Source organism: Siphateles boraxobius, unplaced genomic scaffold (assembly GCF_051911475.1).
Source record: "Siphateles boraxobius isolate OS27281-9 unplaced genomic scaffold, OSU_SipBor_1 65, whole genome shotgun sequence".
NCBI classification, from domain to species: Eukaryota; Metazoa; Chordata; class Actinopteri; order Cypriniformes; family Leuciscidae; genus Siphateles; species Siphateles boraxobius.
The window spans coordinates 4,860,981-4,931,233 of NW_027509192.1; the positions used below are offsets into that span (position 1 = coordinate 4,860,981).

At 36.4% G+C, this 70,253-nt stretch overlaps 7 protein-coding genes and 1 long non-coding RNA gene across 23 annotated transcripts in view; 3 read left to right on the forward strand and 5 right to left on the reverse strand.

Moving 5' to 3' along the window:
* Positions 1-3,913: 3,913 nt before the first annotated feature.
* Positions 3,914-17,647, forward strand: ric8a (RIC8 guanine nucleotide exchange factor A). Of its 2 annotated transcripts, XM_077210332.1 has the most exons (11): positions 3,950-4,172; positions 6,189-6,236; positions 6,508-6,525; positions 9,314-9,940; positions 11,791-11,885; positions 12,206-12,356; positions 14,705-14,800; positions 15,313-15,457; positions 15,736-15,880; positions 16,577-16,696; positions 16,793-17,647. In XM_077210332.1, exons 1-11 carry the CDS (start codon positions 4,083-4,085, stop codon positions 16,926-16,928), a joined length of 1,671 nt encoding a protein of 556 aa, XP_077066447.1. In that variant the 5' UTR covers positions 3,950-4,082; the 3' UTR covers positions 16,929-17,647. The 2 variants fall into 2 exon arrangements, with proteins under 2 accessions (XP_077066449.1, XP_077066447.1); XM_077210334.1 differs by lacking the exon at positions 6,508-6,525 and having other exon boundaries at positions 3,914-4,172.
* Positions 17,648-18,074: 427 nt separating this feature from the next.
* On the forward strand, positions 18,075-23,854 carry psmd13 (proteasome 26S subunit, non-ATPase 13). The gene is made up of 13 exons (XM_077210335.1): positions 18,075-18,290; positions 18,815-18,893; positions 18,977-19,011; positions 19,188-19,243; positions 19,359-19,402; positions 19,484-19,570; positions 20,103-20,274; positions 20,479-20,558; positions 21,204-21,329; positions 21,470-21,532; positions 21,698-21,778; positions 22,110-22,226; positions 23,635-23,854. The coding sequence occupies exons 1-13, from the start codon at positions 18,190-18,192 to the stop codon at positions 23,728-23,730; spliced, it is 1,137 nt and encodes a 378-aa protein (XP_077066450.1). The 5' UTR covers positions 18,075-18,189; the 3' UTR covers positions 23,731-23,854.
* Positions 23,855-24,840: 986 nt separating this feature from the next.
* cox8b (cytochrome c oxidase subunit 8B) lies at positions 24,841-26,173 on the reverse strand. Its single transcript, XM_077210336.1, has 2 exons — positions 25,953-26,173; positions 24,841-25,081 (listed from the first exon to the last, which is right to left on the reverse strand). Exons 1-2 carry the CDS (start codon positions 26,067-26,069, stop codon positions 24,971-24,973), a joined length of 228 nt encoding a protein of 75 aa, XP_077066451.1. The 5' UTR covers positions 26,070-26,173; the 3' UTR covers positions 24,841-24,970.
* Positions 26,174-31,319: 5,146 nt separating this feature from the next.
* On the reverse strand, positions 31,320-38,339 carry tesmin (testis expressed metallothionein like protein). 3 transcript variants are annotated; one of them, XM_077210339.1, is made up of 12 exons: positions 38,213-38,339; positions 37,187-37,585; positions 36,949-37,047; positions 36,763-36,852; positions 35,933-36,092; positions 35,381-35,490; positions 34,626-34,696; positions 34,455-34,514; positions 34,145-34,247; positions 33,902-34,039; positions 33,695-33,813; positions 31,320-32,248 (listed from the first exon to the last, which is right to left on the reverse strand). In XM_077210339.1, the coding sequence occupies exons 2-12, from the start codon at positions 37,550-37,552 to the stop codon at positions 32,053-32,055; spliced, it is 1,512 nt and encodes a 503-aa protein (XP_077066454.1). In that variant the 5' UTR covers positions 37,553-37,585; positions 38,213-38,339; the 3' UTR covers positions 31,320-32,052. The 3 variants fall into 3 exon arrangements, with proteins under 3 accessions (XP_077066454.1, XP_077066453.1, XP_077066452.1); XM_077210338.1 differs by having other exon boundaries at positions 35,933-36,101; XM_077210337.1 differs by having other exon boundaries at positions 35,933-36,110.
* A 311-nt stretch (positions 38,340-38,650) lies between these two features.
* LOC143720681 (C-signal) lies at positions 38,651-42,650 on the forward strand. The gene is made up of 6 exons (XM_077210340.1): positions 38,651-38,865; positions 38,951-39,002; positions 39,813-40,000; positions 40,141-40,296; positions 40,393-40,503; positions 42,324-42,650. Exons 1-6 carry the CDS (start codon positions 38,719-38,721, stop codon positions 42,435-42,437), a joined length of 768 nt encoding a protein of 255 aa, XP_077066455.1. The 5' UTR covers positions 38,651-38,718; the 3' UTR covers positions 42,438-42,650.
* Positions 42,651-42,663: 13 nt separating this feature from the next.
* gal (galanin/GMAP prepropeptide) lies at positions 42,664-46,914 on the reverse strand. Of its 2 annotated transcripts, XM_077210342.1 has the most exons (7): positions 46,807-46,914; positions 46,653-46,733; positions 45,733-45,787; positions 45,233-45,304; positions 43,819-43,905; positions 43,521-43,592; positions 42,664-42,909 (listed from the first exon to the last, which is right to left on the reverse strand). In XM_077210342.1, exons 2-7 carry the CDS (start codon positions 46,731-46,733, stop codon positions 42,848-42,850), a joined length of 429 nt encoding a protein of 142 aa, XP_077066457.1. In that variant the 5' UTR covers positions 46,807-46,914; the 3' UTR covers positions 42,664-42,847. The 2 variants fall into 2 exon arrangements, with proteins under 2 accessions (XP_077066457.1, XP_077066458.1); XM_077210343.1 differs by lacking the exon at positions 45,233-45,304.
* A 1,299-nt stretch (positions 46,915-48,213) lies between these two features.
* LOC143720413 (uncharacterized) lies at positions 48,214-49,246 on the reverse strand. Its single transcript, XR_013196551.1, has 2 exons — positions 49,113-49,246; positions 48,214-48,654 (listed from the first exon to the last, which is right to left on the reverse strand). It is a non-coding gene; the product is annotated as an uncharacterized LOC143720413 (long non-coding RNA).
* Positions 49,247-63,507: 14,261 nt separating this feature from the next.
* The window catches only part of ppp6r3 (protein phosphatase 6, regulatory subunit 3), a 16,060-nt gene continuing 9,314 nt past the window's right edge, over positions 63,508-70,253 (reverse strand). For all 12 annotated transcript variants that reach the window (XM_077210347.1, XM_077210345.1, XM_077210354.1 and 9 more), the window contains exons 17-25: positions 69,184-69,238; positions 68,951-69,081; positions 67,951-68,072; positions 67,685-67,859; positions 67,226-67,323; positions 66,961-67,144; positions 65,662-65,757; positions 64,643-64,729; positions 63,508-64,550 (exon numbers count right to left, since the gene is read on the reverse strand). In XM_077210347.1, the coding sequence (XP_077066462.1) occupies positions 64,499-64,550; positions 64,643-64,729; positions 65,662-65,757; positions 66,961-67,144; positions 67,226-67,323; positions 67,685-67,859; positions 67,951-68,072; positions 68,951-69,081; positions 69,184-69,238 (1,000 nt within the window). In that variant the 3' untranslated portion in view covers positions 63,508-64,498. The remainder of the gene's footprint in view (positions 64,551-64,642; positions 64,730-65,661; positions 65,758-66,960; positions 67,145-67,225; positions 67,324-67,684; positions 67,860-67,950; positions 68,073-68,950; positions 69,082-69,183; positions 69,239-70,253) is intronic.

Below are 70,253 nucleotides of genomic sequence, written 5' to 3' on the forward strand. Positions count from 1 at the left end.
GCCCGGACCTGGTTCTCCGAACTAGAACTCCTCGCGACAGCACCTCCTTGGCCGATTCCCCTGAGGAAGGACCTCCTTTCTCAGGGACGGGGCACCCTATGGCACCCTCGTCCCGATCTTTGGAACCTCCACGTGTGGCTCCTGGACGGGACGAGGCAGGTTTGAGTACCCTTCCACCAGTGGTGGCGGCTAACATCACTTCCGCTAGAGCGTCGTCCACTAGACACGTCTATGCGTTGAAGTGGAACCTCTTCGTCAACTGGTGCTCTTCTCACCGAGAAGACCCCCGGAGATGTTCGATTAGTGTCGTGCTTTCCTTCCTTCAAGATGGGTTGGAGCGAAGGCTGTCTCCCTCCACCCTGAAAGTCTATGTTGCCGCTATTGCCGCACACCATGACCCGGTCGAAGGTAAGTCTGTTGGGAAGCACGACCTGATCGTCAGGTTCCTGAGAGGAGTGAGGAGACTGAATCCTCCTCGCCCTCCTCTCGTTCCCTCTTGGGACCTCTCAGTGGTTCTAACTGCCCTGCAGAGTGCTCCCTTTGAGCCTTTGCAATCAGTGGAGCTTAAGTTCCTGTCAATGAAGACATTGCTCCTGGTTGCATTGGCCTCCATCAAGAGGGTAGGAGACCTACACGCATTCTCCGTTGACGAAGCGTGCCTGGAATTCGGGCCGGCTTACTCTCGGCTCGGAAGGTTCCTACCACTCCCTTCCGGGACCAGGTGGTGAACCTGCAAGCGCTGCCCCTGGAGGAGGCAGACCCAGCCTTGGCACTGCTCTGTCCAGTACGCGCTCTCTGCACCTATGTAGACAGGACGCAGTGTTTCAGGACCTCAGACCAGCTCTTTGTCTGTTATGGTGGGAAGCTGAAGGGAAAGGCTCTCTCCAAGCAAAGGTTGTCTCACTGGATAGTGGACGCCATTGCTTTGGCATACCAGCAGCAAGGTCGACCGTGCCCCCTTGGTGTGACTGCCCACTCCACCCGGAGTGTGGCGTCCTCTTGGGCTCTAGCGCATGGCGCCTCGCTAACAGACACCTGCAGAGCTGCAGGCTGGGCGACATCGAACACATTCGCCAGATTCTACAATCTCCGAGTGGAGCCAGTGTCCTCTCATGTACTCCTGACGTCGGCGACAGTGTCTATTGCCTGCGCGTCGGCTAGATGCCTCCCGTGTGCATGGTCCCTCCTCTGAGCGACCCCCACATGTGTATTTCCACTGTAAGCCTCTCTGAGCATGTGTCTTTCCCTTGGCAAGCCACCTTGCCACCCCTGGGGTTGAAATATTCCACCTGCGGCTGGACACCCCAGTGTTCTCCATATGCATCCCTCCGGGTCATATGTGTATTCTCTAAGTCCCCCCCTGGGTTGGCAAAGTGTATATTTCCTCTAAGCTATGGGATATGCTCCCCAGTGTACCTTGGTATTCCTGTGCTAAATAGGAGTCCTTCGTCCGTGCCAGTCTCACAACAAGGATCTCAGATTTACACAGGGCACTGGAAGACAACCGAGAAGGTGGCGTGATTAGGCTGGTAACCCCATTCGTCGTCATCCGACGTAACTCGGAGTGACAACGAAAGGGAACGTCTCGGTTACGTATGTAACCCTCGTTCCCTGAGTAGGGGAACGCAGTACCGCGGGGATCGCCTGAGCTCAGTCTTGGCTCCTCAGCGAAGAAACATATCTGCCTGTTGCCGGCGTCCTCCTTTTATACCCACGAGGTTGGGCGGAGTTACGCTATGCAAATTCCGCAGACCCATGGCATTTCTTTGCCATTGGCTCGTTTTGTAATACTCGAAGTTGATAGGCTTTCTAAACGTAACCCCATTCGTTGTCATCCGACGTAACGTTTTGTGTTCTGAAACTAATACAGATTAAGAACAACTTGAGGGTGAGTAAATGATGACAGGAATTTTTATTTTTGTGTGAACTATCCCTTTAAGCTCTGGCAGAGGATATAAAGTCATGTTAAATTTGCAGGCAGGCTGTATGTCAATCTTTTTAAACAACTTTTTGCTGAAGTCATGCCAGCATTTACAGAGAAGCCTTTCCCACAATATGGTGTTTAACAAGAAAACAAACTCGTTTCATTGTTTCTTATGTGATTTTAACTTATAATTCATATTCTGACTGATAGATATGAGCTGTCAGACACATCATGATGTCAGTGTTACATCAAAGGCAATGTTCCCAGAAACACAATTAACAATGTCATACACATAAAAAAAAGACCCATGAGAACTAGAGGGAACTTCCTCCTATGAGAATAGTAATGAATCGATTAATCACTTTAAGATGTTCAGCTATCTTAAGTGTAAACAAAGCTTTAATGGGGAATGGGAAAGTGGTTTGTTGTGGTTAACCCAGATTAATTTGGCTATGTCAATATGAAAGCCTGGCCATGATTCCCTTAAATTTGTTTCCTTAACTTACTGTCAAAGTTTGATCTATTTCCGTACTCTTCAGATCAGTCAGATCAAGAGAGCTACGCTAAATCGATAATGTTCCATTTGGATCCACTAGAGGTCAGTGTAGAAACACACTGTAATCAATGAGGAAACAGCACAATAATCACAGATTAGTTATAGTTATGATATCTGCCAGATTGTACTCTTTTTTGTAGCAGTTCATGTAAATTCAAAAACCAAAATAGACCTGAAACCTTTATGAACAGTAGGCTACACCTATTTGTATCCATTTGCTATAAAATTTTTTTCTTTAAATTTACAAAGAAAACTCCATCCACAGAGGATACATTTTCAATTTATGGTAAGTGCAACCCTTTTGCACATTTCCATGTATTTGTCTTTTGTGTTAAATATGTTAATATGTCCTGGCAGGTTTTGCAGGTTAAGGTGCTTTTTAAGGTGTCTAAATTTATCCGCAAAACTGTTCCGGCATAGATAATTTACTCAAGTGATTCCAGAAAAAAAAGACAATAGATTAGCTGTTGTGATTTTGTTGCCATCATTTCAACAAAACACTTCCCTTTGGTAAAACACTCTAGATAAGAAGTTGTTACATAAGCCCGAGTGCCTTAAAAATAAAAACATGTTAAACATGCAAATGATTCAAAGGAAACAGGGAAATATCCATCATGACATTATGTTTCAACATCTGTAACATGTTGTTTTATTGCATTGTGTCATGTAACAAAAATATTTTGACAGTATGTACCGGTAATCTCTGTTTAGCAGCTGTTGTCTTTAACCCTTTCATGCATAGAGGTCACTACAGTGCGGACAGCTATTCAAAAGCCATTTCTTGCATATGTGCATGGGTTTTGATTGCACAGTTGCACATCAACCACTACAGTGGACAGTAGTGCATCATACTATACACTGCCATCAAGCCGTTGTATGTGGATATTTATTTTCTCCAAACCAAGATTAAGGTTAAGGCTAATACTTTATTAGAGGGAAATTTGTCTTGGGCTCAAAAATACAGCCATTGCATCACATAAAACAAATAGTAAAATGACAAAATAACACAATACAATAGCACCATAAGGAATAAATTAGAAAGAGGAAAGAAAACGGAAACATTTGTATTAAAAAAATATTGAAAATATCATATATTCTTTTTCATGCCCAAAGAGCAATAAAAACACATATGGAAAAAATCCTGAATGAAGTTGTCATAAATCATGCATGAAAAGGTTAAGTCTCGATGTAAATGTATTTATTTATTTATTTATTTATTTATCTATCTACTTGTTTATAGTTTTGGACGAGTTTTAAAATGTCTATCTGGACTTCATAATCCATAGAATCAGCATCAGCAAGTAGACTAACAAGTCCCGCCTCCTGCAACATGATTGGCTGGTGTGGCTCTTACACGCTATCTGTAATTGGACCGTTGAGGCGTCGTTCATACAGCCGCACCAACCACAACAAACAATGTGGATCTTGTCTGTGTGGAAGGCTTCACTACAACTCCCATGATTCCCTGCAGTGATTTTCTCAATCTTCCTTTAATCGCATCATCCAGGACCTTCTGGATCGCTGGGATAAAGCTGGAGGATTGAAGCTGATTTTGTTTACATGATTTTTGGCTCTTTCTGAAAGCTGAAAAGTGGAACAGCGATGAAAATGGACTTAAATGCAATCATAGAGAAGATGGAAACGGGCGACCAGGACGCCGCACTGACAGCTTTACAGACCTATAATAAAGAGGTACATATCAGATACATGTAAATCAGGACTGTTATAAGATGATGCATATCTATGTTCTAGAATGAAGTGTCTGTTTTGTGCCTAGGGAAAGTGTTTCTTGCTCAATACTAATTATATAATATATATATAGAGAGAGAGAGAGAGAGTTTGCTGCGCTGTGACATTTGGATGATACAATCCTCAGTTATGTAAATATTGCATGAAAAACACCATCGACTAGGAGTTTCCATGGTCAGATCATACATTATGTTTTGTGGGGATGTACTAATTGCACTAGTAACAGAAATAAAACGAGTGTAATTTATCTTTATAGATGTTTATCTAGAGAATAGAATAGAATATTAATATAATAAAAGAGAAAGATCATATTCAAATAAACAATAAAATAAGTACCTTATGGAATCAGTAAATGGATTTATGTTGTCCTGACAGGCATTAGGAAAGCAATTAAAACAGCCTCAAATAAAGGTGATGGCCTCTAATGTTGTGGTCAGACTCATTCAGGGGTGCAGACTTCCCTCAATCCCTTTTTAAAACATCCCTTTTTAGCAATATATTCGCATAATTATTATACGTAGGCCTATTTAACCCATTTACTCCCATATATTAACTAAATCTGTTATGTGGGCTATACCCTTATTTGGTCCTTTCTTTTTAGATCTTGTTCCTAAAATCATAACAAAAGGATTCAAAAAGACACATAATTAAGAGGCCTTTGAATTCTTAACAAATGGTCCGTATAGGAAATGGGTTAGTAGGCACATTTCAATCAGTCTTACCTAAAAAGTCATACGAGTTGAAAAACTTTGTGTGACGTCGGCTGGATTAGCACTCAAGCAGCACAAATAGATTTCTTAGGCTGATCCTGATGCTTCGTGAGCCGGTATCACAGAGGTTCATGCAGTTAAGCGCTCTAATCGTACCCTTCTTTAGGACAGAATTGATGTGACGGTGATACATAAGAGGTTATGAGTTAATATGATAATTTAATTACAAAATGTATGCTTTTTTTGTTATTGCCTCTGCAATTAGATCTATTTTCTTAGTTTTTCTCTTCTGCATGACACACGTTTGCTCAAAGATTTGCCATTTTTTACACATTAGGTCAGATTTACAAATGTGTGTTTCATTGCATTTAAAATATCAAACCTGCAGTTCATTTTAACCAACTAGGCCTACAAACTTTTTTTTGTTGATGTACTGTATGTTAAACAAGTTCACACCGGTGTTCTATCAGAATAATGTTTTAATTAAAAATTATTGTATTGCAAAAACATTTGTAAATAGATGCGATTTGATTTGATATTTAGCTTTTTAAAGGGGCTATTATGTGGAATTATTAGCGACACATGTGGCTGTTAAGTGAACTGCAGCCACCAACATACTACTCGTACACACGTAGCGTACTGAACTTGCAAAGTTCTGCAAAGCTTTCCTCTCAATATCAAAATGAACACACACAAAAATAGCAGTGGTGAGAAAGCCGCTGATGGATGTTTTGCACCAGCTCTGCAATTCACCTGCATCATGTCGACAGATGAGGTTGAAATTATGATAGTTTGATTATAAAGTATATTTGAGACTATCGATCAATCTTCATCCATTTTCTATGATCACACATTGACATTACTGTACAGAATGGCTCTTTCAGTATTTTCCTAAAGTTATAAGCAATAAGCATTTGTTTCATGAACGAAGTGTAGTTCTCGGGAGCGCGCGTAAACGTCACATGCTTTTGATTTTCCCGTCAAAAACGAGAGTCATAAACCCTTCACATAAAAAGTCAGTCAACAGGCTTTCAAAGGCAACCTAGGAAGGTCTCTTTTTTAAGTTTAGTTACAAGAAAGTGATTAATACATGACAATTCTTATAAATAACCCCTTTAATTTGTTGGCAAACTAAGTGTTTTTTTTTTTTTAGCTGCAACTTTAAAGTGTAGGCTATTTTGTATTCATGCATAAATGTATGTATTTGTATTTTACAGTTGTCTGAATAATGTTTTTTTCTCTCTTTTAGAAATCACAGTGTTTTTTGTTTACCCCTGGGGAAGAGGAAGACAGAGAGGTAACGTAAGCCTTACCATCATAATGCAAACGGTCAGCAATTCAACCCTGAAGAACAAGCTTCTTAATGCTTTTTCTTACCGTTTTAGATACATTAAAACATGGCCTTTAATTTTTCATGAATATTGCATTGCCAAATGTCTTCAATTGATTTGCAATAAATGTAAGCTTATATCAGATGACATCAACTGAATCTTGTCTTAAAGCACTTCTGTTGTGATGTGTCCCTGCTTTGACTTTATGTGCACTTTTTTGCTTTCCTTTTGTGATAGGATGGACATTTGAACGAGGTATATGTGTAGCTCAATGTTTTGGATGTAGCATAGCATTAGCGTAGAACCCAAAGCCTATTTCTCATTCCTGATTGGCTACTGAACAAAGAAGGTTTTATAACTTCACGTGATGGGAACATTCCAAAAATATAAAGAAATACTCTTTGGGATTTTGTAACATGACACTGTGTTGAGATGGTTGGAGAAAGTTTCATGGGAATCAATGTGGTTCCGAAATTGAATCTTTATCTGTATGCTGTCCCACTTCATTAGCATTGTTTACACCAGTAATATTTTCCTATTTCTGCCCATGGTCGATCAATATGGGTTTATTGATGGCCAATGCTAATGTCAGGACCAGTGGTTCTGATGGGTCACTCACAACCCGAATATGGGTCGCAGGTCTGTTCAGAATAAAATCAATTCTTAATGCACAAAATTAAAACGTTAGTCATATATTCATGCAAAAATAGGATAGCTTTTAAAAAGAGACTTTTTTAGTGTTAATGCAAGGTTATTATTGTTAACTAAAACTATTAAAAACAGATATGTTAATTGAAATAAAGCTGAAATAAAAAAAAGTATTTAAATAATAGTTAGTTGAAAAACAAACTAAATGAAAACAGAAATGTTGCCTTGGCAATAAACTGAAATAAGTAAATTATTAAATGGAAATAAATAAAAAATGTAGTCTATCTAAAACTGAAATAAAACTAAATATCACTTAAAAAACACATAATGAAATGACTTTCCATGAACATGGAAAATAAAGATTAAAAAATAAAGCTAATTCATAATATTAATACAACTGTTAATGTTTGCATTATATTGGTTATTTTGGTAACACTTTAAGGTTAAATTTAATTAAACCTAATTTAATTAAATAAGTTTGTTAATGCACTAACTAACAATGAGCAATACATTTAGTATAGAAGCCTATTAATTAATCTTAGGTAAAATTAGTTATAATATACAGTTATGATAACAGTTAAAATATAACTGTCCATGTCCATGAAATAATATTAACATATGCAACTTTTGATTTTAATAATGTATTATTAAATGTTGAAATTAACATGAACTAAGATTATTAATTGCTTTAAAATATTTTGTTCAGTGCCTAAATATCGTTATGTAATTAATTAATTATTTAAGTGTCTCACATCGATCATTTTTGTATTTGCCTATATTTATTGTTTTATATATTATTATTATTATTATTATTATTATTATTCATAATAATTTTTTCGGATATATATATATATATATATATATATATATATATATATATATATATATATATATATATATATATATATGGTTTTTATTCTTAGTTTAATAAATGCATTGTTAATTAATGTTAACAAATGGATCCTTATTGTGAAGTGTTACCATTATTTTCAGTGTTCAGTTCTGTGGTCCCTCTATAGTTCCCAAACTGCATTTTGCTGGCACATTTTTGCTTTTGTCTCTAATATGAACTGGCATACAGTGCACTTCATGGCTGTTTTTGACTCTGGTCTCTGACATAAAGGCTGACTCCTGTCATTTTAATCATTGTTTTCAAAAGTCCCATCTGCAGCAATGTAACGCTTTACAAAAAGCACCACTACAGTAAATCAGAATGAGATGCATAGTGTTTTTCAAACCATTTGATGCCAAGGACCTCCAAACATGATGATCCCCTTGTAAAATTACTATAACACCATAATGCTACATCTGGTTATCACTGTGTGTGTGATGTCACAGACAGGTTTCAAACGGATGATCAGATCTGGTTTTGTTCATTGCTTGACTGGGTTATGTAAGGACGTGTCAGAGTTGGACTCCAATTTGGTAACTAAACTCTACAGTGTGACAGTCGGAGGTCTTGGCAGTGAGGCACAGTCAGGGAAAATTTGAGGAGTTGTCAATCATCCACCCATGTATTTAAAGCGAGCTGTCCACTACAACAATAATAAATGATACCTCTCAGGAACTTAAATAGATTGGTGCAGGGATGACGTCAAAACCCAGGTTATGTTGCTACTTTAGCATAAACAGGACTCTTGCAATAAACTAGTATGCTTCAAAACCTAAATTCATAACTGAAAGTTTTTACCACATTGAATCGCATGAAAAAAACACCCATGAGATTCTCTCACATGGCCTGTAACAGTGTTTCTCAACTGGTGGGGTGTGACAAAAATGGGTCACAGGTCTGTTCTGATAGGGTCTGATAGGGTCTTTTTCTATTCATCAAAAAAATCTTGAAAAATTGTATCATAGTTTCCAAAAAACAAAAAAAATCAGGAGCACGAGCACGACTGTTTTAACATTGATAATAATAAGAAAACAGCATATTAGAATGATTTCTGTAGGATCATATGAAACTAAAGACTGGAATAATGATGCTGAAAATTCAACTTTACCATCTCAAAATACATTAAAATAGAAAATCAGATATTTTAAATTGTAATAAAATTTCACAATTTTTACTGGATCAAATAAATAAATCAATTGGTGAGCATAAGAGACTTCTGAAACTTTTGAACTGTAATGTGTGTTTTATATATTTTAATAGTTTTTTAATTGATATTGTAGTTTTTATATTGTTTTAGCCTACTCTTTATATTTAATTTTTAAAAAGTCGTTTTTAAGTAGTGAGAACTTTGGTTAAACAATTTTGATACTGTATAGTGTAAAATCTGTGTTTTGAAAGAAAACCAGTTGAGATCCGCTGGCCCGCAAGGTGATGGTGTCGATAATTGCTGCTGTTCACACACAGTATCTCTCTCTCTCTCTCTCTCTCTCTCTCGTCTCTCAGCGCCTGGGTGAGTTAGTGTTGGGCTTCCTGGAGAGAGACCTCCAGCCGTCCTGTCAGCTGGCCTGCCTGGAAACCATCCGCATCCTGTCGCGTGACAAGAAGAGCTTGGCTCCCTTCGCCACCCGCCACGCCATGCAGATCCTGATCCGACACGCCGGCCTCGAGCAGGGTGAGGGCCTCACGCCTGAGATCCCGGACCTGGAGGTGATCGTGGAGGCCCTGAAGTGCTTGTGCAACATCGTGTTCAACAGCGATGGGGCTCAGGAGGCGGGGGCGGAGCTCCAGCTGATCGTGGGATTGGCCGAGAGGCTTAAGCAGTGCCGGGAGCCGCAGTGGAACCACGAGGTGCGATTCTTCGACCTGCGCCTCACGTTTTTGATCACGGCCCTGCGCGTGGACGTGAGAGCCCAGCTGGCACGCGAGCTGCGGGGTGTTAGCCTGCTGTCGGAGGCTCTGGATGCCACACTTGGCCTCTGCTGGCCCGACATGTACGAGGTGGCCCGTGCGGGATTCGACGGCTGCTCAGAGCTGCCCCTGCTGGGGAGACAGGAGACCGAACGAGCCATGGAGATCCTGAAGATCCTCTTTAACGTCACCTTTGATTCCAACCGCCGCAAGGTGGACGAGGTGAGACTGTGTTCGGTGCCACATTTAGTGGCGTCAGGAAACATTATGTCGTCAAACTGTGACAATGCTGCTGTTTCCTAAATTTTTGTGCCCTGATTATATGCAGCAATAGAAACTTTGGCCAATTTCAATGGGTGAATCTCACGAAACCTGCAAAGAACTCGTTCAGCCATATTTCACCCCAAAGTCAAAAGAAAGAAAGAAAAATATATACACACAGTATATTTAATATACAGAATATAATATACAGAATATACGTACAGTATATTCTTTAAAGACAACAATGTCTTTTTTTCCCATTTTATGGTAATACAGTAAAAAGTATTACTAATGTATTACAGTAAAATAATTGAATAATTAAAAATAGGATTTTCAGGATATTCTCATGAAAAATAATGTGACAATACAAAAAATAATATAATGGGATATACTATAAAATATAAATATATGTAAAAACATTACAAAATACATCATACTGATGGCCAATTTTATAAATCTATAGTTTGTCAATTAAAAAAAAAGTACATTTCACACAAACTCAAACAAATGCTTCAAGTGCTTCAGTGTAATAGAAATTTAGACTAGCAAAGATGCATATCATATTGAGCTGGAAAAATATGTTGATGCTTCCATTATCTGCCTATTGAGACTGGTGTACTGATATATTGTATTTGTATTGTATTTATTTATTCATAAAGCAGCTTCCAGGCTATGCAGTAGCTCCAAAGTGCTGTACATTACAAATTATCTAATTCAAAACAGCTCTACAAAACAAATGAAAAAAAAAAAAAAAAGATAAACCATAAAAAAGTACAACACCCATTAAAAGAGTGACTTAAAATGCAAGAGAGAACAAGTGAGACTTTAGACGAAACATAAAAACATTTAATGTTGGGGAAGATCTAACAAAAAAGGATAGGTCGTTCCATAATCTCGGACCAGACTCAGCGAAAGCACGATCCCCCTTGGATTTAAGACGTACTCCTGGGTTAGTAACAGGAGCTTATTTGAGGATCTTATAAGGCTTAATGAGCTCTTAATGAGGCATACCATAAACTGCTTTAAAAACATATAGTAAAATCTTGTAATGAATCCTTGTACTGGTAACCGGCCCAACAAGGATAACAAAGGAGTGAAATGATCTGTCTTCTTTGCATTTATAAGCAATCTTACAGCAGCATTTTGAACTAACTGTAGACTTTGCGATATGCGAACGACAAGTCCCAAGGTAAATGGAATTGCAGTAATCTAACCGTGAGAAAATAAAGGCATTTTTCCAAATCACATGCTGAGAGAAAACATTTTAATTTGGCTATTGTCCTGAGATAAAAAAAAAAAGCAGTTCCGAACCACTGTTTTTATCTGTTTATCAAACTTTTTAGCTTGACCCTCTAGGTAGCTGCCCCAAGGTCCTAAGTTATCATTTACTTATTGCAAACTGTACAACCAAAGATGATAATTTCTGTTTTCTGTTAATTTAATTTATTTAATTGTGCATGTTATTTTGTTATTTAATGTAATTGTTATTTTATGATGCTTGCCTCTTAATATTGTTATAAGACAATAAGTAATTTTTTATATTTTAATTTTCTCATAATCTTTAAAGAGGCATGTAAATTTCTTTCTCACAAGTTGCTGAATAAGCATTACATAACCGCAGCAATTAGATCTGCTCTCTCAGTGTAAATAACAGTGTTTAATTAGTGAAGGAGATCTAATGTGTGTGTGTGTGTGTGTGTGTGTGTGTGTGTGTGTGTGTGTGTGTGTGTGTGTGTGTGTGTGTGTGTGTGTGTGTGTGTGTGTGTGTGTGTGTGTGTGTGTGTGTGTGTGTGTGTGTGTGTGTGATGCAGGAAGAAGCAGCCACTTACAGACACCTGGGAGCCATACTGAGACACTGCATTATGAGCACCTCAGATGGAGAGGAGCGCACAGAAGAGATGCACAGGTGCCCTCGCACACACACAAACACACACATGTAGGGTTTCCACGACCACGACCATACACACACACACACACACACACACACAGCAGGGCAGAAGATCTAATGCAGAAAGGTTTATTTAAACAAGTATACAGGTTCTGAATAATGCAATAAAACACAACTGAATCAAGTAAAGTTGTTTGACACATTGACACACTGGCACAGATTCTCATGTGTCTTGCTCTGATTGGTAACAAATTAGAGCAGATCCACTGGGACCTCAGTCCCAACTAATTAGTCAATTTGTAAAAGGAAACTAAATCTAATGTGAATTTGTATTACAGCCACACGGTGAACCTGCTAGGGAACCTGCCGCTTCCGTGTCTTGACGTTTTGCTGATGCCTAAAGTCCAGCAGGGCTCTATCGAGTACATGGGTGTCAACATGGACGCTGTTATGGTGCTGCTGGAGTTTATGGAGAAAAGACTCGGCCGGGTGAGCACTTGAACTAGTATTCTGCTAATCTTTCGAAGCATCTTTAAAGGGTAACTAAACCCCTGGTCAGAGCCTGACTCCACCCACTGGCAATATTTGAAAAATTCTGGAAAAGTGGGCAGAGCCCAGCGGAGGGGGGGGGCGTGCACCTGAGACACGTCTTTCTTTAGGCAAGGGTGTGGTTAACTGGGGGCTGCTTACGTCACGAACCACCGCAAACATCCAATAGGAAAATTCAACTGCAGTAGCCACCGTTCAACCTGAAGAGGGCAGCACTCAGACATTTTTACTCCATATATTGTAGAATTAAAACACTTTAAAGGTGCCATGTGTAAGAATTGAGGTAAAAATATCCAAAAAATGAGCTATACGCATCAAAAGAATGAGAAGAAATAAGGGCGATGATGTCATTAAAAAAATGACAAGTTATTGTGCTGCAGAGATATCAACCTGAATTAGCATGCTAAATTACTAGCCACGGCCCGACAGGTGTCATAATACCAGTTTCGGCCATGGGAGGCGGTATGCGGGCAACATAACCACCAGCCAAACTGCAATACACGAATAACTCGCGCGGCTTGTGGGCGTACTTGAACCTGATGTGTTTGATAGTTAGCTCTACCCACAGATCCGATCCGGTTTTCACCTGTTATCTACCAGAGCCCGTCTCTACCAAGCTGATGATAAAATGTAACATTAGCTAATTATATTATGTTTATTAAATTGCTATCCTGAGGTAAATCTGACATATTTGTTCTCCAGCTATGTTATTGACATCTGCACGCTGATTAAAAAAAAATGATTGGTCGATATTATGTATGAGGAATACATTTTGGTAAGTTGTACCCTACTGTATCTTTCAACAGTGTTCATGTTTTTTTACTATTAGCTAGTAGAGATGATCGGTTCACGTGCATGTTAAATCTGTCGTGTGACATTTACAAGCACCAAAACGGTATTTATTGTTTGAATTGCATAATAAAATTGACAGAATCTGAGAGCTGAGATTTTTTATATCATAACTAACCTACTCTGTCTAGTCTGTCGGTCTCCGTGTCCTCTTTGCTCTGCAATTTTTCTGTGCACGACAAAATTGATGTGTGGCGTGACTGAGAGCGTGTGAAAAGTGTCAATTGTGTGTCTCACGGTGAATTCGTGAGAGTTGGCAGCTCTGAATGGCGCTATCTTGGTCAACATCAGCGAATGCTGTCTGTCAAATTAATGTAATTCAATCTAACAATAAAAATGTAATATGAACAAAACGAATATGAACATATTCACTGGTAAAGGTGAAGGGGAGTAGCTTGAAGATGTCATATTTAGAAATCACTTGACATCAACCAACGTTCCTCTGGAGTCAAAACGTCCTCTATTAGGAGTTGGCTCGGCTTCGGCTATGGATCTAGGGTTGTTGTGAAGGTAGGGGCGGAGCATAGAGACTATGCCGTTTCTCGTTTGTTACTCTAGAGTAGACCAACTCACTCTCTGGAGGTATACTGCCCCCATCTGGTATGGAATATGGAGTATGAATTGATTTTTTGGCGGACATGACACAAGGCACCTTTAAACCCATATGTCAAAAAAATTACTTGAATCAATGAACAGCAATAATAAAGCCCCAGTCTTACAGATCATTAACTAAAAAAAGTTGTTTTAGGTTTTAGTTACCCTTTAAAAAGGTTCAAACATATTAAAAGCTGTTTAATGTTCATAAGCAGACGAGAGAAAATAAGACATTAAGTGATAAATCACATTTCTTCCATGTTAATCTGAGTGATTGTTGCAAATGTAAACATTGTCTCACATAAAGACATTTTCTTTGTCATTTGGTGGGTAGCTCCGCTCCAAAGTGAAATCTCATTGGTTCAAAATCCCACTTAGTTATGTATTACATTTACATTTAATAATTTAGCAGATGCTTCTAAATCTCGTCTAAATCTCAACTGCTTGATTGCTAGCATTGCCGCGAAATGTAAACTGTATCCTCGCCCAGCTCTAATCTGCTAAATGCAACTATTGTGTGATATTAAGATGTTATAAATATTAACATCATGATTTTCTGTAAAGCTGCTTTGAAACAGTGTCTATTGTGAAAAGCGTAATACAAATAACTTGACTTTACTTGACTTGCATTTTGCTGTCGTACCTGGTTAGCTTGAGGTGAAACGCCTGTGCTGAAGTTATTTCTTTGCTGAGAGCTGCTCTACACCTGTTTGTGCTGGCTGGTCTGTTATTGTTTTTGTGCTGAGTCCGATAGGAACACTTAGAGGGATTTCTAGACCAGGACACAGCTGGAGCTTCAATGTTAAACAATTGAACTCCTCCACCTGTTGATGTTGAATTTCCAGGGAAACAAGCTGAAGGAAACCCTGCTGCCCTCATTAAATCTGCTAACGGAGAGCGCTCGCATCCACAGAGAGACCAGGAAGTTTTTACGAATGAAGGTGAGATTGTGAACTTCATTGAGGCATTGGCCAGATGTACTTACAGCTTCCACCAGCGCAAACCCTCTTTCGGCGTTAAAAACTACTGTCAGGATTTACTCAAGACACGCAGTGAAAAATTTGCGCTGAAAAGGCGTGGACAGGGTTATTTTTGTTATTTTAACTTATTGCATATGTATTTGCAAGAGTTTCCCATTTAGACGCAAAATGAATGTGAAGAGAATATTTAAATGAGTCATGCAAGGTGATTTACTAATGTTTCGCTTGTCAATTTACTGGTATTTTCGCCATTATTTAGCGGCCCAGAAAAACATATCTTAAACAAGACGCTGATTTACGTTACTCTTCGTAGATTGCGTTGGTCATTATGGAAATGATCCGGCTAATGTGCACATCATCAGTAGATCACTTTCCACTCCAATCTGCGCTTTTTTACAACGCTAATTTTCCCTGTTTAGTAAATGTGGCCTATTTTCATTTTGGTCATGATGGAGTATTGTGTGTCTACGCAGGTGCTTCCCCCATTACGAGATGTCAAAAACAGACCTGAGGTCGGTAACGCTTTACGGAACAAGATAGTGCGTCTAATGACCCATATAGACACGGATGTCAAGCACTGTGCAGCTGAGTTCCTGTTTGTACTGTGCAAGGAGAGTGGTACGTCAAATACCATTACAAGTACACTAAGCGTGTGTTCACACTTGTAGTTCGGTTCTCTTGGTTCTTTTGATTCTTTTGACATTTGAAGTGGATCAAAGCCTTAAATCAAAGTTATACATAAATTTCGAACAATACCCGTTCTTGTCTTAGGACAACATTGATGAACTTTTTTGGTTCACTTCAAATGTTGACTGTATTTTAACGGTAGTGCATATATGGATTTATTTTGAAGTCGAAGAGAAATAATAATACCCATTTGATCCACTGTGAATCAGTTTCCAGGTTTATCAAGTACACGGGTTACGGTAACGCGGCGGGGCTCCTGGCCGCTCGAGGACTGATGAGAGGCGGTCGAGACTCTGGACATTACTCTGAAGATGAGGACAGCGATACTGAGGAGTACAGAGAGGCAAAACCTCAGTATGTCATGAACAAGACTGTCAGATATCAGAATGGCCTTAAAGGGATAGTTCACCCAAAAATGAAAATTCTGTCAGTATTTACTCACCCTCATGTTGTTCCAACCCCGTAAGACCTTCGTTCATCTTCGGAACACGAATTAAGATATTTTTGATGAAATCTGAGAGCTGGATCACTCCTCCATACTAGTCCATAGGCTTCTTCAGGGATTGAACTTGCCGGCCTCGAAAAGTTATTAAAGACATCGTTAAAATAGTACAAGTGACTACAGTGGCTCAATCTTAAGTTTATCAAACGACGAGAATACTTTTTGTGCGCAAAAACAAACATAAATAATGACTTTATTTCAACTATTCATTTCCTTCTCTTTGGGCCTCGAGTCAGTTCACTAGTGTACTTGCGTAAGCTTCTGTTGTTGTACGTCACACGCATCACACACATAACCAGCGTCGGCCAATAGTGAGCCTACGTGTGACGTAGCTATACGCAATTACACTAGTTTAACTGACTAGAGGCCCAAAGAGAAGGAAATGAATAGTTGAAATAAAGTCATTATTTATGTTTGATTTTGCGCACAATAAGTATTCTCGTCGTCTTACATGGTTGGAACAGAATTTTCAGTTTTGGGTGAACTATCCATTTAATGGTTTGAAAAAATCAGAGATGTTTGTGTTTTGTTTTGTTTATGCTGTACAGTATCAATCCAGTGACTGGCCGTGTGGAGGAGGAGCAGCCCAACCCTATGGAGGGAATGACTGAAGAACAGAAAGAATTTGAAGCCATGAAACTGGTCAACATGTTCGACAAACTCTCTAGGTAAAAAAGCGATGTCAGAAAACCCCAAACTTTTAATTTGTTTTCAAAATGGTATGACGTCAACTATTTATAATTGCAAACATGCTTTTCTTTCAGGGAGCAGGTGATCCAGCCAATGAAGATTGGAGCTGATGGTAAAATGACTTCGTTGGAACCACAAGAGCTTCGTTTTTTAGCCCGCCAACAGTTCGGAGAGTCCAATAATTCTGACAGTGAGAGCGACACAAACTAATCCGAGTCTTTTAACAGGACGGATAGGATTGCTTATCAAATTTGAATCAAAAACAGAAGTTTTTGATGAATTATATTATGGAATTGAACCTTTTGACACTTTAGGATTTAAATGCTTGGTTTTTACTCCTAAGGAAAACACCTGTTGAATGTTATTTCATTTCGTTTGAGGTTTATTGTGTTGGCCTGTCTTTAGGTAATATTTTCTGTACAATGACAGTGAAACATGGTTTGTTTACACAGTGCTAGTTTACTAATATAACAGAATTAATTGAAGGGAACTCTTAACAGATATTATTTTTCATTTAGAATGTCAATGTGAAAACTGGATGGTGACAGTGATGGAGCACTGATATTTATTTATTTATTTATTTATTTATTTATTTATTTATTTATTTATTTATTTATTTATTTGGTTTTAGGATGAGCTGAGCTGAGCAGGAGCATTTTTTAAAGTTATGATACATAGATAGTTTATGATATTTTATGAGGAAACCCAACAACGTTCAACTTTTTGGTTTTATGCGGGACCGGAGCATATAAAGCCTCCTGTGATCAACTTTTCTTTTGTTCTTTGTGGTAAAGGGATGAATTGCTGTATATTGTTATTGGTGACCTGTGTAGTTGTATATGAAAGACTGAAGGGAATGTTGTATGATTTGTATCACGTTGTGTTAAAAGAAATTTATTGTGAGATGACAATAAAAGAGCTGAATTTGTCATTGTCTCATTTGAAATGTTTTATACACACACTATTGATTATTACATTTTATATTTATATATTTTAATATTAGTATTGTTGTTGCTATTTATAAAATATATATATATATATATATATATATATATATATATATATATATATATATATATAAAATCTTAATAGACAATAAGTAATATTATACGTAAAGGTATATATATATGATTTGTATACATTTTTATTATATATATATATATATAAATGTTTTTTATTAATTATAAAAATGGATAGAGCCATATATATAAATGTATAAAACATATATATGAGTTGTATAAATTTGTATTGTGTGTGTATATATTTAAAGCCTTTTTTTTTTTTAAGGAGAAGACGTTTGCGCCAAAGGCTACGCTGTTTGCGTTTCTGTGTGTCATCCGCTGCTCTAGGTGGCGGTAGCGCTCTGTTCACCTCAGCGTCCGTCCATTTATTTTATTAGTGCAGATTTATTCGTGACAGCAGCGAGAGCTTCAATTTTTCTCACTCAAACAGTCAAAGATCTACGTTCAAGATGAAAGATGTCATCGGATACCTCAAACAACAGCAGAGCAAGAGCCCGACAACCGAGATGGCCTCGGAGTGGCACTCACTGGAGGACTTTTACAACAGAAAGTAAGAATGATGTCTGTTCAGTGTGAATCCTAGCTAGCTGAGTCATTTAGCATGCTAAGCTAAAGCCAACTTATATTACTTGCACAATGGATAATAACAATCTACGTTGTCCACTTTGAATTGTGTTTTAAAGACCATGTTGGTCGTTTATTTGTGTAATGGTTTTATATTTGTTGATGTAGTTAATTTTTGTAAAATGAGTTCTAGTGGCTAGCAAGTCTTTGCTGAAGTGAGATATTTGTTATATGCTACTTTTGTTGTATTCAAGTGTTTCATATGAGATAAGATTTATTGAGGGTTTACAATATTATAAAGTAGGCCTTTCCCTAACGAAATACACCTAAAACCATGCTTTATTCATTTAAAGGATGCAAATAATGGCTATCAAATCAGTGACTGCTTGAGTGTCTGAACATATCAGCCCTTCAGTTGATGGATGGATAGATAATTATGTAGGGATAGATAAGATATATAGATAATTATCATAATTATCAACTTAACTTTGTTGTCTGCGTCTTTGACAGATTGTGGCATCAGTTGACTCTGAAGCTGACAGACTTTGTGCAGGACCCGTATTTCGCCAAAGGGGACGGACTCATTCAGGTATCAGATCAGAATTCAGCTGCATTTGCGCACTTCAGAAATGTGAGGTGAAACCTTTCATAAGTCTCATTTGCTTCCCACAGCTCTATGAAAACTTCCTCAGTGATTTTGAACACAGGTAAGAAGCATTTCTGATGAGATTACCCCATGCATGTGATACCTGAATTTTCCAGTTGGTAATAATAAAACCGTAGATCATCTTGGAACCTCGGCTCATTGTGATGCTCTTGTTGCTTCTGGAAAACTATTTATTGCAATTTAATTAAAAATAAATTAATTTTTTTTTCTTGACAGAATCAACCCATTGTCCTTAGTAGAAATCATCCTTCATGTTGCAAAACACATGACAGGTACATCATTATTTTCCAATAGTGTTGTTTGCTGACTTGCGTCGCAAAGCCTATAGAGAGTGAACAAAAATGCTACTTCGTTGTAATATTAATAACATGTCTTGTTTTTAAACAGATCCAAACACAGCCATCACCTTTCTTGAGAAAACAAAGGAGAAGGTAGCGAGTTGTTCTGTGTTTCAGCTCTGAGTTTACAACACGGTTGGCAACATATTGAAGTCATTGTAATTTTACTCTCAGGTCAAATCCAGTGATGAGGCCGTCATCCTCTGCAAAACCTCAGTTGGAAGCCTCAAGCTCGACATCAGCGATCTCCCAGCGACAAAGGTCATAATAGCATATATTTCTTTTCTTAAGGTGCAGCCACATTTGCAATCCTGCCTTTTCAATAGAAATCTATGTGACCACAACAGGTTCAAGTTGGTCACGCAGATTCAATTGCTTCGTTTTGGTGTGACATCGATACACTATTGACAGTGGACCTTTTTAAAGGGTTGTGCCGATTGATGATAGTATCGTGAATCAATGATGGTCAGAGAAATGGCCAATGGCTGATGCATCTGACGATATCAAGACTATAATTGGCTTGTTTTCCCATTAATGTATTATAATAATGTTGTTATTATTATTAATAACAGGCTAGTATTATCAAATTAATATTAGGGCCTGATATTAATTTGCCTTCCCTAAATTCATAACATCAACACACTTAAACATTGAGGACTGTATGTTTTTAAAACCAACTACATCCCACATCAGAATTGAATTGCAAGGTGTTCTATTCACAAATTGGCAAGAGTGGCAATTGTATTTGAGACTGTTATTCATATAATTTTCCTTATGAATAATAATTTTGCAGAAATTAATAGAGGAAGTGGAAGAGATGCTGAACAATCTCCCGGGTGTGACATCAGTGCATGGGCGATTTTACGATCTGTCGAGCAAATATTACCGCATCATTGGGAACCACGCTTTGTACTACAAGGATGCCTTGAGGTACTTGGGATGTGTGGAAGCAAAAGACTTGCCTGGTAAGTATTCTGACTTCTGCATGATGTTTACATTTGATGAGATGCTTAAAGCAGCGCCCTCTAGTGTTGGCTCAGCACATCTACAGTAATCAATAGAAAGTAGAATTGGATCTGCATAATTTCAGGTGAAAATCTGAGAAGATGAGAATGCAGTTGAGATTGTGGTTTAATGCTCACGCCAGCTTTGTGCTTTTCTCACCACAGAAGCAGAGCAACAAGAAAGAGCTTTCACATTAGGTCTGGCCGGCCTGCTCGGAGAGGGGGTGTACAACTTTGGAGAACTGGTTAGTGCCTGTCGTTGTACCCGTTTTATTTAAGTATTATTGTGTCAGTCTTTATATATTTAGAAATTTTGTTATGTTCTTTTTTTTCTATTTAGCTTTTTTTTTTCAATTATAGTTTTATTCATATTTTGAATGTGATTTTATTTTTATATTTTTTATTATTTTTAGTCATTTCGTTATGTGCTTTTGTCATTTTATTTTTATAATTTTTTTTTAAAGGCACATATTTGCTATTTAGGTTTAATTGATTTTTATTTCAGTTTTTGTTTGTTTTAGTGTATTTATTTTCAGTTAATAGTTTTAGTGCCTCAATTGCCAAGTCAACATTTCAAATTTTTGTTAGGGTTTTATTTTATTTTAGCTTTATTTCATATTTATTATTATTTTTTGTTTTATTTTTTACTTTTAGCTAGTGATAATAACTCTGCTTTAACTTTTATATCAGTTAGTTGTAAAAGCAACATTTTTAATTTATGTAAAATTTATGTTTTATTTTATTTCAGCTTTTTCAAGTAATGCAATTTTTTAAGTTTTAATTAATTTAAAAGAAAATAACTGCATTGTACTGTTATATGTCTCATTCATTGGCAGCTGCTTGTCTTGATGGATTTGTTTGCTCTAACAACATGAGTTTGATATTTAAAGCTGATGCACCCTGTCCTGGAGTCACTGAGGAACACAGATAAACAGTGGCTGATAGACACGCTCTACGCATTTAATGCAGGCAACGTGGAGAAATTCCAAGCCCTGAAGACCGCATGGGGCCAACAGGTGAGCAGATGACTTATTAAATACAAATGAAAAGTTGCATGTTTATTTTCTTCACTATAAATATGTTGAAGAGGATTTCCGGAAGAAATTCCTATATATTGTTAGTAAACCTGTATGAATTTTTCTTTTCCTCCTAAAAGCCTGATCTCGCAGCTCATGAGGGCAAACTCATGAAGAAGATCCAATTACTCTGTGTCATGGAGGTATACATGCTATTTATTACAAATGTGATTTGAAGTGTGTACTTACAGTATCATTTAGTTAAGCAGTACATCGTTATTTGCTAATTAATTATTAACTGTCACAATAAGAGTTATTACTGTGAGTAAAACCATGCTAACACAGTTAATGATTGATTGCCTTCATAGATGACTTTCACACGGCCAGCCAATCACAGGCAGCTGACGTTCCAGGAAATTGCACAGAGTGCCAAAATACCAGTGGACGAGGTTTGTCTTTTCTTTTTGAGTGTGTGTGTGTATATAAATATATATTATTTTATAGTATTTATTTTTGCATAGTACTTGATATTTATATAGAGTGCTTATTTTATATTACTATAGTATATATAATATTTTATACTCTTAAGGTGTGTGTGTGTGTGTGTGTGTATATATATATATGAAATGAAGACACTGCATTAATTAGTTAACATATGTAACATTTACAGCTAGTGTTAATGAAGTGTTTTCTGTGGCCAGTCACCATAAAGTGTATTTAATCCAGGACTAGAGTTAATCTGTGTCTGGGAGATGTTCTTATCATTATCCCTTCCCTCAGGTGGAGCTGTTGGTGATGAAGGCTCTGTCTGTCGGACTGATCAAGGGAAGCATCGATGAGGTGGAAAAGAAAGTTCACATGACCTGGGTTCAGCCCAGAGTGCTGGACTTGCAGCAGGTATGCCCAACTCAACCCATTAAATATAATTTTTTTTTTTCTTGGCTAGTGTTACAGTATATGATCACTCTCTTGAATCTCTAATTCAAGTGCTTTTAAACCATTCAAGTGCAATAAGATGCATATGCACTGGTCTGGAGTGCTGTCTGAGAAGGATCCCTCTGTGAACACATACTCGATACAAACATGGCCGTGCGCACTGAAAGCCACTTCTCAGAGTACCACGTTGATTTTTTTTTTTTTTCCTGCAAGTTTTTGGCGAGTATCCTTGTAAGCACAGTCTTGAATGAGTTCAAAAGTTTTACAGGGATACCCTCATCACCCTCATGTCGTTCCAAACCCGTAAGACCTTCGTTCTTTTTTTCTCGCAAAAAAAAAAAACATTTTACCACTTTACAAAGATTAATCTCCAATCACTAGAGCACCACAAGCCATGCTTGTTGTTGACGCGAGAAAAGTCATCTTGATTTGTGGTCCGAAGATAAACGAATGTCTTACAGGTGTGGAACGACATGAGGGTGAGAAAATGAAAGAATTTTCATTTCAAGTGAATGTAAATAGTTGTGAGAAAATCAAATCAGGTCTTAAAGTGACAGCAGCCTAATTAACCTGCTGCAGTCTGTCTTTAATGTTGATCAAAAAACTAAAGAAAAAGAGAAAATCGCTCACTGCACTTGACTGAATAACAGTTGTATTTATTCAATTTATAGTTTATGCATATACAATTTGTAATTTGTGGGGGAAAAAATTAAGAGTTATATATTTTTAAAGCCTTTTAAATGGTGAAAATTATGGGTTTCAGTTATACTGTAATGTTGAATGGCTAAAATTAATTTGGTAGAGACATCAGTTGCATTATTGGTATCGGGCCAGAGATTCTAGCTTTTATTCATAGTACTTAAAGGGTTAGTTTACCCAAAAATTAAAATTCTGTCAGTAATTACTCACTCTCATGTTGTTCCAACCCCGTAAGACTTTCGTTCATCTTCGGAACACAAATTAAGATATTTTTGATTAAATCTGAGAGCTGGATCACTCCTCCATAGGCTTCTATGTAATTGAAACTTGCCGGCCCAGAAAGCTAGTAAAGACATTGTTAGAATAGTCCAAGTGACTACAGTGGCTCAACCTCAAGTTTATAAAGCGACAAATACTTTTTGTGCGCAAGAACAAACAAAAATAACGACTTTATTCACCTATTTATTTTCTTCTGTGTGGGCCTCTGAGTGAGTTCAACAGAGTAGTGTAACAGCGCTTCTGGGTTGGACGTCAGAACGTAGGCTTTAAGGAGAAAGATGCCATTAAACATTTAAAATATAGCATTTTATGTTGTTTCTACATTGTGTTGGGCACAGGAAAACAACAAAGACATACAAATAACAAAGGATCCCCCCCCCCATCTCCACAGATTAAGGGCATGAAGGATCGTCTGGACCTCTGGTGTGGAGATGTTAAGGACATGGCCATGTTGGTGGAACAACAGGCTCAGGACATCCTGACTTAGAAGTGTTCTTCACCATGTCTGGCCCATCCGAACGTTCCCTTACATTGCATTCTCCACAAGCCTCAGTTCTTTGTTTGATGCGTGTCAGTATCTTCATTGTCATTAAAGTAACTTGTTTTCACAATCATTGTTTTTGGGGGTTTTGTATAAAATTTAAAGGGATAGTTCGCCCAAAAATTTCAATTCTACAATCTATTTTCAAAATATCATATTTTATGTTCTGCAGAAAAAGTCACAAGTTTAGAATATTAGGATGAGTAAATGATGACAGAATCTAAATTTTTTGCGTAAAAAAAAGTTTTTATTTTCTACTCACAATTGCAATTATCAATACATAAATGTGTATCAATATAATGATTAATAAGGCATCAGTATTGCCCATTAAGAATAGCACTATCAAAGTGAAGCCCTGAATGGCTTAAGAGCTTTTGGAAATGTGACCTTGCAACTCCAAAATCTATTTTGAAATGCAGTTACTCCCACATCCTGCTTTGAAATAATGGACCTGTGTTGTAAAAAAGCAGTCCAAAATCATCCTACACTACTGAGAACAGATGACGAGATGTTTTCCCTGCACATTTTATTTCATTTGTATCCTAGCAACACACTTCTGCTGTGTCATATGCAAGGTACATTTCTATCCATCTGTTACAAATATTGAATTGGTATCTTCATCTGCACTCTACAATAACTTTAAGGTATTTTTTTATATATAATTGGAGGATTCCTCCCCAGATTTGTTTATCATGTAGTTACATGCATTATGCATAGAACTGGTTTATCCAGCATGCATCTATTTGTTTATTCTAACACGTAAATAATTTCCAAAAAGACTTTACATGATTAATCTCAGTATGGAAAATATATAATTTTAGGAAAATGGACACTTAAACTTGTGCATGCTATTGGTGTACTTATTGCAATAGTTTTGTACTTGCAACAAGCACATTTAAAATGTCTTCTTTACTTTGAATTGTTCATTTATGATATAAATGTATTGAAAGTTTTTTTTTTACCTTCCATTATATTAGTTTTCAGAATTGATTGTCCTTCTGCTAGTTGACTTATGATCATCTAACAGCAAACAAACATTAAAGCAACATAGCCATGTACATTTTAATATAGTTTAATCGATGCAGACAGGTTCCACCAGTTGAGGCGTTCAAGTACAATCATTTATTAAAACATTCAAAGGTTAAATAGGCGTCGTAAGGAGGAATGCTCAAAGACGGATTGACTTTTATTCTTGGCCTGCACCAGGACGGTTCTTGTAGTCCTCCAAATGTGACAGGATCCATCCAGAGGGGCCCAGGATGGTCACGAAAAAGGTCCCCATTGCAATGACTTGCTCCTGCATTAAGAACACAGTGACAGTAGTGAGATGCAGAACTATATTAGTATAATGGGTTTGTTTGTTTTATTTTTTTTAGGTCGGGTGGGGTATGTTTAGTAATAGACTAGCCAAACTTTTCCCATGTATTAAACTCAAGCATGTTGTATTTTGGTGCCTTTTTCCTTAGAGATTATAGTTCAATGTGATTTTTATTTGGGCAAAAAGTAGTAGCCTAGTGCAAAACTATCCCAGATGGGGAAAAAATCTGAGGTATTTGCGTTTTGGGACATGGTAGCTATTCAATAAAATGCTATTCAGCTATTAGCTGGTCTAAAATGTTTTTTAGCGGGTCCAGGCTAGAATACCAGCAATAAACCGGTGTTTGAAACAGTGTAGTTGGCTGACTAGCAAATGACCTGCTAAGAAACAGCTGCCCCAAACCACCATCCTAACCTGGATTTCCAAACAGGGGAGAACTTTATTTGTCCAACAGGGTCGTAAAATTGGCTGCTTTCCAGTAACGTATAAGGGCACGAAGCTCTTTAAACACATTCATTATATTTCAGACTCTAATATTCATTTCTTCATTTTATGACTATGAAAATGTCGACATGATGTAGAAAGCTGGACCCGCGCTCCATTTCCACACTGTACGTGAGCGCGCAAATAGGATCAATGGCGTTATCGGCATTATAGGTCCCCATCTGCCAAAGATACTATTCACGGGTTTTCATAACAGAATTAAACATTTTTACCACTTCGCCTATTCATCTATTTAGCAAGTTGCTCGATAGTATCCATAACTTAAGGCACTTCACAGGCCGTCACACTCTCGCGCGCGCAGTCAGTCTGGTGGTAAAGTGCGCAGTTAAAGTCAACCCATACTCACCCCAGTGGACAGCACATGTTTGGCTGGTTTGGCTGAAATGTTGACTTTAGGGATGATTTGGTGTCTCATCCCAGCCCTCAGCAGGTTGAAAGAGCAATTGAAGGCTGACATTGTCATGCTGTTGGATATATCCAAACACTATATGCGCCACTTGCGCGCGGCTCGTCTGGTAATACGCCCTTACAGAGAAAGCGAGACGAAGGTTGCAATTTCTTGTCTACCTGCCAACTCCTATTTAAGGTCAGGGCGAGGAAAAAAGAAAAAGAAATGTGTGTTTGCCAATCCGCTGCGAGTGTGATAAGCTCGGTCTATTTAATTGGCTGTCTCGCTGCAGTCAAGATGGAGAGTGTTTTCGTGCCTGCAGTCAGATGGATGCAACCTGCAAGATGTCTTAAAATGTAAGGTCTTTTCTACGCGGTGCTCTAAAACGGAAGGACTGAACCTCAGAAGTTAGAAGGCAAAAATGCAGTCTATTTCGTACGTATTTTTCTGATTTTTTGCATGCTTCGTGCAACTATAAATAACCAGATTTAAAATGTTATCATTTGATTTCCATTTTTATCTAAAATTTTACTTTGTTTTCTTACATTTCAGTGTTACATTGTATTTATGTAGGCTTTTGTATTGCAACAAAAATAACTAAGCTCACTAAGATACTCTCGGTAAATTGATCCATTTCAAACCTGCATACGCAACTCATAAAACACTTGTAGCCTACTGTTGAAAAACATGTTTAACAAGGAACTATTAAAGCTATGGTATATGCGATTTCAAAGATTGTTCATTATTAATATCCTCGTTTAGATGCTGGTTATGGTTATATAGTACAATCCTAACAATATGAATAGAAAAAAGAATGAAAAAAATCCATTCACTCTATTGGCTGTACAGCCGCAGAGAAGTTGACCAATGTAAGCTGTCCGGCCGGACAACTTACATTGGTCAACTGCTCTCATCCAATTAGCAGCTCCACTTGAAACTCCGCCTGGAGCTCGCGTCTCCACCGCACCCGCCCCCCTCCTGCGACATGAAATTGCACGCGTAAGCAGCTGACAGTCTATGGTAGCTAGCTAAGTAGCATATCAGCAATGGATTAAAAAAAAAGGCAGCAGCAAGCGTCCCCTGCTTGCCCCTACAGTAAAGTTAGGACGAAAGAGAAGGTCATTAGAGGAACGAGCAGAGATAAAAAAAAAAGTGAAGAACGCCGAACTTTGAGTAGGATAAATATAGGGTCCACCATTGACCGTTGGAGGAAGCTTCAGGAAGATCTGGGACTGAAGACCGACACTGACACGGCTGACTTTTTGTTGAGCAGGTAAACATTTATTTATACTTTTATGGTGTGATGTGTTACATAAATAGCTTTTTATCAGTTTGACAACTTGCTCCTGCTGCCGGTCGGCATTGGAATGTTAGCCGTTTAGCATCGCCTATCACGGGTCAAAGTAATTATATTTCTTGAAGTCCTTGAATATATTTCAGTAGGCCTAGCGGGTTTCTGTTCGAGCCGATCGAAATTTGAACAAGATGCGCTGTGTGCTGCAATAACAATTACTGAAAACCTTAGCAATACTAGTAGTATTATACTAATGGTGGTGGGGAGTTTAGAACATTTCATGTGTTGCTAATCTTGCGTTGACGTGAACTCAAACGTGACATTGAATTGTTGATGAAGCAACTAAGTTCAAGTGTCTAAAGGCAATTTTACATATGACGTGTGTCCGATGTTTACTACTGGTGATCACAGCTTGACTGAGTGACGTTGTTCAATTCGTTTCCTGGTGGGAGGGATCAGGTAGCACAGAGGGGAGGGGTGTGTGTGGAGGGGCGGGATGAGTTTTTTAAAACTTCCCTAACGTCTCAGGCTTTCTCGACCGATTTTTAACACTGTATACTATAGCTTTAACCTCGGCTAACCACTCCTGCCTCGCCAATGTACCAGAAGATGGAGCTATATGATTTTTATTCAGCATGGATTGGCCCAATAAATTGACACATTATTACAAATAAAAACTGTTCTTTTCAACTTTCTATTCACCAAAGAATTTAAAAAAACTACTTTTAATCAGCTGTTTTTAACATTACGCACGTGTTTCTTGAGCACCAAATCTGCTAAATGATTTCTGAAGAATGTTTATGACAGGATTGAAAATTCAGCTCTGCCCTCACATGAAAGTTACGGTTTAGAATATAGTCTTATTAAATAAAAAATAAAAAAACAGTTATTTGAAATTGTAATAATATTTCACAATATACTGTTTTTAATTGTTTTTTAAATTATTTTTATTAAATAAATGCTGCCATCGTATACCGACCCCGAACGTGGTGCGTTCAAGTCTCCTGCAGGAGGAAGTTCTCTTAGCAAATTACACAAAAAGGTTTACAGCCAGCTTTAAGCTCTAACAGTTACATCTAGAAAATGAAGAACAACGAATTTGCGCCAGGTTTGCTTTTTTATGTTTTTAATTAATTTATGAAGGCACTGTAAACTTTAGGCAACATTATATAGCCTATTACAATGCTATTATATCTTGTGCAGGCAATTAAAGCCTGACCATGTCACTAATAGCTAGCCTACACTCGGTGTAATCACTCCACACGGGTTCTATTCGCCCCGTTCTGTGCGTGCCTCGAACCTGGGTTTCTGGTTTGAGAGTCAGGCGCTATAACAATGAGGCTAAACACTGAAGCCTCTAGCGCCAGTGCGCCTGTTGAGGTCAGACCAGTGAGGTTTACTCGCACAGCCACTACTAGCTGGCCATCGTTACACTAGCACCTGGATAAAAATAGTTTTATTTTTTAAATGACCCTACAGCATTTGGGTAAAAAAAGAACCCAACATTTTTCAGTTGACCCAGCACATGGGTAAAAAACAATACAAAAAATTACCAAGCATTTTTTTTGTGTGTAAATATAGTGGTATTCCGCAACGTTTCTCACTGGCACGCCCCCAACTTGTAAAGAACGGGGCTTTAAAAAAATCCCGAGCTTCTCATTCGAGTCGAGTTTGTGGTGGCGTGTGCGTGCGTTCAGCTCGTAAATACGATCTTTCAGACATGGCTTGAACGCACCACAGTGTATACTATGGATAACATATATTGGCTAAAATATTACACGCACAATTTTAAATGTGAAAATAATAGTTTATAATGAAAATAATGTGTACAAAGGAGTGAATTTTGATTGTCATAGTCTTTTGTAATACCCCTTTAACTGTCAGTTAAATGACATCATCCTTCAGGAAGTGACATCATATTTGGTGGGAAAACAGCACATACAAGACAAATTCTGATGTTTTGATGCATTAGACTGCAACTTTAGCTGTTAATGTGCTTCCTGTAAGTGTTCCTGCCACTGTTTTAATAATCATGCTGTAATTGATCATGTTAAATTGCCTGTGCTTTACCAGAGCACATATCTAATAGTCTATACCTGTTTTGCAAATACAAACAGAGGCATTCAAAATGATATGACCTCGACAAAGTGAAACTGCCTAAAAACTTGAAAATATCCACTTGTTTGCTTTGCAGTGCTTCAGTTTTTAATTACATTTATAGGCTAAATTATTCTACACTGTTAAACAGAACACTTATTGTGAGAGAATAGCTTCCGTATTGTTTTTATTGAAGACTGAAGTGCATGTGAGGTCAGTGAAAGAAGCCATTGCTCTCTGAGCAGGCGACACGTCTGGCTCACATCACATGATATGATATATCCTTTGGCAACTGCTGGACTTTGGCTGTGATTCTGAGGTATTCAATGTCATCTGAAGTACCGCAGCTGCCTTAGATTTATGTCTATATACATACAATGACTTCTGTTTATCAAGAAAAGTGCAACTAATAGTGTAAAGAAACTGAAACAAATGCAAAGCATAAAATACCCACAACTGGGGATATAATTGAACTTCAGTGTGAATGTTATTTATTTCATTTATAAAACATGACTCTCACTGTCAGAACCTTAAAAAGGGACTTAAAAAGTGTGACACTTCCTAAATATAAAGTTTGTCAAAACAACACAACTATATTAAACAGCAGACGAAAAACAAATTTCTTCCCCCACATATTTGAGATAAATAGATTTATTCTGAATCTTAAACATTACAAAATATGGCACACTGTACACAGACCCTTCACTCCAATTAATGGACAACAAAGTTCTGTGTTGTGAACAATCCTGATTGTTTTCTTGCATTCAACGACTTCAGTTTCTGAAACCCTTGAAGAAAACACAATAGTCAAGATAATTGAATATTAAACAACTCAACAACTGTATATCTGCAACAATCAGGAATTATTGATTCACACCTTTGAGAACTGTGTACCAGCTTTTCAACCCTGAATTTGAAATAATGTCATCGATGTCAGGGACAAACCGTCTTCCATCTGGGGGGAAAAACAGGAAATTCAATACAGCAACAAATCAAAATCTGGCCATGTATATTCATACTTAATATCAAATGGAAGATCATCAGCTAAAACAAACATTTAAGATAGCAAGCAATCAATTTGATTACTCAAAGTGAATTAAAGAGGTCAGATAACACTCACGTTTTCCCTTTAGATAAAGCATTGACTGTGGTCCCCAGTTCTTAGATAACGAGCTCTATTAAAATACATTTGCAGTAAATAAGTAAAAGAAACAGCGTAAATAATTATAATAAAAACTCAAAAAACATACCTTTTGAATGCAATGACAATCTCTCACCAGTAAAAATATCACAACTGTGCATGTCCATAAAATCCACATTCTTGATATCTATAGGGAAAACAAATGAAACATTAAACATTGTCTAATGTATGCATGTAAAAAATACCTGTATGCATATTTACCATTTTTGTTGGATCAGGAATTGTTTTTGATGAGAAGAACTAAACAAATCTGAACGGTGCAGTTCCCTACTCCTCTATTTATGTCCTTCTTTAACAACAGGACCCAAGGTTCGATACAACCCCCTGCGAGAGACATCACTTGCTTGCACCTTGTCCTATCATAGGAACGCTTTCTACATTAAACTGCACAAAAGCTTGACGTCAGGAGTGTCTCCTATAATGAAAATCAATACGGTGAGGTTTTCCTTAAAGCTGTGTCTCTAAAATACTGCACATGAGAAAAACACTTAAGAGTGTCTCAGCCTTAAATCCGAAATGGCTTGAATGAGTTGCTTTGCGTGAAAGGTGACTTAAAATTGACCTTTTTATTAATCAAAGTGAGTATAAGCCTGGCAGATTCGGGAAGGTGTTAAGATTAAAAATGAGAAAATAAACAAGTTTTAAAAAAACATCAGGATGTCAGTCAATTTAGTCACTGATGCATAAACACTGTGACAGCTCCATTACATAAACACAACTGCAAATGACAAAATGAAAATGCAACATAACATTTTTAATGCACGGAAATGACTGCTCATACAACCTGACAGAAATTCCCTGACATGAGAAGCCAGATACAATTTCAGAACAGCAAAAAACATTCCAGAACAAGCAACAAGTAACGTGGAGAAACATGTAAAAATTGCTTCTGGTAAAATGGTTTAAAAGCAAGTGTTTTTTTCTTTCTTTAGATGATATAAGGTAATGGTGGGAATAAATGGAAATAAATACAAATAATAATTTACATTTTGTTTTTATAAAAATGTAAATACTGTTTAAATAATATAGTTCAATATATATAAAATGAATGAAAATGAAATCACAAGAACATGAAGTGGTGGGAATGGATAGAAGTAACTAAATTGAAAATAATATATAAACAATAGTAAAATATTTTAATTAACATGCAAGTTTAAGTATAAATAAAATGTTCAATTAAAATCAAGCAGGTGTGATATGGTGGGAATGAATAGAAATAAAGAAATAATTGGAAAGAATATATAAATAATAGTCATTTTTATAATAATTTTTAAATTACGGCATTTGTATTTAAATAAATAAATAAATAAATAAATATAAATAAATAAAATATGCTATTAAAGTCATGAGGATGTGAGTTTCAAAGCATCTCTTAACATTTAAAGGAAACAAAAACAGAAACACTTGTTGGTTACCATTTTAAATCACATCTGGATCGATCACAACACTGAGCGTTTGTTCCCGAGCTACACACTGAATTGCACGTTGGTGGATTTGAATATCGATCGGACGATCTGCGTCAGGCACTGGCCGAACTCCTCTAAAATCATTCTCTCAGCGTGAGCTGAAATGTACCCTTCCTTCTCGGCCTCTTCAGCATGGGCGAGGAGACAGCCGCATGTGGCTTCCACTACATCGGGCGTGATGCACGCCAGAGGACACCTATCAACAGAGACACCCTCGGTGACTGAAGGAATAACAAAACCCTACTGCTCTCATTTACTACCTTTTGAAAAACAACCAACAAAGCACGACAGAAGCAGCAGCCTTTAATCTCAGTCTCGTTGGACTACTTTACAGTGATGCCATAAATGTATGTGTACTGTATATATATATATATATAGGATATACACATTCACTGACCTGCCACTTTATTAGGTACACCTGTTCAACTGCTTGTTAATGCATATTTCTAATCAGCCAATCACTTGGCAGCAACTCAAGAAAGGTGATTAAAGTGACTGAGTATTTCTGAAACTCAGCCATTTTCACGCTCTGCCATCACTAGGGTTTACAGAGAGTGGTCCGAAAAAGAGAAATTATCCAGTGAGTGGCAGTTCTGTGGGTGAAAATGCTTTGTTGATGCCAGAGGTCAGAGGAGAATAGCCAGACTGATTGAAGCTAACAGTAACAGTAACTCGAATAACCACTTGTTACAACCGATATCTACAGAAGAGCATCTCTGAACGCACAACATGTCGTGAAGAAGACCTTGAAGAAGATGAGCTACACACCGGCGCCTCTCCTGTCAGCTAAGAACAGGATACTGAGGCTACAATTCAAACGGGATCACCAAAATTGGACAATAAAAGATTGGAAAAACATTGCCTGGTCTGATGAGTCTCGATTTCTGCTGAGACGTTCAGATGGTAGGGTCAGAATTTGGCGTAAACCGCATGAAAGCATGGATCCATCCTGCCTTGTATCAGCGGTTCAGGCTGCTGGTGGTGTAATGGTGTGGGGGGTATTTTCTTGCCACAATTGGGTCCCTTAGTACCAACTGAGCATCGTTTAAACATTTGAGTATTGTTGCTGACCATGTCCATGCCTTTATGACTACAGTGCATCATCTTCTGATGGCTACTTCCAGCAGGATAACACACCATGTCACAAAATGTCCAATAATCTCAAACTGGTTTCTTGAACATGAAAATTAATTCACTACACTCTAATGGCCTCCACAGTCACCAGATCTCAATCCAAAAGAGCACTTTCGGGATGTGGTGAAACGGAGGATTCACATCATGGATGTGCAGCCGACAAATCTACAGCAACTGTGTGATGTTATCATGTCAATATGGACCAAAATCTCTGAGGAATGTTTCCAGTACCTTGTGGAATCTATGCCATGAAGAATTAAAGCAGTTCTAAAGGCAAAAGGGGTCCAGCATGGAACAAGCAAGGTGTACCTATTACAGTAGCCAGTGTATGTCTAGTCAGTGTAGTGTGCATGTATATATATATATATACATCGAGTCTGCTCATTTTTGAAAATACAAGGCTACAATTTCTTTCTTTTTGTTTCTTCTCCCATGAAACACTGAATAGAAAAATGTGTTATTATTGTACTGTTTTTACAGTTCAGTATTATAATGGACTCATATGTACCTGGTCGGGTAGTAGATGCTAGAGTCAGGCCTGTCTCGGTCTGATCTCTTCTTCGAAGGGCTTTCCTCATAGTTTCGGCAGCCCACACACTTACAGGTGGATGTGCACATGATTTTGGCCTGTGTGGAATTGCAGTGTAGAGTGGCTTTAAAAGAATCACACTACTGAATGATACCAAAAGATATCAGCCAAAACATCCCAGCTTACCTCGTAACACTCACAGTAGTTCTTCAGGCAGCCTGAACGCTTGCAGTTGCAGCCTTTTGTGTGACGTCCCTTTACATTCCCCTGCTTCCTACTGCCAATCTTAGGCCGAAAAGCCCCTGGATTCCTCTCCAGACAGGTCTTAGGAGCAATAAAAATGCAAAATATAATGAGTTTATCAGTGGCATCTAACCAAAGAAACACATTAGAGTTGGTATGTGTTAAGAGGTTATTGCTGTGGTTCACCTTTATAGCCTGGGATCTCTCTACATCATGCTCAGTATTATTGTAGCAGTTTACACATTTGCAGTTGTTGCAGACCTCTCCGTTCGCAAAACATTCACAATAACTGTCAGAGAAATGATTTGGTAATTTGGAGTTGATTTTACATAGTAGGTTATTTTTGTACAGAAGCATTAGTCATCATGACCAAAGCAAGTACAAAACAGATCATTGTGTTAAATAAAGACGCTGTTGGGTAATACAACCAAGAATCAGTTGAGGTCACATTTGACCAAATAAGAAGCTAAAAAAAATACAACATGAAAATACTTACAGTTTCAGACACTGAGATTTTGTACAGTTGCAGGGCCTCTTTGATTTTTCCCACTTCACACTAATAAACAAAGAACTGTTATGCCACAGTTGAAAGTGTTTTATAACAGTGATAGGTCAGTTTTCAGGAATAAACATGAGATTTAAGGTTTCACAGAAATAACACTTGTACCGTCCACTTCCTTTAGTGTGACCCTCCTCTTCCTGTTCTACAGTCGCAGTACGGCAAAGCGTCTGATGCAGCTAAAAAAAGTAAAACAATTTTTTTTAAATGTAATTCCTTTTAAATTAAATTTAATTATATATATATATATATATATATATATATATATATATATATATATATATATATATATATATATATTCTTGCACATTTATTTATTTTGTATTTAGACAAATACAACCATACAACACGCACATACATACAGGGAAACCTAAGAAGAAATGTCCTGGTCATATTTTACCCCAAAATCAAAAGAATTTTTCATAAATAAAATTATGTAAATTTAGGACAATTAAGATTTGAGGCATTATTTTCATGAAAATTCTGCAAATTCCCATTTCTAAAATACAAAAAATATATATTAATTTAATGGGAAAAACTAATAGTTAATTAAATTGTAAAGTACAGTGGATGTATACATCATAGAAGCATGATAGAAAATTTAATTTAAGTTGATTTTAATTTAAGCAGGTTGATTTTCATTAGTGTATTAATGTCACAACGAGAAAATATATTAATAGTGTTAAAGATTGTTTTAACTTTGTTTAAGCAAAATAGAATTTTCTTTTAATTTTTAGGTAAAGTGTGACAAACAATTACTCATTATGTATGTATAGGCCTATACATATTTATGTGTTATATGACACATCTACTCCAGGTTTCAAATGACACTGGCTGAAAATGATGTTTGTCTTCAACTCTACCTGTGAAGCATAAGGTCCTGGCGTGAGGTTGAACGTCACACCTGCAGATGTCTTGTGGGTCTGAGGCATTCCAGTGAACACATTCTGCTCTGAATGTCTGGCATCTGACGCTGGACAGGACATTCAAATATTTCAACAGTACATAAAACCGCTAAACTTGTAGTATATTTTAAAATAAAAATTCCATGCATTTGTGTCCATTACTGTGAACCCCAAAAACATCTGATAAGAAATAAAAATTCCTTTAGCTTTAAAAATGCTTGAAGTCAGAAGGATGTCAGCATTAGAAAACAGAAAACAGTAAATGCTGTTATTCATTTGACATGCAAAGGGATTATTTAAAATAGAAGACTGAAAGTCACAGCAACAAAAAAAGCCTGTTCGACTCCAAAGAGCATGGAGAGTGTGGAAAATGGGCATGAAACTAAATTATGGCTTTATAGTTTTGGCACAAAAAAAACTTGTATGAGCATTATACATAGACCTCAAGGGAAAATATAAATGATTAAAAAAAAGCATGACCCCTTTAAATCAATTAAATTTGAAGTTCACCTTTTCCATGAAGTAATTGGTCCTCAGTAGAGCAGCTCTGGACTGACAGCTTAGACAGAGACTCTGTGTTGAGATCCGTCATCAGAGAGTGAGGAATCTGATCAGGACTGCAATGGTTCAACACGACGACCTGCCCTCCACCGTTCACATCACACACAACCTGCACGGGCTGTAACATCTCAGAGAAGATGGCCTGTTTCAAGACTTTTCAAATGGCTTCATTTTTATTTATCAAAGACCTCCAGTTTATTGCCATAATCTGCCCTTCACACTCAAAAGAACAGATAAATTAAGTGGAGTAATTTAAATGCAGCTATGTAATTAAAAAAACACTAATAAATGGCAAATATTTTATTATTAATAATAAAATAAATAATAAATAATTATTCTTTCTTTTTTTGTGTAAAATCTACTTTGGAGAATAACGAAAAAAAATATACACATTATTATTATAATGTTTGTAACAAGAGTAATAAATAATTTGGGCAACAACCCTGCATTAGAATTAAAGTTTGGGGTCAGTCTTTTAATTTTTAAATAAGTCTCTTATGCTCACCAAGGCTGCATTTATTTGATACCGTATAAACCCTAATATTTTCTTTTTTTAATATATTTTCAAATGTAATTTATTCCTGTCATGCAAAGCTGAATTTTCAGCATCATTACTCACATAATCACAGGATTCAGAAATCCTAACTAGGATTTGGGAAATTATTTGAATTTTTTTTCTTTTTCTTTTAAATACACACTTCATGTTCATAAGCCCCATAAAACCTGCCAATTACAGCAATTACAAATATTTGTAAGAGAGCATTTGAGAGAGCTAATACCTGACACATATTGGACGTCTGAACTGGAAGCTTCTCCCCCATCTTGTGCTGGTCATGAGGGGACACAAGAAGAGCATGTGGCTGATTTCTCTGTAAAAGTATATATGTACAGTCCATTAACTCCATTTGAACCAAGCGCATGCTTCACATACACATACACACAAACATCTTCAGACGGCACATTACATTAACATGTCTGAATCCTTGGTGTGTAGAATAACCCTCCATACTGTAATCATCTGCACCATCAGAGCTGATAGTATTGACAGCTCGACAGATCTCTGCCTGTGAGATAAACAAATTAGACAAGTTTTGCTTATTTAATGAGTTAGAGACATAACCTACTAACTGGAAATGCTTAAGGCGTTCAGTTACCATAAAATGAGATTCCACATAATAAATACTTCAATTTGTGCACACTCACTGATGACATGCCATAATGAAAAGCCTCCTGGGATGGCCATGGGCTTCTAATGGAGCTGTATGTTTGGCCTAGTGCATGCTGATAATGGCTTGACGGAGCCAGTAAGTATTCAGAATAGGACGCCGAGCCAAAGTGGGCTACTGGAGGCAAAGGATCACATGTTAGCGGATGAAGAATCCTGTAGGTGGTGTAGTCGTCCTCCCGCAGGGATTCTTCCATCCTGGAGTATCCCGGTCCTGAATGCATCACATGACTGAAGAGATTTGCCATTCTAGGACTTTCATGGGTGTGGTGGTGTAAGGGGACCAGAGACCCGTCGGATAAGTCTCTTCTGTAGCTGTACTCTTGCCCCTCCAACTCATTCATTCTCCTGATATTATAATTCTAATGTAGATGCCGCTGGAGTCACACAGACATAAAAGAGAGAAGCATATCTAGATTTTGTATTACAATTTTATAAAACAGTTTTCGTTTTAATTTTAATTTTAGTAACTTTGTTATGTACTTTTGTCATTTTATTTGATATTTTAAACATTTCCCTTTTTTATGTATTACTTCAACTTTTCTTTTTAAATTAAGTTTTAATAGTTTCATCTAATATTTTTATTTCAATTATACTGATAACAAATTAGTTATAGTTAACAATAGCAGCACTGGTCCTGAATATGTAATGAAAAGTAAATATATATATATATATATATATATATATATATATATATATATATATATATATATATATTCTAGTTAAGTTAACGTTAAGTTACTCTTCTGTAAACTATTTCATTGGCAACATATTTCAGTTGTGTAAGGCATAACTACAACTGTTCGACTCTAGTATAAAATATACACAGATAACCAAGTATTGTTAATTAGATGTTTGTTAAATTAGTTTATTTACTTTGAATTAAACTTGTTAACGTTAGGCTAGCGATTTAGCTAACGTTAACGTCAATCACTTCATCTGCGTTAACGTTACCTCAAGATACTGATAAATTATAAAATGTACAACCATTACGAGACACTTACCAGATAAATAAGTACGTATGGATTTTTGACCGTTTAAAATAACAAAAATTACTTATATAAGACTATATACGACTTTTTAAAAAATGTTTTCGAAGTAACAGATACTGTAAAATAGCTCGAAGGTGATACGCTCATTGAGCTCACGCGCATTAACAGTAAAAAACCGCGAGAGGTCGCGCGCGTCTGTTTTTTTTACATAATTATATATTTTTTTTATTTTGTAATCGGCTAGGTAAACAGTAAATGTAGGTGATTTAATGATATTTGTATTATATGAAACTTTTAAGTACATTAGTAAATTAATCATAATATATTCATTGGTGAAGCGAGTTGTTTGAATTTAGCGGCATCATCTTTTCCCGTAATTTCTAATGCATTAATTCACTAAATCTGGTTAAATGTTTGGAGGTAGGACACTTATGAAACTAACCCCGCCTCCAGTTTGACATAAGTTGTGAAACCCTTTAAAGAGAGAGTGCGCGTGGGGTGCTCGCGACATTTCGAAGATGATGATCAATTTCACGAAGTGTCACTCGGTGCTGATCACGGGGGCGAGCAGAGGGCTCGGACTGCAAATGGTCAGACAGCTGCTCGCTACCCCGGAAAGACCCAAAAAGATCATTGCAACCGCCCGGAATCCAGCGGCTGCAGAGGTAAGCTATCACAGTGCTGGACAGACAGCGCATATGCACAATAACAAGTTGCTTAACGAACAATTATGTTTGCTGCCATTATCAGGAACTACAAGAGCTTGCCAAGTCTAATCCAGGCGTTCATGTTCTGCCTCTAGGTGAGTTACTGTTAACGTTACGTGTCCAATCGTTTTAAAGCTAGACGAGGGAAAGTTCGAGCTTGCGTAAACGGAATAGTTCAAGTGGTTTGGTTTTGTTTGAGGACGTCATGAGTGTCAAATGAAGTTTAAATAAGTTGCAAGAAATGTAAACGGTTTTTTTTTTTACCAAGTTTTACAAAGCAGAAAGGGAACACACTTCATTATAAATTAGGATGCCTACTTCCGGAATTCGCCCAAAATATTACTAGTGGAGTGCAATTCCTATATATGTCCGGTAGGTGGAGACCAATGACAAGGATTCAAACCGTTCTAGGAATCATGGACATATTAGGGTTTTTAAAAGGGGAGGCTTACGCGTTAAGTAACACACGAATAAGTAGCTGGATCCAGCTTCGTTATTTTTGTATTATTAATAGACTATTATATTATTTCTTAATATTTTAATTAGTTTTTATGTTTGTATGTGCTTTTATAATTTGTAATGTTTGTTGGTAGTAATTTTATTTCAGTTTTGGTTTAGGTCCTTCAACTTGAACTTAATTCAGTTAGTTGCCAATAAAAAAAAATATATAATTTTCGTTAAAAAATTATCTAATATTTATAATTATTTTAGTTCAGCTTTATTTCAATTACTGAAAGCTATTTAAAAAAAATAGTTTTAGTTAACAATAACATCAATGGAAAGTTCCACTGAGAATAAAAATTTTCTAGTTATGCTTCTGTGTACTTTTTCATCTGCTATATGTTTATTTTGTGTGGTCCATTGTTTTGAACGAATTGGATCAAACCGGTTGTTTTTTCTATCAGATGTCACCAGTGACACCAGTGTGGACGCAGCGGCGCAGGCAGTGGAATCCATTGTGGGTGCCGATGGCTTGAATTGCTTAATTAATAACGCGGCGATTAACATCACCTCTGAACTGAACACAGTCACACGAGATGCCATGATGAAAACCTTTGAGAGTAACTCAGTGGCTCCTCTTTTTGTGACCAAGGTAATAAGGCTGGACCAATTTAACAACCAAACACTGGCAACTTTAATCTAATGCTAATACTTTTTACAAATGAGTGCAATGATAGTTTTTTGTAGAAACTTCCTGCTCCTCTTTATTGAATTCCCTATGGTCTTTTCCAGGCTTTCCTGCCCTTGTTGAGAAGGGCGGCTGCTGAAGGCAGTAACATGGGAATCCACAGAGCCGCAGTGATCAATGTGTCATCTCTCCTGGGATCCTGCCAGCTCAACTGGGGCGAAGGAGCGAGCTTCAAGAGTTATGCTTACAGGGCATCTAAGGTAAAACACCTGTTATTTGCTTTGTGGGGAAAATGATTCAGTTGCTGTCATATTATGAACTTGCATACTTAACTTTTATTTATTTATTAAATATAGAGTGCCTTGAATATGGTTACAAGGTGTTTGGCTATTGATCTGGAAGCTGACGGGATCTTGTGCGTCGCCCTTCACCCTGGTTGGGTGCGCACTGATATGGGCGGACCAATGGTGAGTATGGATATGTTTTTCAGTTGATAAAATTAATAAATTTTTAGGGCTGTGTTTTTTTTTTTTTTTTTTTTTTTTTTAAAAATGATTCTCATTGTAATCAACTGATCTCGGTTCTTGATTTTCCTATGTTTTTTTTATAATGTTATGTGTGTGCGTGTATGTGCGTGCGTGTGTGTGCACATGCATGTTTGCTTCTACAACATAATTTACTCACACCCATATAAAAAAACACCAATTTTGATGATAATTAAAAAAAAACATATGTTTCTAATAAATAACTACATAAGAATGGTTGGGCTGTGACTGTGTAATTTTTGTTGTAGAACAAAATGTCCAAGTATTGTCAACTTATGTTTACCACAGACTAGGATTGGTTATTGTTTGAATTTTAGCGATTCTGCTTCTCGATTCCAATAAAGTTAAAAAAAAATGTAGATATCATTCACATATATTCTTAGTCTTTTTGCCAAACATTTCGTTGCAACCGAATACCATGATCAAAAATCAACAGGCTAAAGAACACTTACACGAGGAACGTTTGTCTATGGTTTAAAAATACAATAGCAAAAACAACTAGCCTAACTCGCATACATTTCAAGCATTATTAAAGGCAAGTAAACACTCAGTAATTAAATGAGAACAAATAAACAAATTAGCAGTAGCACACATAAATACAACTGAACAAAGATACAAATGAATTAAACCATTTTGAGATTCAGGAATAGAAACTGTAATCTAATGTAAGATAATACTCCATTTTATAAATGAAATATACGTTCCAAAAGTTAAGTCAAGAGCAGCGAGTGAATTTTCTTTTTGTGTCTTGTTGTTTGATTAGCATTAATTACACAGACTGCAGCTGGAATATTAGGCTGCTGTCACTTTAAGACCAAATGCGTGGATTCAATATAATGTGACACCTGTGTTTTCTTTCTCACCTGTTTAAGTTGACTTAAGAAAAAACTGACTGTTTACGAGGGTATTTTGACAATTTTGTGTGTATTTGTCCATTCAAGTGCAAGAAGATCTTAAAGAGAACCGTTTTCAGTATTTGGTCACTATGTGCGAGGCGTCTTTCTGCGAGCGTGCTTTGGATGTGTGAGCAGCACAGAAACCAGCGTTGAATTAGTCTTCCGGGGTTTAACATCATCACTGCACTATTAATCAACAAAGGGCCTGTCCAAATACTGTCTTTGCACTTGACCACTTAAATGGCGTATTTCCTGTATTTGGCCCAAGTGTTCAAGTGGAGCCTTCAAGACCGCAAGCGTGTGTAGAACTTTTGATTCCCCGATGGGATAGTGTTTTTAAAAAAAAGTGTTTACAGAGCTTTATTTTGATTTTCAATACATTGCCGTTTAAAATAAACTTCTAAATGTCTGTTTAGTAGTCCCTATGTAACAGAAGCCACAACTTAAAACTAAAAAGCAGTTGCACATTTTGTTCAAAATACACATTCTCAAAGCCATTCAATTACCAAAGTTACGTAGTTAAATGAACTAGAAATGAGCATTTTGCAAAATGTATGCACTATATTACATATATTTATTACTGCGACTGGTTGAATGTTTGTATTTCAGAACAACATTATTATAAAAACTGCCTTATGTGCAATTTAAATGAATGTATACAAATCAGTTGTTTAGATTTTTCCTTGAAGAATTGATATGTACTGCACCTGATATATTTCCAATCAAATTTAATAGGACTTGACAATCGGAATCAAATCGCAAGCTTGTCATTAAATTATGAGAATTGTGTCCCCCCCTTAGGACTACTAATTTGAACTCATTTTTTAATTTACTTGCCATTTACAGGCACCTTTGAGTCCAGAGGAAAGCATATTATCCGTGTTGTCTGTCATTTCTGGATTCACGGAGAAACATCACGGTGGATATGTGGACTACACTGGAGAAAACTTACCCTGGTGATCTCCATATTGTGTCACATTGTCCGAGTGCCAGATGACCACTGAGGAGCTTAAGACCTGCGGGATGAATTATTCATGCTTCCACCTGTGTGTCCCAACCAAGAAGTACACATTTTTATAAAATGAAAAAAAGGTTTTTGCTACCTGTCTGAAATAGTCTGTCATGGTTTTTTGCCTTTTCTATGAATATAAAAATAAAATATTAGACAGAAAATAAGTTGAGTCGAATGCCATTTATGAGTTTTATTTTTTGAATCCATCTCTACATCAGTGATTCTGACAGATTAAAGTTACGTGGTAAAATTGACATGTTGAGAACAGTGCGCTGGAGAAGACGTCGAACATTAATAGAGCCTCGGAGAGACGAGTGCGGTGGAGGTCAGGGTGTGTAAATGCTGAATTCAGTCCAAATTAGGGTTGGCTTATCTCCTCTGATGTGAAAGAGGAAGGCAGACTGTCAAGACCCCCAATTTCTGAAGGATGAAGTAAGTAAAAATGGGAAAATTAGAACAACTGACTTCATTGCAGTCAAGATATATTTAGTGAACCGTTTTTTCTTTTCAGAGATGTTATTCAGAACTGCACAGAAAGTTCAAGAGAACAGCATTTATTTGAACGAGAAATCTTTTATAACATTAGAAATGTCTTTTCTGACAATTGATCAATTTAATGCATCCTTGCTAAACAAAAGTATTGATTTCTTTAAAAAAAAAAAACTTACTAACCCTAAACTTCTGAATTGTAGTATATATATATATATTTAGTATATATATACACTATGTATATATTAGTGCTGTCAGATCGATTAATCGCATCTAACATAAGTTTTTGTTTATATATGTGTATTACATTTATTTATATATGTGTATGTATATATACACGCACACTCACAAGCATATATATATTATTAAGATATAATTTTATACAAATTATATCTTATTTAAAGCTATAGTTCCTGCAATAATTTATGTATACTATCAGTGCTGTTTATTATGCAAAACCCTTTCCACCAAAATCAGCACATAAAATGTAAATCCTAGTGAACTGTCTGAAAAAAACACACACAAAAAACAATTGCACTTACCTTTTAATCTGAGATATGAAAGAAAGTCTATGATGGTATGGACAACCTCCTCATCTGATATCCTCAGAGCTCCTAAAGACCAGAAACAGTTTTTTCAAGATTTTATAAGGGTCGTTATCATTTATTCTTTTAATTACAAAGCCTTGCTACAACATCTGTGAAAGTACATTATTAAACGTTAATGAACATCTAAATGGATTGTTAAATACACTGCCCAGCCTTTAAAGACTCTAATAAACACTACAGAAACTGATTCAGCTAACACAGGGCTTCCACACTGGCGGTGCATGTTTCTCACCTGTCTTGTAATCTTCTTCTATGGGCATTTCTCTCTTCCCCGCCAGCCCGTGCTTGTCACTTAGACTCCTGTGGCTGTCTATGGCATCTGATCACAAAGCACAACCACACATAATCACATTGATCATTAGAACAACCCGCTGAGAACCCGAGCCACCAGACCCTGACGCCCCGGCTGATATTCATAGACCTGCCTGTGGCACACATATGTTCCTAATGTGACAAGCCATTATCCAAGGAATATCTTTTTTGTTGTTGCTGTTGTTGTTGTTGTTGTTTTTGTTGTTTTTTGGGACAGATTGAGTAGAGCAACCTGCAGGACTTGAGTCATGGAATTGCTTTTTGTTGCAATGCGAAGCACACACTCACACCCTTGTGAAAAAGAAGTGCACTTAATTGTATTGAAAAGTATACATTACTCTACTTGCATGTAATATAATATTAACTAAATAAAAGGCCACTTAAGTGTACTTAAATAGAGTCCATAATGACGACTGTTTAAAAAGTGCACTTTGTAATAATAATATAAAAATTAAAAGTTGTACATTTATCATATTTCAATCATTTCTGTTGTGCTTTATAGAAGTACACTTATTTGGTGTGTTGAAACACACTAAAGTAATGTACTTGATTATAATTTGAACTGTAGTGTGTTAATCATTTAATACATTTTAAAAGTAATTAGAAATATGTTTAAATACATAACATGTTTTAGTATATTTTAGTTTACCATGAATACTTGTTAGTAAACTTTAACCATATTTTAACAGACAAATACATATAAAGATGTACTTAAGCACTAAAAGCACTCATAAGTAGGCTATTTAACTATAACACATATTAATTTAATTGCAAATAACATGCAATCAAGTGTCTGAAAACATACGATTCAGTTCACACTTAAGTATGTACTTTTAAAGTATATTATTTCTGTAATAAAAGTATGCTAAAGTGTACTTCATTTTCACAACGCCAGCAAATGCTAAAAGAGCAAGAATGACAGCAGAAGCTCACAGCAAGAGTGGAAAAGCAAAAGAAAGAGTTAAATATCCCTTAATAGTCACTATTAATGCAAGAAAATTTAGAAAAGATTATTGCTTATTTAAAAAAAGGGTTACTATTTCATTTAAGACTAGCAGTTTGACAGTATTTACAAAGTTCATGAAGAAGAATGCTTCATGCATTTATACACATACCTCACATAAAATATGTATCTTAATAATATATACCAAACAGCATCCCAGCAATCGTTTCAAAGCATGACAAATCCATCTTTCCAGTTTAGATGAAAAGATCTTTTTTTGATTCATGAATGGAACCATAACCAGCGATGCAAAACCGCAAATAGCACAAAGAGCAAAACATCACAGAGCAATTCCTCATCTGACTTCAACAACCTGCAGGAGCAATCTTACATTGACCAAGCAGATCTTCACTCCCCCTTGTACTGGGAGAATCCTTAATCTGTATAAGATGATCAATACGACCTGAAACACAGGGAGCTTCTGTAACTGACCTACACAACATCAGCTCAACATCAGTGCACCCCAACACATTTCATCAAAGAGAGCGAACAGGAAACAAAACGGGTTTAAAAAAGTAGACCTCCAAGCAAAAGTAAAGCAAATAAGGAAAAATAATGTATACATCAAAACAGCTTAGGTTTGAGGGACAACAGTTTATGTCAAGTTTAGTCTTACAACCATGCAGGATCATTCTCTCTGATTTTAAGGATAAGTTATGGGTTGGGATAGGGTTTAGACTACATTTTCAGAGAGTAATGTTGTTCCAGAATGTCTTACTTACATGTCTTACTTGGCAAAATCACGGGTGACCACATAAATCACGCAACTGTATTTCATAAACAAAGGTAAAGAGAGAAGGCAGACAAAAAAAGATGTGTTGGAGAACTCACGAGGACCGAGGAGATACCCAGCACTGTTGAGGGTCCATCCTCTCTTCTCTTTTGCCTGTTTTATAGAATATATAAATACATTTATATAAACACATTTAAATATCAAACCCCAATTACACAAATAATTGTTTTCTCAAGCAATAGTTTGTAGGTTCAAAGTCCTTAATAATATATTTTTTTATCCGTCATCCAAACTATAATCATAGAAATATCACACACTGTAAAAATAAATAAATAAATACATTTGCTATAACTTACATTTTCAGGTACGATCAACTTGTATACTTGTCATTTCCACTTAAATTACACTAAACTGATTTCAATCTTGTATAACTTATTAAAAAAGGTTGAAAATTGCTTATATTATTTTGACGAGTTAAAGCAATGTAAAAATATATGTTGTCATAACTTTTTGATCATATAATTTTTTTATTTCTAGCTTAAAAATGCCGATTTTTTACTGTTTTCAAAACAAGTGTATTTTAATTACATTATTTATTTGTCCAAAACGATTGTTTGCCACTTGACGTTACATTTACGTTTATGCTGTTATTTTGCAGAAAACCCAATGCCATATGTCCCGTTATTTCAACTTGTCCGTGTAGGAGTAGCCTATGTTGTCACAAAAGGTCAACTTGCAGTCTTTTTTTTTCTCTCACACAACAACAGTGGAAATGTTTCTTTTTAATAGCGAAGACTTTCTAAGGCATGTGTTTAAACAGAACTGACTTAAAAAAAAAAGTCATGAATGAAAGTCAAAAATGTGACAACTTGCCCCGGTCTGCCCTATAACAGTTTTCCCCGAGGATCTTTTCGAAATCATAACAGTTTTCAACTTTTCAGCGAATTTCAATTGAATTTACATTAAAACACAGTATTAAACAATAAAATGAATATTTTTGAATCAAAGTTACTCTTACCGCAATCACCATTCCGAGTGTTTCCGAAAGAAAAGCACATACAATAAGAGACGCACAAACTCCAGCGATACACCTGTTCATCTGAAACAGCATTATTGATGCGTTATAACATGCAAAAGGAAAACATGGAGAATTAGGGAGATCGAGAACTTACCCTGAGTATCAGTTGGTTCTTTGGAGAGTAAAAACACTGGTAAAATAATTCCTGCTTCTTCCTTGCTCGTGGTGCTCTGATCCTCCTGGAATCGGAGGCTTTTATTGAACGGGAATGTCTCACCTCTGACGTATTTACGTCAAAAGGGGAAAGATAGCCTCTTCATCATTGACGACAGAGCAAGTTACCAATCGATGTCCATGAGATCATTTGATTAACGTCTTTTTGATTATTGTGGGTTATAAGTCACGGTTTTAGCCACTCAACAACCACCACTATAGTGATATTATGGATTTTAGACATTTATCTAGTTTGACATTCCCAGCTCAGCATAGCTTCACACATTTTACGATAACAGAAATATTATTTTGCTTCACAAATTACGTTTTTGCTGACCAATAAATTAGTACATTTTATATAGCCTATGGGTCAATGACTAATAATGATCTTGAGATGATAAAATCTTTTTTTAAAATCTAAAGTGTTAAGGTTTTAGAAATGCAACCTTTGTATTCATGCATTTGTTCCATACATTTTTAAATGAGAATGAATTGAATTGCTACACACTGTAAAAAATATGATCAATAAGTTATGACAACACGAGATAACATTGCTTTATCTCATAAAAAAAGTTGAAAATTGCTTAACTTATTTTAAGTCATACAAGATTCAACTCAGTCAGTTTAATGTAATTTAATTTGAAATGACTTTAAGTTGATTGTACTTAAACATGTAAGACTGCATTTCTTTAAGGTGTACCATTTTACTTTATGCAATATGTGGGCCATATATATGTAGTCCCATGTAATACAATGTATCTATACACTGTGTCCAATTTGCACATTAATGTATTTTTTAAGAAAACCCAAATGTAATAATGGGAGAAATAATAGACAACATTTTCATAATAATATCCAATATTTCATAGGAATATTGATATATAATTCCCTTCCATATTCACACATTCTCATATTCCTAATAATCATGATTTAAGTCCTGATGTCCTCTAGTGGACATGTATGAAATTTGTTTCGCCCTGTTTTGTAATAGAAAGTCCTATTTTGATAAGAAACCCCATACAATTTTCCTGAGATGTTGATTTATGACAAACTATTTTGAAAAGTTGTCAGATTTAAATGATAATTACAAAATATTATCATATTTTCATATGAGTGCTAAATTTGATCACTAAATGAATGTGTTATTTTAAATAAACAAGAAGATGTTGTCCTCTAAACATTTGGTATCTCTGAAAAGCCACGAATGTGCTCTTTATAGGACATTCAGGACAGACTTAAAACTGTGACATTTATGGTGTCCAAGAAATTCACTAAAATATAACGTCCTCTACATCTGCTCACATCACTCTCAATGTTCACTATTCCCCACTATTCAAACCACAAGAGGCCATTTTGAAATGCTTTATTGAGAGCTGAAGTCAATATGGGTTCATTTGTTCATATGGGTGGATTGTACATTCCAACAAAGCGCAGTTTCACAAAGCCATTCTTGCATTTGTCAAGATCCCATGACCTTGTGATACGTCCTGCTTCCAAGTAAACATACTGGCTGGCAATCACGAAAATAACAATTACTCCCAAAATAATGAACAAGATGAATAGAAGTCTGATTGCTCTTCTCAAAAGGCTTTGTTCCTTCTGTTGGAAAGGACTCTCAGATTCTTTACTGCCTATTTCCGTGTGTTTGGTTTGAGTCTGTATGACGGTCTCCTCCATCTGCTTCTCAGTTTCTTGAGAGCCACGTTCTGGAGTGTCTGCATGGCATTTCTTCTGATGATATCCCTGACCAATTGAATGGATGACGGAGGAAGCTGTTGGTGATGAGGCCCTTAATGATATGGAACAGAGTGCACACAAATCATCTTCTTTCTTCTAAGGAAACCAGTTAATGCAACTGTGTAGGGCTATGGTTTCTTATTGTAATTTAGAAGAACACTGGAATAAATTGCTTACATTTGAGATTAAACGAATACAATCATTAGATCCTGTACAATAATTAGGTTACACTTTATTTCAAGGTGCCATTTGTTACAGTGTAATTATATAGGCCTATTTAAGCACTGAGCAGTAATATTATTTAACTAAATGTACTTACTATAGGGATAGTGTAGGATTATGATTTAGTTGCATGTAATTATGCATAATCCTACTGTTATTACTGTGGTAAGTACATGTAACATGTAACAAGGACACTAAAATAAAGTGTTACCCAATATCATTAGCACATATTCAGCAGTATAGCGGTTACATCAATGAAACTTATATAAAGAGGAAAAAGAAGTCTACCTTGCAAGCTGTTCCTGGTTTAAATTTAGGTTCGTCGTTCCATGCATACTAATGAGTAATCTGAAAACTGCTCGAGAACGGCAGTGACAGCCGGACTTGACTTTGTCCATGGCCGAAGATGTCTCGAAGACCTATGAGACAGACATTTTAATATCATTCTAATTGTCATCAGTATAGTTTTCGGGTATTGTGTGAATTATAACGGACTTTCAGGGGGTTCACGATTATTTTTAAAGGCATTTCAGGCACCCAACCCCCCACCATCACCACCACCACAAACTGACGCAGCTAAACGTCAAGAGATAATAATTTTTTTAAAAGACTTAGAACATTTTGTTATATTGAGATGCGTAAATATAAGAGTTTTCATGAATAATCGACGTATTCAGAAACTTTGAAAGCTTTTGAAATCTAACTTAAGTTATGTATTTACTGAAACTTTTAAAAGGCTTAACTTAACGTTATAGTTATAGTGTAATATGTATGTAAGTTATAGTTTAAAAAAGATTCCTATCATTTCCTGATTTCAGCTACTCCTTACGTTCACCTCAAATTCAAACGAAGACATCAGAAGAGAAACAAACCTAATAGTCATAATTTAGTTACTGTGTTTAGAATAAATCAAACTCAGTCACTAACGTTAGCCTCTTGCTTTTTCAAGTCCGTCTTCTGTTGCATGTCTGTTCCGTGTTACTGCTGAGGGACAAAACACAAATCACTAATTTGAATAATGATCCCGGAACATAATTCAAAATCATTGGACTAGTGTTGCCATGGTTACCTTTAATACCTTACCACCACAATCGAACGCGACATTCTCACGCAAGTCAACTAAACCTATCAGACTAAGTTAAAAAGTTAACAAATTTGTTATCCATCTTTTTGGGAAGATTGCAACGTTTGATAACACTTAAACTCCTTCCTAAAACATAAAGACATTTATTTAATCATATTGTAATTTACTGGAATACTTGTTTTTGATTGGTCAATAGCATCATCGCATCACGATTTTATTAGAAGCTCTATTAAAAATAAAGTAAAATCAATATTTATTTATTTATTTACAAAGATTTGTAAATCAACTGTTTTAAATGAACTAGCCTGAGTGATTAGCTGCTCAGATTAGCGATTAGCTCAGATGAGTGATTAGCCTCTCCTAGTGTGAGCAGCATATCAATTTCAGACTAATTTTCCCATATTCGACAAGAACTGAGTGTTGACTTTGTCCTAAATAAGTAGGCCTATGTTTCACAGCCATAATTACACTCTCTTTGTCCCTCAGGTCTATTATGAGATCTCATCAAAGAAAACCATGATTTGACTCATTATGGCATGATGTCCTGATGACCACAACTGACTCATACTTATTACACTTATCAGATTTGTGGTGGACTTTCTTTTCTTATCTGAAGAAGACTACCTGTATAGTGATTCAGATCCAGTATATGCCTGAATTCAGTTATATTTTCAAGCCAGCATTAGTCTTTTAGTCATGGTTAGAAAATGAGCAAAAACAAACAAATTTTCTATCCTTGTCACACGTTTGTTCTTTGTGTTCAGATTTGTCTCTAGGGAAACCAACCTAGTAGGTACCATAAACCTTTTTATTTTAGAAAAAATAAGTTTATTTTAGAGTCTATTAACTGGCAGAGAATTTCCTCCTTTTGCACCATTTAACATTATTGTCACTTATATTGTGGTTCTACACAGCTGTCAGTTTCTCACCTCTGCTGAGCATAAATGCTTGCTGTGTTTCTGATGGAACCAAAGATACGCTCTGCTTGGATGTCACATTGTGTTTAGCTATAGGGACAGGATGAAATATAAGTGCAAGACAAGGTAATGTGATTCAAAGGAGTCTTTTTGTCAAAATGTCATGAGGAAAATTCGGGCTTTACACTTTTAAAAATAAAGTTTCCAAAAAAGTTTTTTTGTAGCAATGCCATAGAAGAACTATTTTTGGTTCTCCAAAGAACATTTCAATGAACAGTTCTTAAAAGAACCACTTTTATATTATTTTTAAGAATTATTTTATATTATATTTAAATATTGTAAAAACGTTTTTCGCCCCACATTTCCATGGATGTTATAGGCTCTTTATGGTTCTTTATTTATAAAGAACCTTTATTTTTTGAGAGTGGTATTAACGCATCAAATGAGGTGCAATAGGAGGCTGAACATTAAAATTAGCGCTTAATTTATCTGTCACATACACACAGTGTTTCTCTTCACTGCCATGCAGCCCTGGAAGTGTGTAACCGGCATGTTGATATCAGTGACCATATGTAAATGCCCCCTAATAGACATCTTGTGGTTTTTGTTTGTCTAATTTAGTACTCCAGCTGCACATTAGAGAGTGTGGCCACGTCCAGTCTTTCACAGCAGTATTTTCAATTGAAAACTACAATTGATTGCATTAACAATAACTTTTGCTTAGAAAAAATATGCACTTTTAGTTATTATGCTGCTCTTGCCCTTTGGCATACAGACAAATAATTTAGACGTTAATTTTTACCAAACTGGTCTGACTCCAAGTTGATTAGGTTGATGTGATTAGGTTATACTGTATACAGAGTCAAGAAAAGACGCTTGTATGAAATTTAACATAATCAACGGTATAATTTGGTTAGTAGTGAGATATGGAAGTTTAAGTAAAGGATCTCTGATAGTCACTCCAGATTGTTTGTTTTCCAAGACGATATGTTCAGGTTTGCTCAGAAGAACTGCATCAGAAAGACTTGTATTTATGCAACATGGGATAAATAACAACACTCAGTTTCAGAGGTGTAGTTTACCTGAAAACCATACTTCAGTAAAAGTACAGATAAGTTACAAGTTACCAATTGCACGGGAGTAAAAGTCTTAGGGCCTACAAAATCCAAATAGCCCTATGTATTGAAGTAACAGAAGGCCTACTTAAGTATTTTACTCATAATCAGAGGTTGACAAAGTACACAACTTCCTTCCTTGAGTGAAAGTACAGATACTACTGGTCAATTACTCCGTTACAAGTAAAAGTTGTAAAAAACGATTTTTACTTAAGTAAAGGTACAGAAGTACTTGCTTTTAAAAGTAATTAAGTATCAAAAGTAAGAAGTAAATGTCAATGCATTGTTTTATTATTGTAGCATTGTTGTACAGTACATTATTCCTCTGAATTTATGCCTGCCTACCCTCAAATCAATAGCAAATTTATTTATAGAACAAATAAGTTCACTTAATAATGTCCACAATGGTTCCGGACACCCAAATGGCTGTTCCCTCAAATAGTTGCTATTTAAAGTTTTTTGGCTTTTAGTATGATTATGTTAGCCTTGCTGTTATCTATTAGCTAGTGTGCTCCAAAACAATGACAAAATTTGCATTTAGAAGACCAAACCCAACGGTGAAAATGAAAATCAGGTTGATGTCAGAATCCAACGCCAGATTGATGTTAATCTCCAAAGTTGGACAGACGTTGTATTGTGGTTGAAAATTTAAATCTGAAAAATTCCAACCAAAATCCAATGTCGGATTCTGTCGTGTTCTGTGTTCTGACATCATATTGACGTCGTGTTCTGACATCATACTGACGTCGTGTTCTGACATCATACTGACGTCGTGTTCTGACATCATACTGATGTCGTGTTCTGACATCATACTGACGTCGTGTTCTGACATCATACTGACGTCGGGTTCTGACGTCAAACTGACTTTATTTTCCAACCAAAATCCATCATCTTTCCGACGTTGGATGATGAAGTCAATCTGTACAGATACTCAAAAAGTGTACTTAAGTACAGTACTTACTTATGTATTTTACTCAAGTTGTTCACCTCTGCTCATAATGAATATAGTGCATATAGGCTACTTATTCAAAAAATGAGGCAAGCAGGTAGTAAAAGTTGCTAATAATTGTGGGTGACACTTTATTATAAGGTGAATTAGTTACACGTTATACATTACGTACTTACTATATTAATAACAGTGAATTATGGATAATTACAAGTAACTCTAAACCAAACCCTAACCGTAACTCTATAAGTGTTAATTAATATTACTCAGTACTTATTTGAGTAAGTACAATGTAACTACGTCACCTTAAAATAAAGTGTTTGATACTCAGTCAAACTCCAAAGTAGCCGAAAAATTATAAGATCTGTGTGTGTGTGTGTGTGTGTGTGTGTGTGTGTGTGTGTGTGTGTGTGTGTGTGTGTGTCTGTCTGTATTATACTATTAGTATAATTATGTACTTTCTCCTATATACTGTCAGCAGAGAAAAATCATGAATTATGTCAATCATAAAGAATACCCTCGCATTTTTCATACAAAATGTGTATTTAACATTTATTCGATTGATTGTTCCGTTATCAAATGTAACTTCTGTAGCTTGTAATCGCATTATTGACGAAACTTTTTGATGACGATAATAAGGGGCATTTTCTGCACATACATGGGTGTACATTTCTTCTGTCCTTCTGTTGTAGGATACATCATGATGAGCAGAAAATCTCCACCATGTCAGGTCACACACAAGCACACACTGTCAGATATCCTCTCACACACTCCTGCAATAACAAGCTAAAGCCTGCTGACTTTTAGTGCTTTTAGAGCAATCTCCTCTGATGCTACCATCAAAGGAAATGTGACAAATCACAAAATATAAATGATTAGGTCTGTTATAAGGCAGGATGAGGCTTAAGATCAGGAGGGCTGGGTGAACGTACCAACCCATTGTCAGAGGAGAAAAACAGCACAGGGACACGGGTGACGTCTCGAAGAACAGTGGGAGACATTAGCTCGAAGCTCCATTTCACTGTGCTTCCTAGAAGTGTGCATCTTTCTGAAAGCAACATAACACCGTATTAGCATTACAATGGTATATTGGTGACAATCCTTGTGTGGAAGCTATTTAAATAATGGAGTGGGATTAGGGGTTTGAAATATGGATTAAAAAGATGGATTTCACCTCAGTGGATGGTCATGACTTCTGGTGTGATGAATGAAACAGGTCGGTGTGAATCTAAGGATACCTGAAGAGAAATCCTTGCAAAATATTTTAATATAAAATTAAAATGATCTAAAATATAAGTTTCCCTCAGAGTAAGCACAAAGAGACGGCATGGAAAGACAGTCCACGTGCTGGAGATTTGCATGGCAAGCTGAAAATTGATCTTTGTGGTCTTTACGTGCCATACTGACTAAATTTATTCAAATGAAAAGGGACAGGAAATATCAGGGTTTTGATTTCTATATATATAATGTGTCTGGACTTTAATGGACAGATTCGGTTGAGCTTCTGTTTATGTTCGCTGATCAATGTTTATATGTGAATAAAAGACTAAATTCAATCTGTTCATCATATAAAGCGATCGAGTCTCTTCGGAAAATTTGGACTAAACCGCCCAATTCATATGGATTAGTTTCACAATCTCTTTATGAACTTTTTGAAGCATGAAAGCGGTAGTTGCAGGGACAGAAATCTCTCAGATTTCATCAAAAATATCTTCACTTGTGTTCTGAAGATAAAAAAGTCTTACGGGTTTGGAATGACATGAGGGTTTATTAGAGTAAACAGAACGATATTGTACTCTGTGTGGACGCTAATATAGTTATCGTTATGGTTATCAATATAGTTATTGTTTTTTATGTGAACAGGGCATAAATTGGTCATAGGTTATTAGTCAGAAATAAAGCATATGGCCTAGGGAAGTAGCTTGTATGAACATTCAAACCTTGTCATCGAATCAGGACAATGTCCTGCATGACACATCATGGCCTGTGTCCTAAACCTCTTGTTCTGGACTTTAATGAAAGCTTTATTGTGTTGTGTCAGACAGTAATTCTGAGCGAATACCCAAAGTGTGTCTGCCTCCTGTCAGTATCGACAAAACAGTCTTTACAAATGTTGTTTAAACTTCTGTGCTGCCTTAAATCGAGTTAAAGGTCAAAGTTTCAGTTCTAACGGATAAAAATGAGCCATAACTCAGTGAGTCACAGAAATGGACAAATACAAAATAAATGCTAAAAAACAAAGTCTGTCAAATAATTCTTAAATCCTTTTTCTTTAACCATGAATTAATATATATTTACACACACACACACACATATATATATATATATATATATATATATATATATATATATATATATAAAATACTGTTGTAATTCATATATTATATACTGTATGTTACTACCTTAAGGCACCCTACTCTGTCCTTTTCTTATGAAATAATGTCTAATTGTGTCTAATTTTGTCCAAAGAACTCTTTGTCAAAAGAAACCTGATAGAAGGCTTATATATTAGCAAAAACCATTGACATGTGCAAATTACACTCAATTCATCAGTTCTTTACTAAAAGAGCACAACATTAGCAATTTCAAAACATTATAGTGTCACACTGCAATTATGGGTTATTTGGAAAGATAGGGCATAATAGCTCACACACGCTGCGAACACGTTTATCTTACTGTGATGCGCTAGTTCAACACGCTGGGAAAATGTCGCACACGCTCATAAACTTCTGTGTGGCAGTATAACGCCATGGCCATTTATGTCATAACATCGTTCCTACGATGCTTTCAAGATGTCCCATTTATTTTACAGCTTTGTTTTTTAATGTCACTCACTGATAAAAATCATGTTTGTTCCTTTTGCAGACCGTCGTTTCTTTTCACTCTGTGGACTTAAACTTAACTTAAAGAGATTAAACTAGGCCTACCCTATTAAACACACTCTTCTTCACACTCTCGCTAGTTTTAGTTTTTCTGCTGACAATATTCAACACTTCATTAAAAAGTGGTTCCAAAAGGCGGTTTTCACAGTGATGCCACTGAAGAACTATTTTGGGTTCTCCAAAGAAACAGTTAAAGGTTCTTAAAAGAGCTTTGTTCAGTGTAAAGAACATTTGAATCGTCTGAAGAACATTTTTCCACTATAAAGAACCTTTTGTGGAATGGAAAAGTTCCATAGATGTTAAAGGTTCTTTGTGGAACCATTGATGCCAAGAAAGAAACTTTATTTTTAGTCCCAATGAAAAACAATTTCCATCACATCTAAATGACTAATTATTCTCTGAAAGAAATGGCATTTTTTAATTTAATTTTTTTGGAATAAAATTGATGACTTCTTTGCTCTTCATTGACACTGTTGGTAAACAACTGCACTTATTTTAGGAACAAATAAAACTTAATTAGTGGCTAAATTAATTACAAAAATCATAACAATATTTTCCCATTATAATTATTCATTATAATTATTAATAATTAAAATGTTGTTGTTTTTTTAGGTTATCATCATAGTTTTAAAAATGTTTATGTAAATACTTAATCATAAAAATGAAATTAGCATAAGCTATTATAAATATTTTTAATTACAACATTGCTTTGTAAATGTAATAATTCATATTTTAATTGCAGTTTTTCATATTTATATTTTAGGATTGAAAATCTGGGTCTGGGAGAAGGGTAAAAAAATATATTTCCTACAAAATCTATACATAAAGTACATTTGAAACTTTGAAATTTGAAAAAAAGGATGATAATAAAAACTTTACAATACAGCCATATAACAATAACAAAAAATAAATAGCTTAAATGAATGAATATAAATGGGCGGATGGGTGGACAGATAGACGGACGGACGGACGGACGGACGGACAGACAGACAGACAGACAGACAGACAGACAGACAGACAGACAGATAGATAGATAGATAGATAGATAGATAGATAGATAGATAGATAGATAGATAGATAGATAGATAGATAGATAGATAGATAGATAGATAGATCAAACTTTAGTTTTACCCACCACGTTATGTGGGCTGATGTCCTCAGATTACACCGTATTACAGTGTGATTGGAGAATGTGAAAGTGTGTGTGAGGTATGTTTGTCTCACACACACATCAAAGAGCTGCAGTCATCCTCCTTCTGATGACAGACAGAAACTCACTGCTGAAAGGAAACAAATGATATCAGCACTGCCATAACACTCGTCTGTTCTGTGTGTGAACCCTTTCCTTTCAAACGTGTGCTATACATGAGCAGGGGAGTCTGTATATATATATCTATAAAATCTTTTTATCACATATTTGATGCTTGTTGCTTAACACTTCAGTTGCAACACTTCAATGAGCTGACAGCAAAAAGTCAGACATATTTCTGCATAATAAGTCTCTTTGATGAGAAATCATCTGCTTAGAGCAGGGGCGTCCAAACTCGGTCCTGGGCCACTTTCCTGCAGAGTTTAGCTCCAACCCCAATTAAACACACCTGAAAAAAGCTAATCAAGGTCTTGATTAGCTGTTGAAGGTCATTAGGTATGCTAAAAACTTACAAGCAGGTGTGTTGAGGCAAGTTGGAACTAAACTCTGCAGGACAGTGGCCCTCCAGGAAAATATGCCCATATTTTGCAAGGCTTGTTAAATTTTACGATCAGATCATCTTATTTTTAGCAGTGTTTTGATGCGTGCAAATCAATGCAGTCCATTGATTTGAATTTCATTATTTTCCCTCCTATTTTTCAAAAACAACAGGAGGAAATATAATGTTTGGTCATGCATGTATAGGATGCGATATCAAAAAGGCAATATAAAATTAGCACACAAAAAAAAAAACTTGAACAAAAAAAAGTAATCAATGCCAGCTGTACAGAATCAGACAGCAGCTATAGTGACAACAAGAGTCGTATTATTGAAGTCGACATGAAACGAAAGTTACAATAAACTTTTCTTCCCAAGAAGTATGTCCGAGTGATGCTTCTTCTCTAACAAGACAAAATGTGACTTGATTATGTTCATCAGGAATTGATTGGATCGTTGAATCCTTAGGTTTTCTATTGGTGGATCTCATGTGAGTGACAGGTTGCCCCGCCCTCACGCCATAAACACATCTTCAGAGAGAGCTACAAGAGGGAGGGGAAGTTATAGTTTGATTAAAGCTTGTGATAGGGCACAAAAATAATAATCAAAAAAGATGCACAGTTATAATAAATAGCCTACTACGATATTCCACACAAAAAATAAGAATGGTCAAATTTGATTTCATCATGACTGACAGACAAAATGATGGAAATAAGATTATATGACCAACATTATAGGTGAACCTCAAGGAACAATACTGCCCTACAAAGCAAAAAGGCAGTAACTGCATTTTTGGTCAAAAATGAGTTATTATCATTTTCATGACATTCAAGGCATCCTTTGTTATGTGACAAAACATCTTATCTCCAATGTGTGTTGTTTTGGAGAAAAATGGTAGTCGTTTCTGCAGTAACTGCAAAAAGCCCTAGTGAAACAAAGCAAGAATACAGTAACATCCATTACTGTATTCTTGTTATGTTTTACCTAACAAAAAATAACCGTGTTGCTGCGCAGTGTAGTTACTGTTGCCATGGTGAACACACAGCTGATTTCGCGGCATCCTCACGGGACGGTTTTAACATTTTTACCCTTCTAACTTCACACAAATTTTGTTTGAGATGGCACAAAGCCGGGGAAAGAAGATGGTCGAACTGGCGTTGAAAAGAAAATACCCGGAGAATGGTAAGTAAGAGTGACAGACAGATTAAACATTTAGAGGCTAGGCTATCACAATATAAACTCCTGTCAGCCGCCAGGGCGGGACTTCCTCTCAGAGGTCCATTCAGATAACATTATGCTAATTGACAGGCGATGTTTTAAATAGCTTTGCTATCCTGCCCCTGATCCTCCCTGCTTCGAGCTGTAACTTTATTCTCTGTAACTTCACATCATCGCCGATGCCATGTCATCATTTTGTTGTTCATGTCACAAAGTTATAATCCAACCAGTGGTGAAAAAATATTCAATAACTAGAAAAGCACTCGGAGAGCACTAACCTCTGTCAAGGTAGCCTAATAGGTCACTGAAGCAATTCCAAATGTCCCGTGTTCCGGATCACCACCAAAATGTAGTAATCTGTTCCTTGTCCTAATACCCATGTTGTCCGAAAATGTCATCCAAATTCGTACAGTACTTTTCGAGTTATCTTACTAACGAACAGACAAACATACACAGCACCAAAAGATAACCTTTGGGCGGAGGTAAAACTTCTTAAGGCATCAGGCTATCCCATAACATCCAAGCAGTCAGCGTGATCTTCTTCGCTCTTATTAGCCTACATGAACGGCGTCTTCTTTTTTCATAGGCTAATCATTCACAGCGTTGTTGTCCAGCAGGAGAATATATGTGTCCATAAACACAGCTATCGGTGTAACAGTTATTCTTTAACGTGACAGGTGTCTGTTCAACTTAAAACACACTCTCTTCGCGGCCGCTGTTTGAAGACTATGTCCGCTGTTTAGATAAGTTAGCAAGTTGTGAGCAAAACTGACATCTTTCTCTTTACTGTTGTAAGCATCCATGCTTTCAACAAAAACAAACTTCTGCAGACAGAGCGAGCCGGCAGGTATTTACACCCCCCTTAGCGCTAAGGCTCAAACACATTGGTTCCTGTTCCTAAGCATTTATTTATTGCACGGTTTCTTCTTCAGAATATAAAATTATATATTTAATTTGGATCCCCCTTAATTATATTAACCTATGAAAATGTTGTCCCTCTGCATGAAAGCAAGCTTCTATGTTTTATCCTATTATAGGCCTAATGTAACTTATGAAGCCAGGCTGCTTTTTGTGTGTTGGCTTTTCTTTCTTCATTTTCATTAAGGGTGCAAAATTATTAATTTATTGTGTTAGCCTAATTCATCCATTATTTTGTCATGGACCTAATTTAAGTTATTTCCTGTACAATGAAATATTATGATATACAGACATCAATACATATATTGATCAGAGTATAGATGCTGTCCTGTAGGTCCATATAATAATAATAATAATAATAATAACAATTTGTTGCAGTACACAGACAGACAGACAGACAGACAGACACAGACACTTTGGCAAAATGTTTTTGCTTTGCTCTGTTGAATTGGAGTTTAACTTGCCTATTATTGCTCCAAAGAAAAGTTGTTTTGCAGTGCTTTAACATTAATGTGATTTGTAGGTATAGCAGATACTACATTACAGATACAGAAACACCCCCAGACACACATTAATCTAATACTCACACATAATAATGTGGTCCTATTCAAAATAAATTGTCCCCATTTGGGCCTTGATACAGCTTAGCAATGTGAGACTTTAAGCAGCCGTTTTAGCACCAGAACAGCTTCCGGGTGGAAAATATTGACCTAAAATGGTCAAATTAGTTTGGGTTTGGTATATCCATGTTCAGAAAAACAAATGGTTCCAATTGTTTCAAATACAGTGTATCTAACACACCCAGAGCCCAAGTTGTGGCAAAATAGTTTTTGGAGAATCTGTAGTTACTGCCTTTTTCCTTGGTATTGTGCCACGTTTTTTGTTAAGTAATACAAAGCAAGAATACAGTAACTGCAAAATAGGGGTAAAATATCAAATTAAATATGAGGATTGATATGTACAAAGAATAAGCTAATATAAAGTAACAAAACAGCCACATGTCCAATAATCTACCTACAACTACTTAGGCTGGATAACAGGATAACTTTAAAGTCATTTTTCTCAGTTCTGCACTCTGCGTAGTTACTGCCTTTTTGCTTTGTAGGGCAGAATACAAGAGTAAAATAAAACATAGACCCTTGACCCCATAAAAGACTGTTATTATCAAATGTTAGAGGTTTGTGTAATGACCCGCAACCAACCACGGAAATGTCATCAATTTTGAATCCTTATCTTTTTTCCACCTCGTTCTGAAAAGTGGCTATCTTTTTGTATAGATTTTCAGCAATTTAATCTCTTGCTCCTCGGAGTCGGCCCCTCAGATCTAAGAAGTTTTTTTTTTTTTTTTTTTTGTGGTGGGTTTTTATTTTTTATTGTATTATTATTCCCTCAGATCCAAGAAGTCCTCGCTGCAGCCTGTAACGGGATGACGTCATTGATATCAAATTCGTAGTTGACGTTTTAACACGCATGCGCTTTAGTAGGTTTCGATTGCGTCACGCGATTACTGCTCGATTACCAATTACATTATCCACAAATTATATTATTTTATCAAATCTATATGACATATATAATAATATGCCATACTGGCTATATAGGATGACTTTAAACATTAAAGCTTTTACATTATTGTTTTCCTACTGGCAGCTTCAAAGATTGCAATAGCCTACTGGATATGCATTTTGTAGCTATTTTATCTATGATGACACTGCCCAAATTAGTGCTATTATCATCAATTATAGTAGGCTATTATCGTAATCCATAAGTTTACACAAAGCACTGTAACATGAAAGAAGTTGCAAGCCTAACTAAAAAACTTCTCTCTTTTTGTCTGTTTTTATCTGTCACGTAATTTCCCATTGACGTAATGCCATTCCATTTTGTGTATAGGCCTAGTTTATATAAATCTTCTAATAGCTAAGATAAACATTATTATGAAAAAAAAAAATGTCAATAAAATGTTTTTAAAAATGTAGCTATTAGGCCTAGTTGGCACACGACTATAACGCCTCAGTCAAGTCAAATAAATGTTTAGTCATTATATTTGGTTGCTTTAGGGCTACATAATTGTGTAAAACACTCAAAACAACAGCGGATATAATAAGTTTAACTGTTGGCTATAGGCCTACAATCAATTTAAAAATATTTAGATGGAAAAGGTCTGCCTAGATAGAGATTAAGTGATCTCTTGACAACGGCATACTTTTACATGCAAAGTAGCTAAGCTATCGATGATTTATTAACGTATAATAATTAGCCTATTTGTAGAGCATTCAACGCTATATAAACTGTCTTTATTCATTAGAACGTTAATCAATCTCTAGGGATTTCATTTCCGCAAAAAATATAATTGTTTTAATTGTATTAATATTACCTGACATTGTCCCCATTCAAATTCCCATTGGGATGTATTAACAGATCGGATACCAGACACAAGATCGTTTTTCTTCTTTTTCTTCTTGTCATCTTCATTTATGAAATCTCTTATGGTATAAAAAAGATGTCCAACATATTTTAGTATAACTCTAATAATCTGTCATGTTAGGCTATAGCACAGCGAGTGAGAGAGAAAAATAATATTGATTCATTTATGAACGAATAGATGCTATATTACATAAAATATGAAACACATAACACAGAAAACTATAAGGCAGACTATAAATTGAAAATATCTACTATTGTCTTTATTTTTTCTGTCTATTTGTATTAATAAAGGACCAAATCAAACTAATTTAACAAATAATAATAAGGTTATTCAAAACACCCTCGTTGCTTAAATAAAATTTAAATTTTACATTTACATTTATTCATTCTGCAGACGCTTTTATCCAAAACGACTTACAAATGAGAACAATAGAAGCAGTTAAAATAACAGTAGGACAACAATAGGTAAGTGCTATAACCCCTCTCAGTTGAATTTTAGTGCAGTTTAAAAAAAATAGAACAGAAGAGATAAATACTCTATAGCTAGCAGTGTCTAATGAAACAACCATTTGTATATATTTATTCTATCTTTAACTCGGCATTGCAGTTTAAATTACATTATATACGCGATTAATACATATTAAAAACATCCTTTCCCGCGCATGCGCGTCGAACAACTCAACTACATATTCGATTACATCATCGTGCTACAGGCTGCAGCATTTTAGGTCTCGTAAATCAGAAAAACTCAGTTCAGGTCATGGAGCTGCTAGTAATGACCTGATTAGACCAAGAACAAACCTGAACAACTAATGTCAAATTCTCAGCATAACCAGACAGGAAGACCAGATAACAGCACAAAACTGGATTTGACTGATTTAAGATGTAGATGGGTAAATCGCTCCAATTATAATCAACACTACACGCGACTCATTGCAATGATAGACTAAAATAATTATTCCGTATGCTGATTTATCATTCAGAACCTCAAACCTTATTTATTGACTAGCAACAGCTACTGACAAGTTTCTTACTCTTTTGTAGAGGATTCTTAAAGGGACAGTTCGTCCCAGACAAGTAATAGTTTGAAACACGAGTTTAAAAAAAAATCAGTAAATAAATTGCCCTACACAACCTATGCGTTACAACATAAAGAGAAATACAATAAGCTATGAAACTTAAGAATTTAAAGACTTTCAAGTGTGTTTTTTACTGCCACCTATTGGACTCCAAGCAAAAATGCACTAACCTGTAAACTTAAGCCATGCAATTTGTTCCCTTCACAAAGCTAGCTATGTAACGGATTTTTATAACGGCCTCTCCTGAATATTCTACATGTAAGCAGTAGCCCAGTTGCCAGTAGGAAATAATTCCACCATACTGATCAGGATGATGGCAGCACATACCAGCCCTGAGTGAAGCAGGACAGGCCTTGCGCTGATCACTGGCACAAACAACTCATTCACAAATAGGTTTGATTCACAGACAGACCTTTTTCTTTCTTGCTGGCACAGATAGCGTTTTATTACAAAAAGAAAAAAAGTTGATGCATGATCATTGTTGCATTCCCATCACTCTTCAGGTAGAAAGGTTGACTTGTTTGGAGAGGATAATGGTTATAAAAGTTGGGCTGTATTTAATGCAGGCCAGTAGGTAAGAATCAGTCTTACTAGCTACATGCAAATGGAAACCCATCTGTTCATTCACTCCAGATTCAAATTTCATCAAAGGGTGGGAGCGCATGTATGTAACAATCTCTTTTAAGAATAAATTAAGTTAAAAACTATACCAAAATGTGTTTCTTTTGTCCAAATCTTGCTCATGTTGAAAGGATTACAAGAAACATTTACAATTAACACCGGTGGCAAAATAAATCAATTTCAGAATATCTTAAATCAGTTTCCCCTAACAATAAGTTTAAGAATAAAACAGACCGACATAGGTTGTCAATTTAAGATTTCTGTGGTAGCTGTTGCTTTTACTTGGAAATTAAATAGCAGATTTTTGTGCAAGAGGAAAATCCTATCAAAAAGACAGCTTATGTTTTGGTCACACTTTAACGTTCCAATCGGGATATATTTCGGTTTTTAACAATCCTCTGTTTCTGTATACATTTGTCTTTTATAAAATATTTTTTTTTTATTCATACAATCATTTTTAACTAGCAACATTACTATTCACTTTTAAGTGGCAAGATGTCAGACAGATCACCTAATAAGAACAATAGTATATAAACGACTGAAAAAAATCATTAGAGTATGTTTCTCTTCATAACAGTTCAAATTTTCTGTACAACTGTCTAATATGAATATTGCTGGTCCTGATCTGGTGGCGTCAGTGCAGTGCTGGAGTAAGAGAAGACAGCAGCAGCGGTGGTGATGGTGGTGGTGGTATCTTGGGGGCTCCAGTCTGACACTGGCTTCTCCGGGTGGCCCTGGAGGAGGAGTGTGCGGGGGCAGGAGCGGACTGACAGCGCTACTCTCTCATGCTGGACCGTTCACTGCTGCCTCGGGGTTGGCCGTGCGCTGCTCTGATCTGGTTGGGAAAAGGGGAGGGGCTTGAAGTGATTGGTGGAGGCAACACAAAACTAGAGGAAATGGAAAAAAGGTGGAGGGCACAGAACTTACTTGGCTTCATCCATAGCGGCCGCATCCTCAAGAGGACCATTTAGAGCTTCGCAAGGAGCTTTTGCTTTCTCTTCTAAGTGCTTTAGACTGAAGGAGAAAAAGAAACGTGACAATTAAAAATAAAAGCATAAAAATTGGGGGGAAATAAACTTCTGTAATACTTAATATTAGTGTCCTTGTTGCACATGTACAAACTATTGTAATAGCAGTAAATTATGCATAATTTAGTAAGTACTAGGGCTGTAAAATCGATTAAATCGCATCTAACAAGTCTGTGTTTACATAATTATAGATACACACGTTTGTATATACATGCGTCTACGTATATACACACACAGAAATGTATATAATATATACACACATTGTTAACAGACTTATGCGAGATGCGATTAATCAATTTTACAGCCCAAGTACATGTTAATAATTAATATTACTGTAACAATGACACCTTAAAAAAAAGTGTAACCAAAATTTCCATATACATGACAAATTAGGAATTTATAATTATAGTGATTCACTTTTCATTATCTAGACAATATCTGAAATTAATATATATTATACATATTTTATGTGTTATAAATACATAACTGAAATATTATAACAGTGACTATATTTATGGGTCAGTATTTATCCATCAACAAGATTGTCAGTAGATTCAGGAAATTACACAAGGGGGAGCCAGTACTTTTGCTAATATGACAACTGTAAAATACTTATAAAGCACATTTTTGCTTTATAACAAAAACTTGTATTTTAAAATATACAATATATAATGTTTTTAGGTTAATATTTTATAATACACATTTTTTTAAATAAATAACCATAGTAGTGATAAGCCAGGCAGATATTTGTCCATTATGAAATGATCTTCTATGTAAATTCAATATGTTTTTATGTTGGCATTATAGTAACACAATTATCTGAAAGCCCCATATGGGCCAGTTCCTAGACTCTACTAAAAGAAAATGTTGTTTTATTAATACTCTGACTTCATAAATAAATACAATAAAGCCTCTTACCCTGGTTTCTGACAGTTGCTTTTCTCAGGTTCTCCACTCTCTGCAACAAACAACTTTGCAGATGCGTCTTCAGAGGTAGATCGTTTCTCTTCCTCGCTAAAGGTCAAGCAGAAAGGACAGTATTTTAAGGAGCTTTCACTGCCGCTCTCTTAAATACGAAAATCCCCATTTTAAATTCCTGGACAAACATGCAGAATGTAACGGACCACATTCAAAGCAACGGGGCAAAACGAAAAATGTTCTGAAATGGGATTCGATGGACAAATGAGATGTGAGCATACCGCCTTACAGAGACGGGAGTGACTATGAACCACACAACAACTGGTTTAGACGATGAGCTCGTTTAGTACGTGGGGGTGAAATGGTGTAAAAAAGCTAGCCATTTTTGCTACATGATCGCATGCAAGCCATCTTTACCTTTAAGGTGGCATCAGTAAAAAGTGTTTAATTAGTGGCTCAGTAACAACTATATCCTCCACTAAAGACTGATGCAAAGAAGATCATGGCATATTTCTGGTCTAAGGAAGGTCTACAGAGAAACATCCTCCTTAATCAAGATGGATTTACACAAATTAAAGTTCACACAGTGCCTGGATTTTTAAGGGTCTGCTTATACTCATATTAATTTAGCCATCTGAAAGAGCCATGGGACCAAACCTCAGCAGAGGATAAGGAGGGAAACCATAAATCACCACCTGCTGATTTGGAAAGACTGGGAAACATATTGGCTTAAATCTTTTGGAATGATAATGAGCTACATCTAAAAGGATATATGGGGCATTTCATGCCGTTAACAACCGGTACATCTGATATTAACATGCAAATGGTGATGGATACATTACAGCTTTAAAGAAAAACAAACATACGAACAAACAAACAAAACATGGTTACAAACCAAAACGCAGTGGCTGACATGGGAAAAACCAAATAAAACAAGACACGCCCCCTGATTGGCTGTACATACCGATACGATTTCAACACTCTGAAGCCACACGCACGCCAAAGAGAGAGAGGAAGCTCATGTTGTAAGAGTTGCAGTTCAAGAAGGACAGATTGTTCTTTTTTTTTTTGCATTCTCAAACAGACAAAACAGATGTTACAAAGCTCTGCATCTTAACAGCCCCCGTTAAAAAGAGATAGTGGGCGGTCCAGGGCATGTTTGACTCTAGTACAGGAGGAAGACGACGATACGTGACAAGGAAAAATCAGGTCTACATGCAGAGTGAAGTGAAGCTTGTGTCTCAAAGGGGAGAAGAGGAAGTGATGCGAGGCACTGCGTGTGAAACCTGCAGGACTTACCTTTTGAAAACAGCAGTTTCAGTTTTGGCGTCTACAGTAAGACTGACCGTCTCCTTCATAGAGCCATTGGTGACTGTTTCTGTGATGCGGTCACTGACAGGCTCTTCCTCAGGGTCCGAGCCGTCCCCTACCTTCCCTCTAGGGGAAGTCGGGGTGGTTTCATTGGAAAGCCACTGATCTGTGTCTAAACAACAAGATGGTTTTATTCAAACCACTGCGAGAGTTGACATATTGACAGGAGGAATGGAGGAGGGTCTATTCTTACTTTCTTGCAGCATGGGCGCATTGACTCCCAGAGGGTCCACCGCTTCTATGCTGGTATCCATGGCTACAGGGGAATTGCTCCTCAAAGGATCCTTGGGGCTAAATAAAGGGGGGGGGGGTGAATTTTCCACATTTAATTGCTTTGAGCATCTTCACTAACGTGGGTCGAATGGATTTCTAATAAAATTGGATTAATATAATTTATTCTAATATATTTATTATGATGTCATGTATTTCAATTTTATATTTTATTCACACATACATATTTAATATACAGTGTAAAAAGCTCCCTTTTCTCCTTTTTAATATCAAAACAATTGAAAAGACTGTTAAAAAAAAAAAGTCTGCATAGACTAACAAAACAAAAAAATAAAACCAATACATAACCGCTAACATGACCTTAAGCACAAATCCGTGCAAATTCATTTTAAACATGCATTCACACAGCATGTGATTGTACCTGACGGGTGTGAAGCTGGAGAAGTCGGCCCAACCTTTCTCTGTATCTGCGTTTGGAGAGCTCCAGCCTGAAGATTCAGGTGCTGCAGCCGGTGAGGTCGATACTGGTGCGCTGGGAGTCATGGAGCTGCCAGTGTCCATGGGTATGTCATCAAAATTTGCAGTCCATACCGGCCCTGATCCGAAGCAAAAGAGAACAAGGATGTGTGATCCTTGAACTTCAGCTAAAAGGTGGCATATATTGCAGCTGAGAAATTCTATTCTCACCATCCCCCGAGTCCACTTCCATTCTGTCGTCAGAGGTGGGGTTAGTGGACTCGAACGCGTCTCGCTTCCCATCCTCCTCCTCAGAGTCCGTACTCTCTTCACTGTCTGTACTTCCTGAGCTCCTGTGTAGGAAGTAAGATGTGTAGAATAAAAAAATAAATAAATAAACAGCAACATGATGAAAAGGATTTCAAAGGTTATGTTCCATTTAGGGCTGGGGTAAACGATTATTAACTAAACAATTAGTTGGGTGATTATTTGATCGATTAGTCGACTAATCTAACGACTAATTTTTCTGCTGCTCGATTCATAAAAAAACAATGCATCTCAAATAAATACTAACTAGTGTACAGAATCATGATACTATAAGCTGGCTAACGTTAGTCTAATGTTATGTATTTGAACACCGTCATTAGAACTCTATAACCGCCAAAAACGTGTTAAAACATTTTTTACAAACATTTTTTATCATAGAGAATGTTTAAATACTAATATCAGCTTACAAGGGAAACGGAGGCGGAGTTAGTGTTGCTTCAGAGGCTGCTACTGCTGGAGATGATTCTGGAGAGGTCTGTGCGCCTTTACCGATAAGAGCGCGCCCTGACACGGAGTAAAGCCTTGTTTAAACTCGACGCGTCCGCACGAGCGCGAAGGTGCGCTCGGTAAAAATTACGCATTGGGTGCGCAAGACCGGCAAGGCCCCATTTCGCTTGGCGTCTCACCGCACCGACACCCAGTTTGCGCGTTTAAATTGCCACGTTTTTTATTTGTTAAGGGTTTGTTTACTGTGTGTGATTAATTTAAAGTAAAGCACATTCACTTCTAGTTGTCTTCGTCCTCCATTCTGCAATGTTTCGGTCTCCCACGTGTGGTGGCGAGGAGTACCGCCGGAAACGGTGCAAAAAATAAATAGTGTCGATGCAAAAATATGGCGTTGACGTAATTTTGACGTCGAAGCGTCGACTCGCCGCTACAGCACTAGTTCCATTGGTTACAATACCTGGGGCGTCTCTGAGCTTCAGGGGCAAAAGTGACATCCTTCTCATCCCAGATATCTTCCTCATCTGATCCGGCATCTTCGAACTGCTGAATCTTCTCCTTACAGCAGGCCTCAAAGAGTGCCATGTTTGCCTATGAGAACAGCATGAACAAACTATAAAAACACATCATGAGCTTTACAATAAATTCTGCTAATAATTAAAATTAATTTGATTAAATACATCACATACTTACACTTTCATTTGTATTCAAGGAAAAGTTGATGTCTGATATTCTATCAAAGGGAATACTGCAAGGTTAAAAAGAACAGGTTTTAGTTTGGTATAGTCCTTAAAACAAAACAGCACCCCATCACCCACAGCATGACTAACACAAAGAAAACCCATTCAAGTGTGTTACAGTCACCAAGGCCACAACACCAGACTATTCAGAACGGACACATTTAAGTGATCAGATAAAACACTGTATGATCCATGATTTAACACACACACACACAAACACACCCCAAAACAGGCTTTGTGAGTTCATTGAAGATAGGGATGCACCGATACTGAGCTCATGTACTTGTACTCGTAAAAATGCTCTGATACCAGGCAGCGTTTGTACAGTGTGTGTGTCCAGACAAAGAAACACTGACAGAGAGTGGGCTATAATGGGGATAAAAAAGGGCTGTCTATGAAGTAAATGTATCTTATTAGTGGAATATTAAACAAAATATAGTGTGCGAGCTGGTAAGAGAAAAGCAGTGGATTGAGCGCGCAGCGTCACATTCCTTTTTCAAAGACGTCAGTGGAAAGTTTGTAGTTCAGTAGGATGTCAAAGGCAAAGAAAGTAAAACGAGGGATGTAGCTTATTAACGTTAACTGACGAAAAGAGAGAGAGCGTACTTCTGTTGAATGCTCTTGATTGCTTGTTTACTCAGCACGTTATTTGGATTAAAACTAAACCGTATATGCAAGTAAAACATGAACTGTTACCTGATGTAAAATGAGTGGTTCCCTACATTATTACAGGACGTTTGCATGAACGCAAACATCCAAAGTGAGTGCCCCACAAACCAGCGTCTCAGACAACGTGCGAATACTGAATTGTCTTTCCCGTCTTGCGCTTGTACGGGCGAATTCAGCGAAAATTATGTAAAACAGTATCCTAGTAAACAAAGTCGGTTATATCTCAAGTGAACGTATACAGTATATTCTGTGTTCGGTCTTAAAAGGGGCAGTAGTCTAATAAACCTGCTGCTGTTTTAATGTTAATCAAACAAGGGGCAAAAACATTACTCACTGCTTTTGACTAAACAGGCT

Excerpts from the sequence above, each read along its gene's own strand:
- tesmin (XM_077210337.1), bottom strand. The coding sequence starts at position 37,552 with ATGAATGAGTTGGAGGGGCAAGAGTACAGCTACAGAAGAGACTTATCC. Across the intron at positions 36,111-36,762 it reads AGACGTCCAATATGTGTCAG|ATGTTACAGCCCGTGCAGGT; the intron begins GTATTAGCTCTC and ends ATCTTCTCTGAG. Across the intron at positions 34,697-35,380 it reads CAGGACCTTATGCTTCACAG|CTGCATCAGACGCTTTGCCG; the intron begins GTAGAGTTGAAG and ends TACTTTTTTTAG.
- psmd13 (XM_077210335.1), top strand. The coding sequence starts at position 18,190 with ATGAAAGATGTCATCGGATACCTCAAACAACAGCAGAGCAAGAGCCCG. Across the intron at positions 18,291-18,814 it reads GAGGACTTTTACAACAGAAA|ATTGTGGCATCAGTTGACTC; the intron begins GTAAGAATGATG and ends CGTCTTTGACAG. Across the intron at positions 21,533-21,697 it reads AATTACTCTGTGTCATGGAG|ATGACTTTCACACGGCCAGC; the intron begins GTATACATGCTA and ends TTGCCTTCATAG.
- cox8b (XM_077210336.1), bottom strand. The coding sequence starts at position 26,069 with ATGACAATGTCAGCCTTCAATTGCTCTTTCAACCTGCTGAGGGCTGGG. Across the intron at positions 25,082-25,952 it reads AACATGTGCTGTCCACTGGG|GAGCAAGTCATTGCAATGGG; the intron begins GTGAGTATGGGT and ends TTCTTAATGCAG.
- ric8a (XM_077210332.1), top strand. The coding sequence starts at position 4,083 with ATGAAAATGGACTTAAATGCAATCATAGAGAAGATGGAAACGGGCGAC. Across the intron at positions 14,801-15,312 it reads GGAAGTTTTTACGAATGAAG|GTGCTTCCCCCATTACGAGA; the intron begins GTGAGATTGTGA and ends GTGTCTACGCAG. Across the intron at positions 15,458-15,735 it reads TGTACTGTGCAAGGAGAGTG|TTTCCAGGTTTATCAAGTAC; the intron begins GTACGTCAAATA and ends ACTGTGAATCAG.
- LOC143720681 (XM_077210340.1), top strand. The coding sequence starts at position 38,719 with ATGATGATCAATTTCACGAAGTGTCACTCGGTGCTGATCACGGGGGCG. Across the intron at positions 38,866-38,950 it reads GGAATCCAGCGGCTGCAGAG|GAACTACAAGAGCTTGCCAA; the intron begins GTAAGCTATCAC and ends TGCCATTATCAG. Across the intron at positions 40,504-42,323 it reads CTGATATGGGCGGACCAATG|GCACCTTTGAGTCCAGAGGA; the intron begins GTGAGTATGGAT and ends TGCCATTTACAG.
- gal (XM_077210342.1), bottom strand. The coding sequence starts at position 46,733 with ATGAACAGGTGTATCGCTGGAGTTTGTGCGTCTCTTATTGTATGTGCT. Across the intron at positions 45,788-46,652 it reads CACTCGGAATGGTGATTGCG|GCAAAAGAGAAGAGAGGATG; the intron begins GTAAGAGTAACT and ends TCTATAAAACAG. Across the intron at positions 43,906-45,232 it reads TGAAGATCTGCTTGGTCAAT|ATGCCATAGACAGCCACAGG; the intron begins GTAAGATTGCTC and ends CTTTGTGATCAG.